At 52.2% G+C, this 72,089-nt stretch overlaps 3 protein-coding genes, 2 long non-coding RNA genes and 1 pseudogene across 6 annotated transcripts in view; 2 read left to right on the forward strand and 4 right to left on the reverse strand.

Annotated features, from left to right (window-relative positions):
• Nucleotides 1-258: 258 nt before the first annotated feature.
• LOC144730783 (TAR DNA-binding protein 43-like) lies at nucleotides 259-11,691 on the forward strand. The gene is given in 7 exon segments (XM_078611530.1): nucleotides 259-650; nucleotides 1,433-1,596; nucleotides 3,407-3,547; nucleotides 5,217-5,270; nucleotides 6,446-6,613; nucleotides 7,808-8,434; nucleotides 8,436-11,691. Coding segments are annotated over 7 exon segments (1,560 nt in total). The 5' UTR covers nucleotides 259-403; the 3' UTR covers nucleotides 8,595-11,691.
• Nucleotides 11,692-14,940: 3,249 nt separating this feature from the next.
• Nucleotides 14,941-29,750, reverse strand: LOC144730611 (peroxisomal targeting signal 1 receptor-like; the record flags this gene model as incomplete). The annotated part of the gene is made up of 8 exons (XM_078611261.1): nucleotides 14,941-18,135; nucleotides 18,983-19,140; nucleotides 20,233-20,395; nucleotides 20,943-21,272; nucleotides 21,541-21,611; nucleotides 25,304-25,441; nucleotides 26,762-26,869; nucleotides 29,571-29,750. Coding segments are annotated over 8 exons (1,347 nt in total), but the record flags the coding sequence as incomplete, so codon positions are not given.
• A 23-nt stretch (nucleotides 29,751-29,773) lies between these two features.
• Nucleotides 29,774-43,456, reverse strand: LOC144730637 (uncharacterized). Its single transcript, XR_013587826.1, has 3 exons — nucleotides 43,346-43,456; nucleotides 42,657-42,732; nucleotides 29,774-29,849 (listed from the first exon to the last, which is right to left on the reverse strand). It is a non-coding gene; the product is annotated as an uncharacterized LOC144730637 (long non-coding RNA).
• Nucleotides 37,431-39,765, reverse strand: LOC144730613 (large ribosomal subunit protein eL24 pseudogene; annotated as a pseudogene). Its single transcript, XR_013587819.1, has one exon. The product of XR_013587819.1 is annotated as a large ribosomal subunit protein eL24 pseudogene (transcript).
• A 40-nt stretch (nucleotides 43,457-43,496) lies between the features above and the next one.
• Nucleotides 43,497-50,939, reverse strand: LOC144730638 (uncharacterized). The gene is made up of 3 exons (XR_013587827.1): nucleotides 50,854-50,939; nucleotides 49,233-49,326; nucleotides 43,497-43,580 (listed from the first exon to the last, which is right to left on the reverse strand). It is a non-coding gene; the product is annotated as an uncharacterized LOC144730638 (long non-coding RNA).
• Nucleotides 50,940-68,167: 17,228 nt separating this feature from the next.
• PDE6D (phosphodiesterase 6D) overlaps nucleotides 68,168-72,089 on the forward strand; it is a 15,893-nt gene continuing 11,971 nt past the window's right edge. The window contains exon 1 of the mRNA XM_078611532.1: nucleotides 68,168-68,432. Within this exon, the coding sequence (XP_078467658.1) occupies nucleotides 68,386-68,432 (47 nt within the window). The 5' untranslated portion in view covers nucleotides 68,168-68,385. The remainder of the gene's footprint in view (nucleotides 68,433-72,089) is intronic.

The following is a 72,089-nucleotide window of genomic DNA, read 5'->3' on the forward strand; positions in this document are numbered from 1 at the left end:
CAAAACCAAACGGTGAATAATAAGCCGCGCCCATTTCTTACCCCCCTAACTGCTTTACGAATTCTAAACACGCCGCAAGCCCCTCCTTCACCCACCCCCCCCGAAGCCAATCCGCTCTACGAAATCTAAACACTCCGCAAGCCCCTCCTCCATTCATCCCCCCCGAAGCCAAATCCGCTTTACGAAATCTAAATACTTCGCAAGCCCCTCCCCCACACCCCAAGCCAATCCGCTCTACGAAATCCAACAGCGCTCGGGTTCCGTCCACCATTTTGTCTTCTGCTCAGGAACAAATCCCCACGCGGGCCGCTCCTCCTCCTCGTCGCCGCGCTCCTCACCATCACCACCACCACCACCGTGTCGAGCGACCACCTCAAACATCGTCAACTTCGAGCAGAGCATCATGGCCGAGTACGTGCGCGTGGCGGACGACGAGAACGAGGAGCCCATGGAGATCCCGTCGGAGGAGGACGGCACGGTGCTGCTGTCGTCCCTCACGGCGCAGTTTCCCGGCGCCTGCGGCCTCAAATACCGCAACCCCGACACGCGCAGCCTGCGCGGGGTGCGCCTTCTCGAGGGGGTCCTGCACCCCCCCGAGGAGACCTGGGGCAGCCACATGTACATCGTGAGCTACCCGAAGGGTACGGGCGGTGAGTGAAATGGGAGGAGGAGAAAGGCGTGGTGGTGGTGGTTAGGCCTGCAGCCTCGGCCTTGTTGAATACGATTTGGGTTTTTTGGTGACGATGTTGCTGCGTTGGGCAGTGGGGGTCATACGGGGAGGGGGAAAAAGCAGCAAAGATTACAACTCTGAACGTATTCCGTGTCGATAACGCTGGCCTTGGAAAGTATACGGTGTGCGACGTTTCCGGCCATGGGGCTTTAACAGGGCACATGGAGAGGCCTCGGAGTGCACAGACCAAAGGCTGCCCATGTGGCATTCCCCGAAACGTCGTTACTTGCTTTTGAGTTTTAAATGTCGAATGCGAGTCTTTTTTTTTATGGGGGTTAGTGTTTCGGGGGTTTTCATAAGGAGTATAGAGGGAGTGTTAAGCTGTATAGGGGGTGCATGGGTAGTATGTTCGGTGTAGTGGGGTATTCATTGTTGGAGTAGGGATATTGAGATAAGGGTGAAGATTTGTGAGTAGTGATAGAGTTATGTGTGAAGTTCAGCTCTGATCCATACATGGAAGTGACTTTGCTTTCAGCATTAGCATTAGTCCTTCAACATCGGCATTGCGCCCATTAAGGTTGTTGGTGACGACGATGCTGACCTTTCCATCCTTATGCCTCCAACCCCCCAACATTTTCTCCCCCCGCCCCCACCCCCCTCTTGTGTGCCCCCCTATACACATCCCCCCCTCGTGTGTCCCCCTATCCACATACCCCACCCTCTTGCGTGCCCCCCTATCCACATCCCCCCGCCAACTCACAGACAACAAGCGCAAGATGGACGAGGCTGAGATGTCGAACGTGGCGAAGGTGAAGCGCTCGGTGCAGAAGACCTCTGACCTCATCGTGCTGGGGCTGCCCTGGAAGGCGTCGGAGCAAGACATCCGTGACTACTTCAGCACCTTCGGGGAAGTACTCATGGCCCAGGTACCACCCCTCTACCCCGTGCAGTACACTTCTATATATACGGGCAAAAATGTTTTGTCTGATTCTGCCTTGTGATGGGACTTGGTAGGATGAACGATGACGTTTATAAGGGGCACGTGGTGACCAATAAGGTCTGAATTTTTTATAATGAGGTAGGGCACTGATAAGGGGTTGACAGGTATGTATTCACAAGCAACTCCGGAACATATCCATCGTGAATAACGGGGAAATTCTCTATAGGAAAGGTAAGCAAATCACTACAAATAAATAAACTAAAAATACACTTTTATTTTGACCAGATAAAGCCCACTGAGCTATTAGTTATTTTTCAGAAGCGACCTGGCCACACAAATTGTAGCTCAACTAAGTGGCATATGTGGAAGTGTATATCTGCCAAATAATCTCGACGCATGTTGAGTCTAAATGTGGAGGGAAAACCCGGAGGATCCGGAGGGGAAAAAAATCCACAGCTGCCACTGCAGTTCTCACACAGGATTTTCACTTCACAGGTCACTGCTTCGATTCCATCTCCCCCCACGTGGCACTTGAATTGATAGTACAACATTTTTCCCCTGGTATCCGTTACCGATAACTGACTTTTGGAACCGGTGATCGATTCTGAAAGCAGTCACCATTTAACAATGCTGCTACTGCTACCCCACACCAGTACAGTAAAATAGTCCTGGCACGGTGTAATCTACCACTGATCTAGCCATGTGCCTCCGTGGTAGAGAAAGCAACTCTCCTTCCACGCTTTTACCAACACTCACTAATCAGCATAGCGAAGTATGGTCAATTAACCCACACAGGTGTGGATAGACCTTAATCCAACAGTGGATTGAAAAAGAGACGTACCGATGGTAATTATGTACGTACAGTTTGAAAGGTTGTTATAAGAGCTTGGGAAGACAGAATGGAAGGAAAGAAGCAAAAAGAGAATAGTTGTGACCTTGCAAGCGCATGGTGGTTGAACAAAGTATGGGTGAGGCCGTCCTCAACATGGGTGAAGGAATCAATGAGTGGAAGTTCTTATGGAAAGGCTTTTGCATTTGGTGTTGAAAAATCGGACTTATGTACGTTACTTATACAGGATGCTCTCGATTATCCACGGTAATGACGGGGAGAACGGCCGCGGATAATTTAAATTTGTGGATAATCCAAAAATATATCAATTTTCCACGGATTTCTATGCCAAAAACCACTAATAAAGGTATAAAATGTATTCTTTGGAACGAATGCTAACGATCGACCAATCAATGTGCGTGATCAGTGATAACTTTCCTGCTCCCGTAGTTAATCTGCAAATAGGATTAACCGCACGCGGATAATGGAGTCCTGTACTTATATTTAGTGACTTGCTTACCGTTTTCTCTATTTTGCACTCCTCACATTTTGTTTTTGTCATGTTGTAACTCCTGATCCTGTGCCCCGACTGGACATCTGTGATAAAGAGCTTCATAGCTCATCGAATTCCTCCGCCTGCAGTCTAAATGAAGATTGAGATTTTGAAATGTATCCGTCATGTGTTTACAGTAGAGTGGTGATGTTGCTATATGTAATCCCAAATTAGTCTTTTTTAGGTAATTTTTTTTAGCATTGGGATGTTTTTTGTGGTGAATATGAGTTGCGCTGCGTTTTTTTTAGCAACTGAGGAAACCCCGTGCAGAACAGGGGGAGAGAACGTAATAAATTTGCGACGCTCTGATGGTGTCGTTTCACGTGCACGCACACGCCCATTGGTGGTGCGAAAAATCTTCACGCACGCCTTTGGTTTCTTTTGTTTGTGCGTCCATCCCTTTCCTCCGCATAGGTTAAGCGCGACATCAAGACGGGCAACTCGAAGGGCTTCGGCTTCGTGCGCTTCAGGGACTACGAGACCCAGCTCAAGGTGCTGGCCCAGCGGCACATGATTGACGGGCGCTGGTGCGACTGCAAGCTGCCCAACTCAAAGGTCAGTTGCTGCTTTTTATCTCCGCGGTGGTGCCGCGGAGATGTTATCTCCCTCTCCTGGTATGCAGGAGGTTGTGGGTTCTATCCTGACCCTGACTGACCCCTGTATATTTGGCGTTTGCATGTCTCTCCCCATGGTTGTGTGGGTTTTTCTCCGGGTCCTCTGGATTTTCCCTCCACATTTCGAATCAACGTGCGTGTAGATTATTTGGCTGCTATCAATTTCCACATGATAAGCCACTTCATTGAGCTAGCATCTGTGGCCAAGTTGCTTCTGAAAAAGAGCTAATAGCTCGGTGGGCCTTACCTGGTAAAATAAAAATATTAACTTCCGTTGCTCGCGCCCTCCTGACTGTAGGCCCATACACACACGGGTAAAAAAAATCCCGGGAGCTCCAGAGGTCACCACTTAAATTCGATCTCGCAACGTGACTGTTGAAACATTGGTGAATTTTTACGAATCCCCCTCCTCCTGTCTACCCTGTGGTATAAATGGGTACAACGCAGCTGATGGGCAGGTGTTGAGCGGTGGGGAAAATGTGTGGGTACTTCCGCACCTTCCATGATGTCTGGCCAGAATGCTGTCCAGAGGGTGGGCTCCAGGGCTCGCTTGAGTGGAGGCACTCCCACCTGCGGTGGTGCGAGCGAACAATTGCAGGGCTGCACATTAATTTAACTTTTTAATAACGACGTCGGCTGTTAAGACCAGTGCTGTTAGCTGGCAATCCACTGCTGAATGAAAGCTTGCCCCCCCGCCACATCGTGTCGGTCATGGGGATTGTTTACTGTACCTCACCATGCTGGTCGTTGAAGGGGGGGGGGGGGGTGGTTGATTAAGATAGAGGCCCAGAACCGCTTCAACTGTCACTCCCCACCAATGTTTTGACTTGGGCAGGAATCTAACTCTGGTTGTAGAGTTGGTCACAGTGCAGAGCAAGAACCAAAGGGTATTGTTATTATTACTCCAGTAGAAGCTGGGCTAGCGTCCACTCGTGGCATAAGTTAGGCTTGGGACGATGCTTGCCGTAACGTCGAATAAATAAGGGAATTATGACGATGGGCGTTCAGAAATTTTGGTGAAATCTTACGGGCGGTCAAGAAGCACTCGTAAGTCGTTTTTAATTGATCGTGATAACATTGCGAAATTGGTGATTAATTACATCAATATAATCGTTAATAACAACCTGCAGCCAGTATTACGATTCACGGGGGTCAGGCCCCCGTAATGATACGAGACCAAATTTGTGTCGTAAAGAACCCTCTACCACCCGACACAGCCAAACATTAAATTGTCACGTGTTGCCCGAGCGTATAAAGACGGGACAGTTATTGTTTCGGCTCACTTACCTTTTAAGTCGAAGAACAATCTTCGCAAACAAATTTAGCAGTTGGATGGTATCTAAATTGAGCTGAAACGATAATATTTGGTGTGCCACTAAACCCTTTGGCTCTTGTTGGGTGGTGGAGGGTTCTTAACGACACAGATTTGGGTCACATCATTACCCGGCCTAAATTCCAAAAGCCCATTGCGAATCCTTAACGTAAAGACACTAGGGCTCAGGCCACGGACCGCCCGCAGAGGGCGGGCACAGTGATGACTTCATGCCGGCCATGTTGCAGGAGTGATGTCATGCCGGCCATGTCGCACTTGGGGGTTGTCTTCCTGGCAGGTGAATGGCTGGTGCAGTTGGAGTGATGACATAAACCCTAGCAACGGCTCTTACGTGAGTGAGCGGTTCCGGTCTCACTGCAACACCCATTTGTGCATTGGCTTGCGGTCCGTTTTCTCTTCGGACGCATTTTGAGGAACATATTGCAGTCGTCGGCTGCTAGACTTATGGCAAGAACATAAGGCGGTCTTCTGTACTTGGGGGATAGGGGGGGCTGTGGATATAAGCACTCTCCTGTGATAGCCAGACCAAGCTACGCTTAAATCTGAAGTGTGCTTGTTTCAATATCAGAAGTTGGCCATCATCTTCCCCCCCCCCCCAGCAGTGAATTGAGAATGTGTTGCTTATATTAGAACGGTGTCTATATCTCAGTTTCGACTGTACTATGAAATTCCCACGAACGTTTCTTGCTTTATCCACCGTGGTTATGATGGATGGGGGGGTTGGGTTGTTAGGTTGCCATGATGTGGCGGTACTCCGAGATCCACAATGACCTTGTATAACACGCTCGGCAAAATATTGTTACGTCTTGATGAGTATTGATTGTTTAATTTTTCTAAAATATAAAAAAAATGTTGACGTCTATGGAACAAAAAATTGCTATAATGAAAGTTCTGAATAAATAGCTATATGACCTGTTAAATTTATTAGTTTAATGTGTTACGAATTGATTGGAATGGTGGTCATGCCATTACCATCCTCGTAGGTTTTTCAATTAATCTTCATTAGCCAGGATCAATCCACTGCTGGATTCCTGTAAGTAACTTTCTCCTGTGTAACTTATGGTATTTCCCATTTCAAGCATTCGAGTTTGTACAGCTGCATTGATTGTGGAAGGCTTATTTATGGCCAGACCTTTGAACTACATTTTACTGAAAGTCCAACAAAGCACAAAATACGAGCTAGTTTTTCAAAGTTATGGGAGACGGATATCGTGATGGTCATCACATCGTGAAACTTGATATCCTATCGTGGAAAATCATATCGCAGCAACCCTGAGTTTATACAGCACGCATGACGATGCCATACCTGCGTGAACCACCAAGCTCACGTCGGATTGATCCACAGCAGCAGAAGGTTGCGGCAGCAGTCGACATTGGCGGTGGTGGTCGATGATGTTTTACCGTATCGCAGAAAATTATTCTGCGGTGACCCTAGTTGAGTCGTACCCTGACCAGACGATAACTCGTGTGGGTAACACCCCCTCCCTACCCTTGTCTCATGAGCAGCAAGTCGGCGACGCATTCCGTAGCCGTAAGATCTTCGTGGGCCGCTGCACTGAAGACATCACGGCCGACGACCTTCGCCAGTTCTTCAGCCAGTTTGGAGAGGTCACCGACGTCTTCATCCCCAAGCCCTTCCGCGCCTTCGCCTTCGTCACCTTCTCCGATGACCAGGTTCGCTCGCTCGCTCGCCCGTCCACTCGCTCGCCCGTCCACTCGCTCGCCCGTCCACTCGCTCGCCCATCCACTCGCTCGCCCGCTGTCTTGCTTGCTCCCTCGCTCGCTCACCCGTCCACTCGCTCGCCCATCCACTCGCTCACCCGCTGTCTTGCTTGCTCCCTCGCTCGCTCACCCGCTCTGTTGCTTGCGTGCACCAGGGGTGGGGAACTTTATCCAAAACCGGGAGGCAGAATCAGATTTTTCAAACCTTTAGATGAGCAACTGCTCCTCTTAACACACAGCTGGGTCGCTCATGTTACTTGCCAAAAGGCCTTTACAGTGCCAGATGTGACTGACTTTGATACACTGTAAGTCCGTTGCTGTTGCCAGATTGAAATAATAGTATCTGATTCAAAGTCAAATGAACATTGAGGCAGTGCTCATTTCTGTTGAGCCCTGAACCAGTGGTTGAAATACAACCTCTTTAGATGGAGGCGAGTCTATAGCGGAACCACTGTTGACACAAAAGTAATGCCCACTTCATGGACCCCAGAAGGATAATGGGCTAAGTCAACCCCCAGCCAGGATTTGAACTCGCAACCTTCCGATTGCGAGCCGCTCGCTCTACCGCTGAGCCACATTGGCCTGTTTGCGATTTCGTGTGGTTAAAATTTCTCCATTGGAATTAACCTAGCAGTTACCTTTTTCTATCGCAAACCGTGGCTAGGACCCTCCTGAAAAAGTGTGAGACTTTCCTGGCTTAACGAGTGTAAGAATGGCGTTGATTAATATTCTTACGGTGGTGGAGAACTATCGTTTGCGGCCCATTTCGAAGTGGTGGGCCCTGCGCAGCCACGGGCCGCATGACCGCAAGTCCCCCACGTTTTGGCGTACAACCCTCGCCGTTCAACCGTTGCACACCAGGTCCTTGTACAGACAAACCTCAACTACCCTCTCGTCAGCTGTTAATATTCTGCAATCCAGCACGTTGGAGGCAAAGATTTGCGGTCGAAACGTCGTCACCGGGATGAGAACAGCAACTCGCTTGCACCCGAGAAGAACCCTGTTTAATCACGGGAGGCCAGAACTCGGATTAAAGCTCTCGCGAGCACGGCTGTGCCGGTCCAACGCTCTGACTCCATCACCGGCTGGTGAGAATGAAAGACGAGGTTTGCCTGTAATCCGCCCCTCCCTCTCGTTCCCGCCCAGATCGCCCAGGGCCTCTGCGGAGAGGACCTCATCATCAAGGGCACCAGCGTCCACATCTCCAGCGCCGAGCCCAAGTTCGGCTACGCACGCGGCGACAACTTCGGCGGCGGCGGCGGTGGCGTCGGCGGCGGTCGCTACGGCTCGTACGGCGGCGGAGGCGGCGGTTTCGGGGGCCAGGGCGGGTACAACATGGGCGGCGGCGCCGGCGGTTACGGGGGCATGGGGGGCATGGGCGGCGGGGCCGGGGGCGGCTTCGGCGGGGGCGGGGGCGGGATGCCGGGCGCGGGCGCCGGCGGCGGCGCGGGCAACATGAACTTCGGCGCGTTCAACATCAACCCGGCTATGATGGCGGCCGCCCTGCAGAGTAGCTGGAACATGATGGGCATGCTCGCCAACCAGCAGGGCGGGACCAGCGGCGGCGGGGGCGGCGGCGGGGGCGGCGGTGCGGGGGGCGCCCCGGCGCTGACGGGCGGCGCGGCACAGCAGGGCGGCGGCGCGGGGGCGGCGCAGGCTCAGAGCGGCGGCGCCGGCAGTGTGCAGGCCGGGGCCGGTGGGGCGGCCGGGGCGGGGGCTGGCGGGGCCCAGGCGTCGGTTCCCATGGAGCAGGGGAAGGCGTATGGCGGCGGCAGCAGCGGCAGCGGGGGGGGGCGCCGGAAATTCTGGGTACGGTACGGGCGGGCAGAGCGGCTCGTTTGGCTGGGGCTCCGGCGCGGCTGCCACCAACAACACGGGCAACAGTTTCGGCACCAGCTTCTCCAGCATGGACACCAGCAAGTCGAGCTGGTAGTGCTGGGGTTAGTGAGGGTGGGCGGGGGGTGGGTTTGTACGGGGGATTGGGGGGGGTTCTTTTTAGAGAGGTGTCTGTGTGACTAGGTGAGGAGTGAGGGTTTAGTGTTTTTCGTTTTAGGATGGGAGAGAGACGAGAGCTGTGGGGCTGGAGGATGAGCGAGTCTGTTGTTGTGCCCCAACTGAGATAGTTGGAGGCAAGAATTTGGTGTGGTTGATTTTTGGACGAGTTTAAGTTTAGTTTTAATTCCTTGATTTTTCTTTTAGATTTGGATGCTGTTGAAAAATATTACACATGGTAGCGTCTGTAAACTGCAGAAGAAAGTGAAGGTGGGGGTGGGGGAGCTAAAAAGTAACAGAACCTGCCTGGACACGGGATGTAAAACTGGCACCTAGCGCACGCATTCTTAACTCCTCAGCCAAGACGTGTCGTACACTAGACGCAATGCTCTTTCTGTCGTCGTGCTGCTGTCTTGTCGCTACAGAAGCGTTAGTCTGGCCCGTTGCAACGTGTCGCGTCGTCGCTACCGCTCGATAACGTCGCCCCGCGCGTTTTTGTGCGATTCGCATCGCTGCCGTGTACTTGTGACTAAAACCTTCTGAGAGTCTTTCACCAGGAGCCGGGTCCGGTAACCGAGCGAGACGGCCAGGGAGAGCCACGGCAAACGCAAAACCAGAAGCTCGTTAGCCCATGGACCCCCGCGGCATCGCCACCACCAACCACCCAATCGGCCCACCCACTCATTGCCAACAGCAAAATTCAGGGTGATGGCTCACGTGCCAAGTCGCCACCAGCACCACCAGCCACCAGTAGCAGCACCTCCACCAGCACCAGCAAGCGCCACCAGCAAGCACCATCAGCAAGCAGCACCAGCAGCACCAGCAGCAGCACCACCAGAGCGACCGGCCCCAAGGTAACGCTGCGGAGCGTGGTGGTGCCTGGTGTTCACGGCCTGAAGAGGAGGAGTCGTCTGTGTGTGAAGATGGCTGGTGGCTGGCTTGACTGGTGACTGGCTGAGTGGAGGGCTGGCGAGCGAGCACACTGGCTGGGTCTTTGTCTTGGATGATGAGTGACTCCGTTGGAAGCTGGTGGGAGGACACGCGCGTGACTGTTCTTTACGGTTTGACCGTTCGCTTGAACGAGTGGTGGTGGCGGCGGCGGGTGGCGGCTGGCTGATGGTGATTTGGGTGGGTGGTGGCTGGTGATGGTGCGGCGGGCGCCTGGTGGAGTTTGGCCGTTTGAATGAAGATTGCGTGGGACACCCCCCCTCCCGGTGTTTAGAGAAAGTCCTCGAGCGGACTTTGCAAATTGATCGGTTTTCCCCCTTCCGCTCGACAAAGTATCGGCAAAGTAAAAAAAACAGCAACAAAAAAGTCGCTGTGCGATCCAGCCACACAAATTGTTGCACCCCCAAGCGAAGTCGCTTTACTCTTGAAAATACACAAACGCCAATTTACTCGGCTTTCCCAAACCCCCCCCCCAACATTTACTTTTACAAATAGGTGGCTCCACGTTTGCCCCGACCGTATTTTTTCTCTTGAAAACAAAATTGTCGCATTCGGGCCCTACTCCATCGACAAAACAAGTTGTCGATTCCACGCATAGATTTCTCCTTTTTTAAATTAAGTTCTATTTTATCATCAACCCCCCCACCCAACACCACAGTTTAAAACTGAATCGTGAGACTGAACAAAATGAAGTTCACATTTGTGATGCTGGGGTGCGGCTGGCGTTGGCTTCCAGCGGGGGACAGTTGCAAGCGGGCCCTGGTGAATACATGGTTACTTACGTCTGATAGATTTGGTTTGTTTTCTATGAGCTGTAAACGAGCGTTGGGTCACGTGTTATGCTTGTGATGTGCCCTGGAATGTGGCGTGTGGTGATGGCGTGCTGTTGTGAGTGATGTGGTGGTGTTGGCCTGTTGGTGTAGTGTTTGCGTGTGTGGTATTACTAGTGTCCTGTTTGCATGCGTGTGGTCATGTTGACGTGCGTTTGTGAGGTGTTGGGGTGTCTGTGTCTACTTGTGGGTGTCAGTGTGGTGTGTGGGTGTCTGCTTGTGTGGGTGTCTGCTTGTGTGGGTGTCTGCTTGTGTGGGTGTCTGCTTGTGTGGGTGTCTGCTTGTGTGGGTGTCTGCTTGTGTGGGTGTCTGCTTGTGTGGGTGTCTGCTTGTGTGGGTGTCTGCTTGTGTGGGTGTCTGCTTGTGTGGGTGTCTGCTTGTGTGGGTGTCTGCTTGTGTGGGTGTCTGCTTGTGTGGGTGTCTGCTTGTGTGGGTGTCTGCTTGTGTGGGTGTCTGCTTGTGTGGGTGTCTGCTTGTGTGGGTGTCTGCTTGTGTGGGTGTCTGCTTGTGTGGGTGTCTGCTTGTGTGGGTGTCTGCTTGTGTGGGTGTCTGCTTGTGTGGGTGTCTGCTTGTGTGGGTGTCTGCTTGTGTGGGTGTCTGCTTGTGTGGGTGTCTGCTTGTGGTGTGCGGGTGTTGGTGCGTGTGGGTGTCTGCTTGTGGTGTGCGGGTGTCAGTGCGTGTGGTGTGTTTGGTGCTGGCGTGTGATGGTATGCGTGTTCACGTTGGGATGGTGGTGTTGGTGTGTCCCCACTTGTGTGTTGGTATGATGGCGTGCGCATGGTGTGTCCGTGTGTGCTGTCAGCACGTCTGTTGATGTGTTTGTAGCATGCATGTGATGTTAGTGCGTGTGTGTTGTGTGGCGTCTGGTGTTGGTAGTGTGAGTGCGGTGGTGGTCCCCTGTGCGCGGGCAAGCGTGTGCAAGCGTGTGCAAGCGTGTGCAAGCGTGCAAGTCTGCGTGCGAGTCCGAGTGTGCGCGTGCGAGTCTGAGCGTGCGAGACATGAGCGTGCGAGACATGAGCGTGCGAGTCTGTGCTTGTCTGTGCGTGCGAGTCTGAGCGTGTCTGTGCATGCGAGTGTTAACATTCCAGCGGGAGTCCTAGCTGCATCAGTGCGCCGTCAGTGTTGTCGGAACGAGCGCTCGTGGTTGGCAGCGCTTGCTCATGGCCGCACCGCCACACTTCCTGTCCCCTGACTGTCTGTGGCACGAGTTGTCCGTCATCTGCCTCCTTTTTTCAATAAACTCGTTGGTGTTACCGCAAAGGCTGTCTGGTGTCTTGGCATTTAACGTCATTCTGCGATAGTTAAAAATCCAAAGTAAACGAGTGTCTGCTCAAGCAATTTGTGGAATTGTTGAAGTTACCCGTGTGTCAGCTTGAGGAATAGCAAGGTTTAATACGATACGAGGCCGTATTATCCAATAGGCACTGCGTAGGGCCTACGAAAACTTACTTTTTTTGTTTATATGATAGAACAGAACCAAGATATCTTGAATAAATATATAGAAAGGATAGGCACAGTGTATATACAAAGAGGTAGGTGTCTTGTTTGTTTTGTCAAGGTGCGATAAACTCGCATTGTCACGAGATTTGAGAACACTTGTAGAATCGAAAATAAATACCATGTTGAATTGGGATGAATTGAAATCTTTCAACATTTCCATCGACTTTGACAGTGATATTACTGTCATTCACTGTCATCTGATCAGTTTGACGTCAGGAGTAGAATCAATGCTCATTCCATCATACTTAGGTGTCATGATTTCAGACACTGGTTTTCATAACCTCATGCCAAGCGATCAATAATTTCATCACAAATGGTTGAGGAAAGGTAATAATTCCCCTGCATCTGAATGTGATCTGCAAGCAATGGGTCGAATTCCGCCTAGACAAGGCCGCCCAAGAAGTTTCCATTGGAAATTGACTCCTGCAACAATCCTCAAAACATCAACCCAGTATTTACAAGATGTTTATTTTTTTATCAGTTTTGTATAAATTTTGGTGCTCTAGCATCATGGATAATGCTTTGATGTGATCCTTTGTTCATTAGCAGTAATCCTGGTGCTTGCATTCTTCCAATCATCAAAGCCAATTTGCAATTATTTACGGGACTTACTGCTGCGAAATAGTTTTCACAAACGGCAATACTCGACCAGTTGAAGGTGAGTCCATGAGCCATTCTGGACATTCTGCCCATTTCCCAAGTGCCTGCAGAACAATTCCTTGTTTACAGACATTTCCACCAAATTTTATACCTGATAAGGGGCCATCCATTTAGTACTTACGCATGGAGGGGGGAGGTTTAACCAAAATGCGTACGCTTGCATGTGGAGGGTCTACTGACAATGTACGTACGCACAGGAAACGGTGGGGGGGGGGGGTTGAAGTCTCGATAATTTGTCTACATTGGCCTTCAAATGAGCCACAGTTCAGTTTCTTCAGCTGTCAGACAAGTACTACCGGGAGAAGTGGGACTGTGGGAGAGGTGTCACTCGTATGCCACCGTACCCCTGACTGCAGCTATCACGCAGCTCAGCAGTGAGTGACAGTCTGGCGGCCTGCCCCATGGATTACACATCCTTCAATCTGGCCTCACTGCAGACTGCCGCTGGCTCAAGATTTTAGCTGCCGCAGGCCAGTGTCAAACGACACGAGCGCATTCACACGACTGAGTCTTCTGACAGAACAATCAAAAGCTGGACGATGATGATGATGACGTCAACGACGCTGTGGATCTTGAGACGGCGGCCCAGCAGACTGCAGCTCACGCTGCTGCGCTCCAGCCTGACATGGCGCGTGTTGACGAAACTCTACAATACGTCACCTGTTCGACTGGGTTCGGTCGGCGTTTGAACCTAGCGGACACGAGACAAACTTTTAAAAGGTACGCAACTTAATTATTTAATGCAGCCGGCGGTGGACTTCTGTATGTTTGCTGAACACGTTAATAGTATTCATCCTTGATCGTTTCTGCGTGGATTAAATATCGGCCGTTCTATAGGATGCGGGGGTGTCAAGCATAGGTACGCAGGTGCGAGGGGGGGTATAAAGTACGCATGCGTACAGGGAGAGTGGGAGGGGTGAAGTTTTGACAGATTTTTGCGTACCTAAATGGATGGCCCCTAAGGAAAAGTCAGAATCAACATTCTGAGATGGCGTTATATCAACAAAATAGGATCTCACATCTGCAGCGACTTTTGTCCAGTGCAGAATCACTGCCAGGCCTACGCGCAAAGTCTGCATCTGATGTTCACTTTGGAGTTTGTGATTCCACCACATCTGCTTCGAAAGGGGCATTCGCCTGTTCTTCACTTGATCAAACCTTATGTGCGAATGAGATTCTGCTTCAAGAACAACATTTTCACAAGGTTCACTATCATTATCCAACTGTATTAATGGTGATGATTCCAATGGAGCTTTGCACTATCACTTTTTACATCCTTGTTAATGAACTTTTAGAATAGATCTCTTGATCTATGTCAATGCTTCATGCCTTTTTTCTCGTTCTGCATCTTCTCGTGTTCTGATTCAGGCTTTATTTTCTGTCCATCTGACATTAGATGACTGTGAAGGGTGGGATCACCTCAAATTAAAACATACTACATTCTCAAAAATATAGCAAATTTTCAGTGGAGGAAATTACATGAGTAAATTACTTGAAATAAACGCACAAAGCGAGGAGCCAATTACAATCTGCACAGCTAGACCGAACATGAATATAAGAGACTACTAAGAAAGGAAAAATGCAATGATACTAGAATTTAAAATATAAACCTAATGCGCAATTGTTTTCTTGCAATTTAACAAAAAAAAACAAGTAGCCCGAGTCCTTGTCGCTTCTAAGGTAAACTGGGGAAATATGGCAACTTATATGCAGTAATTCTGACAATGTATTCATTCTTTTTGCCACAATTTGTTGGCTGTTCGTTGCAATCTCTTGGCAGTGGTAACAAGTCGTTGCCTCGTAAGTAAGGAATATTACACCTAAAATAAGTCAAATCTTACATTGTTTTGTTCTACGTGACTTTACCGAAAGACCCAAAGAATATTCATCTTTAAGCTTCAACGAAAGTAAAGCAACATGGCGCTCACCACGCGGTCGTCCTGCCAGAACGTTGAATTTGTTATCGATGAAAATGAACGGCATCCTTTAAAAGCTAAGTCATCCGAATTTATATATAATCAGAGTAAACAATTGTTGAAAACATTTTAGCTTATAATATCTTTAGACTTGCCTTGTTTCTTTTTGCAATAATTTCAAATAAAATCTGCGGCACACAGCACGCTGCCATCGAATGAGGGCACCGACTAAATAACGAACGTGTCGGTAACGACGTCTGTCCAGCGGCTGGGCGAAGTAGGCGTGAAACAAGCGAGTGGCGGTAGTGACATGGGGCAGCAGCACCAACTCTAGAGAGTTAGCACTGAAGGCCTATGAAATAGAAGTGCCTAGGGCCTACAAGAACCTTCATCCGACCCTGATAGAATACACTTTTACAAAATAGGACACCCCTTCAGGTGCTCGAGGGTTTATTTTATACGTTATACATTTTCCACTTTAGAATATATTATTGCACACAGTTGATTAAGAGATTATTACAGCAAAATGATACATTTCTCTTGAGGTGTCCTAAGACGATAACAAAGTGCATTTTGGAAGAGCACACCGCACACGATAGGGGTTTGGAAGGTTAACAGCAGCGATAGCGATTACCTGCGGCCTACAATGGCCCCCCCATCCCTCCCACCGGCCGCCCGTGCGGCCCACTATGGCCAATCTTGTTATGACAAAGATGGCTTTGGGCAGGGGTGGCCAAGTTTGTCCTTTGCCGAGGGCCACATAGGACAAGACAGTTGACCTGTGCAGCCGTTAACAAGACTGTTGAGGCAAGCGCTGTTGGCGAGCATCTACAGAGGCCGATACGGGCGCACAAGGGCCAGAACCACATCCGTAACTAGAAGAGGAAGTCGCGGGCAAACTACAGCTCAAGGCGGGGGGGGGGGCGGCCTGGTTTATAAAGTTTTTTTTTACTTGTCTCGTTGGTACGGGGACCGGCATCCCGGTGCGGAGATTTGTCGGTTCCAAAAATGCACGGCCGGTGCTTCATAGCTGCGTGCTCATTTGCAGCGGCATAGGCCCGGACTGTCTCAAAGTCCGGGCCATGCCGTTGCTTCTCCATTGATGAGAAACGGAAGAATTGGTCACGATCACAGAGGCGACAGCGGGACGTTGATCCCCCCCACCCTCCCCACCGCCCTTTTAGCGACACGGCTGCGGTAACCCACTCGACCTTACGCAGGTGCCGGTGGTGCATTGCGGGAGGCCGGCACTACAGGCCACGAAGCGAAGCGCCCGTGCGTTTGCGAGAAGCTGGCAATGCAGATATGCTGGGAGCTGCATGCTGGGAGGTGGCCGTGTTAAGGCAAACGGGGGAGGGAGGTGGGTTTGGCGAGCAGGGAAATCCCGAGATGGGCGACAAGTGCCACCGCACTGGCACCGAATCCCTCGGCGTCTTGGTAAGTGGAAGTGAACGGTGCCCCGCTTGGGACGCTGCGGGCCGCTTGAAGAGCAGCGATGCCACGGTGTAATGCCACAAAAGCTCCACTGCGGGTCGGAGTAACTTTTGAACGCTCGTTTCTCATCAATGAAGCTTCAAGCTACGTCCGAGCCTGGGATCACAGCTCCGGATATTCACCGTCAAAACTCTCCATCGATCAATTTATGGGTGGCCGAATTATCTCGGTCGCGAATGTACCGTGCGTGTGATTACTTTTTATACTATCTATCTTATCCGACATTCTCATTTTTATACTATCTCCAGGCCACCGTTCTCGCTGATTACCCAAAATAATCGAGAGTTGATCGGGGTTCCTGACAAAGAGGAAAGGCCACCTTCCCCCTCCCCTCGTGGTTCAGTTCATGTGAGTTGAAGATGACCCCACGCTCTCTCCATCTAACACCCACAAAGACACAGAAGGCTTCAGTTAACACATTTTACATTTTTTGGGATAAATGGGGCAGATTTGTGTTTATACCCTGTTATATAAATCAGGCTTGGTATATAATGTGGTCAGAGCATTCACACGGTCGTAAGTTACATTTCCTAGCCATGGTTTGCCTTGGCCAATCATCATCATCCCTCCAGGACCAATAAAGAGTGGAGCACTTAGTGGAAAGTCAACATTGGTCAATTGGTCCCCGCTGACTCGGATACGCGTTTTCTCTTTTTCCACTGGACAACTGAGCCGTGCCGAGCCAGCACGGCATGGCTCAGGAGGCGCCAGGTTGGCTTTACCACCGCAGAACTCGAGCCACGCCACTGATGTCGCGGTCGCACGCAGCGAACAGAGTCGGTGCTCACTGGCAATGCGCAACGAAAATGATTAACCCTGACCCCTGCAAGCGGATTCGTGAACCCATTACGGACATTTGTAATTGCTTTCCTTTCAGTGTGGTGGGGTTTCTCCGGAGTCTCCGGTTTTCTCCCACACAAAACTAAAACGTGAGTAAAAAAGGGAATCGGGGGGGCCCAACATCCCAACGGCAGGACCCCCCTGAGAGTCTTGAGACTCAGGAGGCTCTCCTGTGGATGAATGAGTTAAGTTGAAGTTAACATCGGTGGTGATTTTCATCCGTACTAAAACAAACGCCCGTAGGAGCGCGGCTCTGCTGCCAGTATGAGGAGCAGTCATCAGATCAACATATATACGAGACGTGGTGGATGCTTGTATGAGATTCCAAATGCTACTGCTGCCAGTATGTGTGGTTATTCGCACTACCTGCGAATGTCAATAGCTTGGCTCAAGTCTCGACTTGACCATTGCCCGCATGGACATCTTCAAGTCACTTTCGTCTGTGTGAGTGTTTTTGTCATTTAACATCACCGACGCCTGTACAAGCATCCTGTCTGAAGTTGTAACGTCACAGTCCTAATTTCACCGTTGCCTGTATGAGCCTCCTGGCGCCCATCACGAGTGGCGCATGGATGCCTGTATGGGGGCCTGGTCTGAAGTTGTCGCCTCACAGTACTGACGTCACCAACCACCTGCGTATGGGCGCCTCGTCTCAAGCGCTGACCTCGCCGCCGCCTGTACGAGGTCACTGCCCGCACCCGGCTGGCATCACGTCAGTGCTGCTTGAATGTCCATACGAGCGCCTGGTCCCGAGTCTGAAGTTGTAAGTGTCGCGGTCCTGTTGTCACTGCCGTCTGTAGTAGGGCGCGGTCAGCACGTGACCGGCACTGCCATCACGTCAGTGCCGCGTGAATGCCCGTATGACCGTCTCGTCCCAAGTCTGAAGTTGTAAGCGTCACGGTTCTGTTGTCACCGCTGCTTGTAGCAGGCCGCGGCCTAAGGCAGGCCGTCGCCTGTACGTTGGCCGGCGGCGTCGGCGTCGTCAGCGCCGCGTAAACGCCCGTACGAACGCCCGGTCCCAAGTCTGAAGTTGTAAGCGTCGCGGTCCTGTTGTCACCGCCGCCCGTAGCAGGGCCGGCACCGCCGCCGCCGCCGTCAGTGCTGCGTGAACGCCTGTATGAGCGTCTGCACGTCGCGGGCATCCGCCGCGCGGCACAGCTCCACTTCGCCCATGCCGCTGAGCGCCAGGCGCAGCGCCGCCCAGATGTTGTCGGACATCGCGGCCCCCTCGCGCCGTCTCCCGAGGCTCTTGTGCTGCTTGACCAGCGCCTCGAGCAGGTCCGCCACCGCCTCCCTGCACCCGAGGGTCACGACCACAGGCAAAGGCGGGCTGCTATCAACGGAGGACCGCAGAGTTTGGGCAATCATTGGTCAGCGTTGGGTTCTGGCTGCTGCTGCCGCCGCCGTGGCCGCCTTTCGGCTTTGTCTGCGGGTTCATCGGCGAACGTGAGATTCACGTTTACAAGAACGGCGTTGCAATGTGAAACTGTTAAATGCCGTTGTAATATCTCCCCCCCCCTGCGCGTAGCCTTTGCCAGGCCGTCCTTGCGAGCGCTGTTGGCGAGCAGCTATGAAGGCCTGCATGGCACACGAGTGGGTGGTGCGGAGCCTGTAGCGTGATGTTATAAAGGGGCCCTAAATAAATAAAAAACACGTAAATATTAAAAACACATATTTTTTACTTGCACAGTAAAGTAATTGTATATTTTTTCTATTTGCTATACAGCCAGATAATGACAAATCGCTAACCTTAAACACCCAGTCGTTCATAAATGTTGAAGGCGGTATTACTATAGTACTATAGTAATAGAGCACGTGCAGAATCACTGAACCGGAATTGATAGCTTGAAAGCATTGAGCGTGGGGCCCTTCAAAGTGCGAGGCCCATAGCTACATATCCAGCTACTTGTGCTACTCGGACAATCCGGCACTGTCTACGATGGCGTGCGACGGTGCGCTACTCGTTGAAAGTCGTCGCACTCGGGACCCCCCCCCCACCTCCTGGGTCAACTGGGCCTTAAATTAGTACCCGGCGCGCTGTGTACAAGTCAACGGTGAGGGGGGGGGTGGTCTCTATCTTTGCGGTGGGGATGGTTGTGGTGGGTGTGGGGTGGCGGGGCTGGGGGGGTGGGCGGCTTGACCTGTAGGCGCCCATGTTGAGCCAGCTGACGCCCAGGTTGTACCAGGAGCGCACGTATCCGGGCTGCAGCGCCAGTGCGTGGTAGTAAGCCTCCACCGCCTCCTCGCTGCGGCTCCCGTTTGCCAGCGACGCCCCCAGCTTGTTCCACAGCAGGTGATCCTGTGTGGGGTGGCGGGGGGGGGGGAGCCCACACCCTGTGGTAAAGGCGCAGCCCTGCAATTTCCTAATCGTGCCGCTGCTGGCGGAAGTGCCTCTCCACTACAGTCAACCACTCGGGTCGCGTACGCACACACGGCCGTGTGTGTGTGCGTGTGTGTGTGCATGCGTGTGTGCATGCGTGTGTGCGAGCGTGTGTGCGCTTCAGGTCTTCTCGGCCACGGTCATTCCCTCCCTTCTCTACGCTTGCAAACTGTGAACCCCCCAAATGGAACATCTCCGCCGGTTAGAAACATTTAGGCTGGCCTGCCTACGATCCATCCTGGGTTTAACCAGGCTGGATTGTGTGAGAAGCTCACAAATCCTTGAAAGATCTGGACGAAGTCTCATCAGTGAGCAAGTTGGCACAGTAGGGGGCACAGGTGGTGCAACAGCCAGTCATCTCAGTCAGTCGACCCGTGGCACCTGGGTCTGCCCTGTGACCTCCTGCCAGCGGACTTTCGACACTTCACGTGGCCTCAACGTGCACATAGCCTGGCAGAAGCGTCGTGGTGATGTCACCGCTACTTAGTGGCGAATGGCGGTTGTTGGTGTGTGTGCGCGTGTGTGTGTGTGCGCGCGCAGTCAGGTAAAGTGTGAGTTACCCCTACCTCTTTGAGGACATCTCGGCAGCGTGGAAGAGTAGACCAACAGAACCACCACTTAAGAGCTCCATCTAGTAGAGGCCCTTTACGTCGGCAGTGGCATGAGTGAGCACTTGCAGGGCTGCACCTCTGCCTTATAAACTGGAGAAGTGAGGGCAAATGTAACGTCACAGTGACGGGGGGTGGGGGGGGGGGGCGTGCAGGTTTGTGTGGCCGCGCGAGCCAGTCGGCGTGTTCCTTCCCAACGTTCTGCTGGGAGACGGGTGACCGGGATCCTGGCCTTTTGTAAGCGCTAGTCGATTCTGAGAACGGTTCCCGGTTGACCGGTTGTCTTTGACGAACCCGAGTACGCCCGCAAAGAGCGCACGCCACCAGAAGTACCCGCCGGAGTGAGTTCTCACCCCCGCCGTGAGTACGCGGCACCGTGCTGCTGCCGCAGCCGAGTACGCACCTCGGGGCGAGCGTGCACGGCGTGGGTGAAGCACTCGACGGCTCGCTCGTACTCCCCGCTCAGGTTGAAGATGACCCCGAGCGCCGTCTGCAGGTCGGGGTCACGGGGGGCGCGGCCATCGCGGGCGGCGAGCAGGAAGAGCGCCTTCACCTCGCGCAGGAGGCTGCGCGGAGGAAGCGCGCGGCACCGTCACCGTCACTGTCACCAGCGTCGTCATCGTCACCGTCACCAGCGTCGTCACGGGCACCATCAGTATTGTCATCACCACCATCATCAGCGTCATCGGCACCGTCACCAGCGTCGTCAAAGACACCATTATCAGCGTCGTCATCGGAACCATCACCAGAGTCATCGGCACCATCACCGGAAATTATGAGCACCATCATCGGCACTATCAGCATCGCCATCAGTGTCATCATCAGTACCGTCATCATCAGCGTTATCATCAGCATCATCCTCCGTGTCATCAGCATCATCAGTGTCATCGTTGGCACCTTCTTTGTTCGCATTACCAGTGTAATCACCACCGTCACCTCCACCATCATCTACTTAACATCCACACAGAGTGATTATTAATGTAATTGTCGCCGGTAGGCACATCATCAATGTCTCCCACAATACGGGAAAACACCTCCAAAATAACCACCACCAACATCACCAACCCACCCCCCCCCCCCACCCCCAGAGAGAGAGGGAGAGCGAGAACTCACTCTGGCACCGGCTGCGTGGGCTGCGTGGTGGCGGCGGTGGTGGTGGTAGTGGTGGTGCTGGTGGCGACCGCGTCTCCGCCCGGCGCCGGCCTCTCCCCCGCAGCGTCTCCCCCGGCATTGCGCACGGGCGCCGGCGGTGCCAGAGGCGCCGGTGGAGCCAGCGGTGCCGGCGGTGCCGCTGGCGGTGCCGCCGGCGTGGTACCGTAGAGCGGGTGAGCGAGCAGCCAGGCGCGCAGGCTCTCGCACGCCTGCGGCTGGCACGACTCGTTGGTGAGGCTCACGGCCAGCGCCAGCAGGGCCGTCAGGTTGTTGGGCTGCAGCTCCAGGCACCTGGAGGAGCAGAGCGGGAGGAGGAGGTGGAGACGTGAAGGTTGCAGGTTGCAGGTTACGCCCTTTCGCCAAAGTTGCAGCAACATAAGTTTTAGTTTTTTCCCACCCCCTCCGAAAATGTCATTGCAGAAATAAAGTTTTTCTTTTTATAAATGAGGAAAATATTACGTTGATATCGTCATTTATAACAACCGATGGAAATGAATGGCGTGACCCCAACCGAGTATCTCTGACCCATCAGAGTATCCGTGACCCCAGGGTAACCGACCTTTGCAGGGCCGTGATGGCGGCTGGGTCCTGCTCGTTCTCCGCGAGTGTCGTTCCCAGGTACTGCCACGCCTGACGCACGCACACAAAGACAAAGATCCCACCCGCTGTGGAGCCTCAACAGGCCGCTGAGGCAAGTGCTGTGAGCGAGCATCTAATGAAAGCCGGCACTGCACACGAGGGTGGGTGGCCAGCACCATGACCCCGCCACTTTTGTCTCCCGAGTGGTGATGTTTACACACTGCACCAGGTACTCATTTGAGGCTGAGTCGACCCAGGGGAGGCCCAGGTCCAGTTTAGATAATTGTCACCAGTGTTAAAATTGAACGTGGGATGCGGGGTTCGTAGCACAGCGCGCTAACCGCTACACTACCGCTCCCCACAAGTTGACACGCACACTGACACACAGACCACACAACAACAACAACCGCCATTCACCACTAAGTGGCGGTGACTTCACCACGACGCTTGTGCCAGGCCATGTGCACCTTGAGGCCACGTGAAGTGTCGAACGCCCGCTGGCAGGAGGTCACGGGGCAGACCCAGGTGCCACGGGTAGACTGACTGAGATGACCGAGATGACTGGCTGATGCACCACCTGTGCCGCCTATTGTGCCAACTTGTTGTGCTTTAGCCACCCGACGCTCCGCTCGTTTTTGCGAGCGTCGCTCCTCCACCCTCCGTTGATGTTGGAGGGCGACTGCCTCCAACTGCCCAGTAGCGTCCTTCACGAGCCTCCTCCACAGAGGCCGATCTTGACACCGCTGGTGCCAGTCATCGGCAAGTCCACTCAGCTCCACGTCCTCCTGTACCACATCACTCCATCTCTTCTCTAACCCGTACCGCGCCCGTTTAGCCCCCTCTATCCGGCCGAACAAAAACTGTTTAGGCATGCGGTTGCTGGGCATGCGGGCTACATGACCCAGCCAACACAGCCTCGCCTGCCGGAGGCGCTCACCGATGGGACTTTGTCCAGATCTTTCAAGAATTTGTGAACTCCTCACACGATCCAGCCTGGTTAAACCTAGGATGGATCGTAGGCAGGCCAGCCTAAATGTTTCTAACTGGTGAAGATGTTCCATTTGGGGGGTCCACGTTTCGCAAGCGTAGAGAAGGGAGGGATTGACTGTGGCTGAGAAGACCTGAAACTCCGTGCGGAGCGACAGACCAGGCAGCTTCCACACAGTATTATGCAACCGATGAAAATATGCCGCTCAACTGATTCGGAGTGAGATCTCTGCTGTCAAACCGGGGCCGGTGATGAGCACACTGCTCAGGTATGGGAAACTCTCCACTCTCTCCACAACTGCCCCATCACCAATTGGGAGTTGTGGGGGTGGAGTGTCCTATGGTGCAAAATACCCAGCCCGGTGCTTAATTTTGGTGGGGCTGATGGTAAGGCCCCACCTCTTAGTGATAAGCTCCAGATTCAGCAGCAGCGCCTCCAACTCCTCCTCTGAGTGAGCAGCAATTACCAGATCATCGGCATACATAACATGGTTGACCAATAGGGAGTCATCCCTTGACCGCACCCGGGCATCAATCAACCTCCCATTGTATCTGTACCAGATGAAAATTCCTCCGGTACAGCCATCGAAGGCTTCACGAACTACGTTGTTGAATTAGAGGACATCCCTGTCACACTCCAAGGTGAACAGGGAATGGCTCTGACTCCCGGCCACGTAGTTTAACCCAGGCCCGCTAACCATCATGAAGGTCCTGAATGATCATAAGCAGAGGGTCAGGGACTCCGAAAGCACGAAGAACAACCCAGAGCCCAGGCCTACTGATGGTATCATAGGCCCTGACCAGGTCAATAAAGCAGAGATGTAGGTCTTGTTGGAATTCCCTACACCTCTGCTGTAGCAGACAGACAGAAAATATGGAATCTATGCCGGACCGCCCTTTCCTGAAACCGCATTGGGGCTCCGCAAGCCTCTCCTCAGCATGCCTGGCAAGACGATGTTGAATAATCCTTGCCAGGACCTTTCCAGGCGCACTGAGGAGTAAGATGTCCCTGTGGTTGTTACAGTCTGTGCGGTCCTCCTTACAATCCTGCGGAACCCATCCAGTGGTCCAGACTGTTGTTATAATGTCATGTAGGGCAGTCTGCACAAACGCTACCCTCCCTCAGCATTTCGCTTGGGAGATCATTTCTGCCCGGTGCCTTTCCTGGTCTCAGACTCTGGATCGCCTTCAGTACTTCCTCAACAGATGGCACCTCAGCTAGCCACTTACAGGGGGTGACTTCTTCCAATATTTAAGGCACCGCAGCCTCAGCAGGGTCATCCCCACTTTGTCCCACGATTTTTTCCCGGCTGAGGGATTTCCTCTCCCCAAGGACCTCATGGAAATGCTCAGCAAATCTGTAAACCAGTTCCTGGGGGTCAGAGATTTGATCATCGTTCTTTCCCCTAATTATGGTAATAGGTGTGGTACTTTTTTGATGGAGTTAAAGAGTGATTTGTGATCACGGGCCATTGAGGCAGACTCCATCTGCTCAGCAACCTGCGACCACCACCCATCCTTGCAGCGTCTCACGGCTCTCCGAATCTTCGAGGGTAGGCTGCGGTAAGCCTCCTCATTCACTGACATGGGATGCTGTAGACAATGAGAGTGGTCCTGCCGCTTTTTCTCAGCCAGCCTGAACACCTCCTCTGTCAGCTAGGGTCTCTGGTGAGGTCTGGACCGTGCACCCAAAGCAGCTATTGCAGCTACATGAGCCACAGTCCTAAACCTCGCCCATTTCCCCTCGACATCAGGAGGAGTGGGGGATGATGCCAACCCCAGCCGCAAGCGGTGATAAATTTCTCGCTTACAACTTTCATCAGCTAGCTGAGACCAGGCCACTATGGGTTTAAATGGAGTCCTGGGTGTACACCCATCACTGGAGTGGAAGAATGGCAACCGTATCTTACAGATGACAAGTCGATGGTCAGTGGGCAGATCAGCTCCACTGTAGGTCCTTGTGTCAAGGACATGGGCCCGCATCCGCTGTTCCGTCATTATGTAGTCCAGCACATTTTCTTGCTTGGACCCGGCATGCATCCATGATGTTGTGTGGATGCGCCGATGCCGGAACAGCATGTTGGTAATTACAAGCCCATGGGCTGCACAACAATCCAGCAGCCTCCCACCGTTGTTATTGAGCTGATCTGGCCCATGCCTTCCAATCACTCTAGACCAGGTGCCAGCATCATGACCAACTCGGGCATTGAAGTCGCAGAACAAGATGACTCTATCCCGAAGGGCCATTTTAGCTAGCACCTGTAAAAGCATCTGACTCATCGGTCTTGCCTGCATCCCTCCACGGATGTTCGACTTCGGTGGGGGCATAAGTAACCGGCGAGCCCAGACCACACACCCACACTGACACACAGATCACACACACTGACACACAGACCACACACACAAAGACAGACAGACCAAACAACCGAGTTATATGCGGTACATAATCTTTTGAATTTGACAAAAACTTGGACTGTGTCACCGGCACACAAGGGCATCTTTGTTTTTTTTTGCCGTCTGCCGCAAGTGAAGCCGACGGCGGCTGCTCATCATTCCGCGGCATTAATACAGAACCCCCGCCGCAGCATTAACCAGGGCGGCCAGGCGGGCTGCCCGAGCCCGAACCGCGACACCTCCAGCAACGGCGGCGGCACGTGGCGCCGCGTCGCCAGGACCCTGCTGATGGTGACGACGACAACGATGATGATGATTATTAGGGAGGGTGAGGAGGAGAAGGGGGGTTCATGTCGGTGAACCTCTGCGTTGGCCGGGTCCTGAGTGGCAGCCGCCTCGAAGAGGAGCACGGCGGTTGAGAGGTCTCCCTCCCGCAGGGAGCGCAGCCCCTCCTCCATCGCCCGCGCCTCCTCCGCAAACGGATTCCCTCGCCCGGGCACCTGCGGGGGGGGGGGGGGGGGGGCGGGGGGGGGGCAACGCAACGACGAAGGCAAAGGTCCCCCGTGTAGCCTCAACAGATCGTTGGGGCAAGTGCTGTTAGCGAGTAGCACCTGTGAAGGCCGCCACACGCAGGGGGGGAGGTGGCCAGCACCACGCCCGGCCATGTTCACGCACCACACCAGGTGCTCATTTGAGGCCGAGTCGACCTGGGGGAGGTCCAGGACCGGTTCAGATAATCGTCACTGGCGTCGGCCGTGAGCGGGAATCATAGCGCAGCGTAGCGCTAACCGCTACACCACCACTCCCTCCACCTCCCCCCCCACAACCCGCTTCACCCCCTGACCCCTGACCACCACCGCGTCGCCTCTCGCAGTTCCGTTGCGGGCCAGTGCTGCTCGCGAGCGCCTTTGAAGGCTGTGCACGGCGCACGAGGGGTGGGTCGGTGGCCGCAGCGGCCCGATTATAACGAATCGACCACAGTAGGCACTGCACCTAGCGCCTATGGGAAACTAATAGGGCCTACGAAAGAAAAAAAATGTGACCACGTTATTTTTCTGTTTTTTAGATATCTTCTCGAATAAATATATGTACACAGCAAGGATAGGCCACAGTGTTTCAAATTAAATCTGCTTATCTGCGGCACACAGCGCGCTCCCATCGAATGAGGGCACGGACTACACCAGTGGTGATTCTTCTTAACCTGGGGTGCTCCACGCACTCCCTGGGGGTGCGTGATGCTTTTTCTAGGGGGTGCGAGACATGGCCAGATTGTTTTTTAGAAGGTAAGTCATCAAAAACACAAATTAAGCACCGGCACGTAAGCACAACAACTCCTGAAGGTGAAGCACCACTGGGCCACAGAATGAAGGCATCGGCAGTGACGATGTCTGTCCAGCGGCTTGACGAAGCACCGCGGAGTGACAGTGGCGGTTGTGGCAAGGCGCAGCACCGCCAACTCTCTAGAGAGTCATCACTGAAGGCCGACGAGACAGGGTCCCTCAAAAACCTTCATCCAGCTCTGAGTGGCGGCGTCGCCGCGCCCGGCCGCCTTTGTCTTCCCTGCTGTTTATACACGCCAGGGACTCGTTTGAGACTGCGTGCACCTACGGGAGCTGCCCCCCGCCCTCCCCCCACCACCGCCACCGTCGTCGCGAGCGGGGAACTCGCGTCGCACGGCTGCGCTAATTGGAGAGCGCCAACCGCTGCTGCTGCGCTACCGCTCAGCAGCAGCAGCAGCCACAACACGGAGGGTCTCCACCACCAGTCTCGTCAGGCTAACGAGGTGACCCCAACCTGCCCCCACCTCCCCAACCACCCACCTTGCCGGCCCCCCCAGGATCCTGGACCCAGGGGTAGGAGGTGTCCGTCTCCCGCATGGCCATCTCCTCCCACTCGGCCTGGAGCTTGTCCCAGAACGCCACGTCCGCCTACACAAAGACAAAGATCACCACCACCGCCACCCCCACCGCCACCACCACCACCGCCGCCCCCACCGCCACCACCACCGCCGCCTCCACCGCCACCACCACCGCCACCACCACTGCCGTGTAGCCATCAACAGACTGTCGGGGCAAGTGCTGTTAGTGAGCAGCACCTATGAAAGCAAGTACGACACACGACGGGGTGGGTGGCCGGCACACCACGCCCGGCCGCCTTTGTCTCCCCCAGTGGGGATGCTTATTTTTACTACACACCGCATCAGGTACTCATTTGAGGCTGAGTCGACCTAGGGGAGGCCCAGGACCAGTTCAGATAATAATTGTCAACTCGTGTTAACCCGTGAGCGGGAATCGAACTCGGGTCGCCGGGTTCGTAGCACCGCGCGCTAACAGCAACTACACCACCGCTCTCCACACAATTGACAATCGTCATCAGTCGTCCATGGTCGATCCACTGCTGGATGAGAGCCTCCCCGAGCCGCCGCCACCTCTCGCGGTCTCGTCCAGCCAGCAGCACGCGGGCAGATTGTACGTCACACGTGGGTCTACACGCTAATCACGTGTACGTCACACGTGGGTCTACACGCTAATCACGTGTACGTCACACGTGGGTCTACACGCTAATCACGTGTACGTCACACGTGGGTCTACACGCTAATCACGTGTACGTCACACGTGGGTCTACACGCTAATCACGTGTACGTCACACGTGGGTGTACACGGTAATCACGTGTACGTCACACGTGGGTGTACACGGTAATCACGTGTACGTCACACGTGGGTGTACACGGTAATCACGTGTACGTCACACGTGGGTGTACACAGTAATCACGTGTACGTCACACGTGGGTGTACACGGTAATCACGTGTACGTCACACGTGGGTGTACACGGTAATCACGTGTACGTCACACGTGGGTGTACACGGTAATCACGTGCACACACACACAGGGTTACATACACCCGCAGAGGGGCTACAGCAGAAACCCTCTTAACGACCGCCCCTGTTCACGACTAATCGCTTCACGACGGGCCTCCCCAGAGCCCAATGTGTACTGTATAGTGTAGGGTATAGTAGTGTATAGTGTAGTGTATAGTATTGTCGTGTATAGTAGTGTAGTGTATATTAGTGTAGTGTATAGTGTAGTGCATAGTAGTGTAGTGTATATTAGTGTAGTGTATAGTGTAGTGTATAGTAGTGTAGTGTATAGTGTAGTGTATAGTTGTGTGGTGTATGGTGTAGTGTATAGTATTGTCGTGTATAGTAATGTGTAGTGTATCGTAGAGTAGAACCCCTGTTAATGACCACCTCTGTTAACGACTAATCGATTAACGACGGGCCTTCCCAATAATTAGTGTATAGCAGTGTATAGTAGTGTATAGGGTCGTGTATAGTGTAGTGTATAGTATAGTGTATAGTAGTGGAAAGTGTAGTGTATAGTAGTGTAGTGTATAGTAGTGTATCGTAGTGTCGTGAAGAGTATCGTATAGTAGTGTATAGTAGTGTAGTGTATAGAAGTGTAGTGTATAGTAGTGTATAGTAGTGTATAGTGTAGTGTATAGTGTAGTGTATAGTGCAGTGTATAGTAGTGTAGTGTATAGTGTAGTATATAATAGTGTAGTGTATAGTAGTGTATAGTAGTGTAGTGTATAGAAGTGTAGTGTATAATAGTGTATAGAAGTGTAGTGTATAGTGTAGTGTATAGTAGTGTAGTGCAGTGTATAGTAGTGTTGTCCCTCCATTGGGTCCAATATTTTTGCTTACTGACCATTCCCCTGTTAACGACGGGCTGTTGCAAGTACAGTAAATATGAATTAATGCATTTATCAACCGTATTTATTTTAATATTACGTGTTTATCATGTTGTTAGTATCTTTATGCATTGATTACATCGTTTAAATATTATAAAGTACGTTTTTGGGGTGAAAATGGATTACTTTCGATGCTATTAAACCTTTAACGTGCATTTCCTACACTCGCTTAACAACCAAATTACTTGACGACCGGTTTCGTGGAACCAATTACCGTCGTTAAGAGAGAGGAGGAGGGCTTCTGTTTAACACGCAATAGGAGAGATCGCGTCAATTACAAGGGGTTCTACCTGTACACACCCATAGGGGTGTGCCCGTACATGTGGGTGTGCCTGTACATGTTGGCGTGCCTGTACATATGGGTGTGCCTGTACCTATACTCTCATATCGATGTGCCTGTACATGTGGGTGTACCTGTACACCCATGTGCCCGTGCCTGTACATGTGGGTGTCCCTGTACATGTACACCCATGTGGGTTTGCCTCTACATGTGGGTGTGCCTGTACATGTGGGTGTGGCTGGGTGAGCGGTGCTAGTCGCCAAGTGGGCGTGGCTACGTAAAACTGGGCAGGGTTTGGCGGCATTGTCTGTAGGCTCAATGTGCCCCCCGCCCCCCCAGAGTCTCTCACAGACATTTGCTCAGGGAATGGAACCAACGGGACTCTGGAAGACGGGAGACGGACAAATACAAACGAGACCGGATGAACGCAACGGAGAGTTTTGAAACTAAGTTTCTACTCCCCCCCACCCAGCCCCTTCCCCTTCGTAGCCTCGCACCTGGGCAACCGTCTGCGTGACTCAATAGCTACGCCGCTCACTCTGCATCATCACACCCCCCCCCCCCCGTCGCCACCGCGGCCGCCCGCCCCTATCCTCACCTCGATGGCCGCCTTTGTCTTCTCAAACTCGTCCTGGGCCCAGGTGGGGTGGCCATCGTCCTCCTCCTCCTCCTCGTTCCACTGCGGCGCTTTCTTCCTCCTCACGGACCCCGTGGTCCCACCGGGGCCCCCCGTGACCCCCCCGGGGCCCCCCGCGACCCCCCCGGGGCCCCCCGCGACCCCCCCGGCGCTCCCCGTGCCCCCTCCGGCGCTCCCCGTGCCCCCCACGCTCCGCTCGCCGGGCACGGCGTCGTCCCACGTCTCCGAGCCGGAACTGACCTGCACGGGGCGAGTTGGGGCAGGCGAGTGTGTGTGGGCACAGGTGTGTGGACAGGTGATTGGACACAGGTGAGTTTGTGGGCAGGTGTGTGGGCACAAATGTGTGGGCACAGGTGAGTAGGCACAGGTGAGTTTGTGGGCAGGTGTGTGGGCACAAATGTGTGGGCACAGGTGAGTGGACAGGTGAGAGGACAGGTGAGTAGGCACAGGTGAGTGTGTGGGCACAGGTGAGTGTGTGGGCACAAGTGTGTGGACAGGTGATAGGGCACAGGGGAGTTTGTGGGTAGCTGACTGGGCACAGGTGGATGTGGACACAGGTGAGTGTACAGGTTAAAACGACAACAGCGATGCTGCACTGGCAGTGGGGTCTACCACCTTTGCCACAGGCCCAGCCCGCACTTCTCCACGTGTTTACAAGTTACATCCATGTGGGAGGTGCAAATGACGACGCGGAGGCAGGTCTGCAGTTAAGGGCTTGCGCCAGATATTTATTAAGGGTTTCAGATAACTTCCCCAGGGGTAGGGGTCCTACACCGGATCCTTCACCCGGACCTTCACTCTGTCTGTTACTATCTCGGCTAGCTCCAGGGCCTCTCTCCCTCGAGTCAGATCGGGGGTTCAGCCAACACCCGCCGACCGGGGAGAGCAGCACCTTCCACAACTCCAGCCGGCTTCTCTCCAGACTCCCTGAACTCTACCCCTGGCTGTCTCTTCCACTGCTCTCTATCCCGGGCTCCCACAACGACCCCGCTTTCGTCCCAGAGTCCCCCTTAAGTACCCTGATGAGACATGACGTCATCGCCCCGCCCAGCGTACATGACGTCACGTGACATGACGTCATCGCACTTGAAGTCACGCCTCCACATTACTCCTCTACACATGCTTCGAAAAACAGAACAGGAAAACAACTCCACACACACACAAAGACAAACATTCCCCATATAGCCTTAACAGACTGTTGGGGAAAGTGCTTTTAGCGAGCAGCTCCTATGAAGCCGAGCACGGCACACGAGGGGGTGGGTGGTTAGCACCACCTCCGGCCGCCTTTGTCTCTATTAGTGACGTTTACACATCGCACCAGTTACTATTTTTAAGGCTGAGTCGACCTAGGGGAGGCCCAGAACCGCTTTAGATAATCGTCACTGATGTAGGCCATAAGCGGAAAATTAAACCCGAGTCGCCAGGTACATAGCGCAAGAGCGCTAACTGCTACACTACCGCTCCCCAAACACGCACACACACTCTCACGCACGCTCACACACTCGCATTCACACTCTCACGCGACCATTAAACACCTTGTCTGTTAGTCGTGCAATATTCCTCGAGGACCTTGCTGTGAGTGGGCGCAGGTGAGTGTGTGGGTAGGTGTGTGGACGAGTGAGTGTGTGGGTAGGTGTGTGGACGAGTGAGTGTGTGGGCAGGTGTGTGGACGGGTGAGTGTGTGAGTAGCTGAGTGTGTGGGCAGGTGAGTGTGTGAGTAGCTGAGTGTGTGGGCAGGTGAGTGTGTGGGTAGCTGAGTGTGTGGGTAGGTGAGTGTGTGGGTAGGTGAGTGTGTTGGTAGGTGAGTGTGTGGACTGGTGCTTGGGCGGTCTCATTCTTCGTGTTGCTGTTGTTGCTGCTATGCTCACGCACCACGGGATCTCCCGTGTAAAATAACCGGCCAATTTGCTTAACGGGAACCATCCGTGTAATGCAGGCTTATCCATAAAGTCCCTGTCGATATTATTGGACTAATGTTCTAAATATTTACATATTAGACTCGATTATCCCACATATCTCTCTGCCAAATACCACTACATTTGTCTGTAAATTACGTGTAAGTTAAGAAAATTTCGTTCGTTAATGAACAAAGCAAAACATTGTAGTCAAGAACATATTGATGTTGTTTTATTAAAAAAGTCAATTTAGATTTAGAACAAATACTAACGATCGACTGATCGATGCGCATGCTCAGTGATGACACTTTCCTGCTCCTGCATAGAAGACTCGGCCCACTAAGTGGATGACAGCAGCAGAACCACGCCAATCAACATCAATCAAACTGTTGTAAAGAAATGGCAACTACTGTACTGTAGAGGTGATCATGTGGATTTCGGATTAACCGGGGTAACATATTTGTTCGGTTTAAGCACGTGACTTGCAGTAAACATTTCCAAGAATAACAATGTTGTATAACTGTTTTTAGATGATTAATTTGGGCTTCGGGTGAAAATCCACGAGTTTATTAATTTTTACGTCAAAATGTCAGTGTGCGCAGTTCACCCTCAAAACGGATAAACCGCGTGCGGATAATCAAGAGTCTAATAAAACGGGGGGGGGGGGGGGGTGGTGGGGGCACTCATCGTTATTGCACAAACATCGTGCCGGGAGTGCCTTCAATGAAAGTTTTCCAAATCGCTGGAGAGGACATGGCAGCAAACTAAGCCCTGGAGATCCATGAGAGGTTTTTTTCGTGGGTTAGTTTGCGTGAATATAATGTGTCGTTAAACCCGCCACGGCCAATCAGTCAGGTTTGTCACGTGAACAGAACGTGGCAATTCGTCACTAGTACAGCACACCGGTTGCGTGTTAGAGAGCCAAGCCACAACATTTACTATCCGAGTACGACGTTTCTCCAGTAATTACAACTAGCTTCATCAGGCGACAGCCAGATTTGTGGAGAAGTCCTCCTGCTTCCATCTCGGGATTTTAACGCCTTGGGATTTTTTTTGCACGGGGGTGGGGAGGGGGCCTGTGCATCGACCAAGAGTTTTATAGATCTGCAAGATTTTACGACATTGTGTTTGTTGCTAGCAAAAAAAAATACTTCGCAAGATGCAAAATGTGTGTCCGATATGCAGTTTACAGGATTTGAGCTGTGCAGAGATTGCGACGTTGCTCGTCTAGAATCCAAAACGCCTCCATGTCAATGATGAATATACCTCCGATCATATCGTCGCATAACTTACCATAGATTGCTTCGATTTCAATAAAATTATATCGGGACTTCATGGACAACCCTGTATCTCAAATGAAGTCGACACTAATAACACACCGACACATCCACCGTTGTCACGCGCACACCAGCGGGAGCATTGTACAAAGAGCACACAGACTCCACACAGAGAGGCGCCTGGGTCAGGATTCAAACCCAGGGACCCATTTCCTGCCACAAGTGTGAACCACAGCGCCCCGCCACCATCACTAAATCAAACTATTTTTGTTTATTTTACCAGGTAGCTCTTTTTTAGAAGCGACGTGGCCACAAATGACAGCCCAAAAAAGTGGCTTATCGTCGTGTAGACATTTATTGCGACCAAATACTCTAAACGTGTGACGTTGGATTATAAATGTGGTGGAAAAAACCGGAAAGACTCGAAGAAAAATCCACGCAACCACGAACAGAGAGAGAGACACGCAAACTCCAAATATACAGCAGGCATCGTCAGAGTCGGGATCGAACCCACGACTTCCTGCATCCCAGGCGAGGTAGTCAACATCTCCTAGCCACCGTGATGATGAGAGAGAGAGACACGCAAACTCCAAATATACAGCAGCAGGCGTCAGGGTCAGGATCGAACCCACGGCCTCCTGCGTACCAGGCGAGGGAGTTCACATCTCCTAGCCACCGTGATGATGATGATGATGAGAGAGCGACACGCAAACTCCAAATATACAGCAGGCATCGTCAGGGTCGGGATAGAACCCACGGCCTCCTGCGTACCAGGCGAGGGAGTTCACATCTCCTAGCCACCGTGATGATGATGAGAGAGAGAGACACGCAAACTCCAAATATACAGCAGGCATTGTCAGGGTCGGGATCGAACCCACGGCCTCCTGCGTACCAGGCGAGGGAGTTCACATCTCCTAGCCACCGTGATGATGATGAGAGAGAGAGACACGCAAACTCCAAATATACAGCAGGCATCGTCAGGGTCGGGATCGAACCCACGGCCTCCTGCGCACCAGGCGAGGGAGTTCACATCTCCTAGCTACCGTGATGATGATGAGAGACACGCAAACTCCAAATATACAGCAGCAGGCGTCAGGGTCGGGATCGAACCCCCGGCCTCCTGCGTACCAGGCGAGGGAGTTCACATCTCCTCGCCACCGTGGTGGTGGGGGCCACGAGGGCCGTGCCACTTGCGTGTCTCACAGAGGACTTTGGCGACGACCTCCTCCCGGCTGAGTGCGAGCGCGGGCACGGAATCACCTTCTCGCCGGCACGGAGGCAAACGCCGCGGCCCACTCGGACACCCTGTGCCGGATCTGGCGAGCGGCAACACGGATACCCTTCGTCGTCACCTTCCGCAATGGCGATGTGGTGGTGGGGGAGGGGTGGTCACTCGATATTGGTAGCAGCTTAGAGGTCCTCGCCGATAAACCTGTGGCAGGTTTCACCAGCGTTGGCTCTAGCGAGCCGCGGCTCTGCTGATGAGACGCCGACTGTCGAAACCGGTCCCAGTGCACTACCAGAAGGCGGCGTGGCTGATGGGATGTGTAAACATATGTGTCATAGATTCTTTATTTATTCATAGGGAGGGTGATTGGAAGCAAGCAAATTATATGCTCATTTATTTTGTAAAACGACATTCTTCACAGCGACAGGCGAGGATCGTTTTGCGAATCCTCGCCTCGTGCTCGTGATACAACGTTGCCCTGCGATCCGGTCTCAAACTACGGTGGCCAGGATTTTTCGTTGCACTGCCACCGTTCAGTTCTCGGCTGCCGCGTGCGCTCTGCATCGACGTGAAAGCGGCCGCCAGCGCCACCACCAGCGCCACCGCCACCGCCGCCACTGCTACCACCATCACCACTGCTACCACCATCACCACCACCAGCGCCACCGCCGCCACTGCTACCACCATCACCACCGCTACCACCATCACCACCGCTACCACCATCACCACCACCAGCGCAACCGCCGCCACTGCTACCACCACCGCTACCACCACCACTACTGCCACCGCCAGAGCCACCACTGCCACCATCACCACCGCCACCACCATCACCACCCCTACCACCATCGCCAACACCACCGCCACTAGTACAGCACTAACCGGTTGTGTGTTGGAGAGTGAATCCACGACAACATTTACAAATCGAGTACTGTGACGTTTTGCCAGTAATTACAACAACAGCAAGCCTCATCATCAACAACAACCAGCCTCATCAACAACCAGCCTCATCAACAACAACAACCAGCCTCATCATCAACAACAACCAGCCTCATCAACAACATCAACAACAACAACAACAACAACCAGCCTCATCAACAAGAACAACAACCAGCCTCATCAACAACAACAACCAGCCTCATCATCATCAACAACAACAACAACCATCTTCATCAACAACAACAACCATCCTCAACAACAACTACAACAACCAGCCTCATCAACAACAACAACCAGCCTCATCATCATCAACAACAACAACAACCAGCCTCATCATCATCATCATCAACAACAACAACAACCAGCCTCATCAACAACAACAACCAGCCTCATCAACAACAACCAGCCTCATCATCAACAACAACAACAACCAGCCTCATCATCAACAACAACCAGCCTCATCATCATCAACAACAACAACAACCAGCCTCATCATCATCAACAACAACAACAACAACAACAACCAGCCTCATCAACAACAACAACCAGCCTCATCATCATCATCAACAACAACAACAACCAGCCTCATCATCAACAACAACCAGCCTCATCATCATCATCATCAACAACAACAACCAGCCTCATCATCAACAACAACAACCAGCCTCATCATCATCAACAACAACAACAACCAGCCTCATCATCATCAACAACAACAACAACAACCAGCCTCATCATCATCAACAACAACAACAACCAGCCTCATCATCATCAACAACAACAACAACCAGCCTCATCATCATCAACAACAACAACAACCAGCCTCATCATCAACAACAACAACAACCAGCCTCATCATCATCAACAACAACCAGCCTCATCATCATCAACAACAACAACAACCAGCCTCATCATCAACAACAACAACCAGCCTCATCATCAACAACAACAACAACAACCAGCCTCATCAACAACAACAACCAGCCTCATCATCATCATCAACAACAACAACAACCAGCCTCATCATCATCAACAACAACAACCAGCCTCATCATCATCAACAACAACAACCAGCCTCATCATCAACAACAACAACCAGCCTCATCATCAACAACAACAACAACCAGCCTCATCATCAACAACAACAACAACCAGCCTCATCATCATCAACAACAACCAGCCTCATCATCATCAACAACAACAACAACCAGCCTCATCATCAACAACAACAACCAGCCTCATCATCAACAACAACAACAACAACCAGCCTCATCAACAACAACAACCAGCCTCATCAACAACAACCAGCCTCATCAACAACCAGCCTCATCAACAACAACAACCAGCCTCATCAACAACCAGCCTGATCAACAACAACAACCAGCCTCATCATCATCAACAACAACCAGCCTCATCATCAACAACAACCAGCCTCATCAACAACAACAACCATCCTCATCAACAACAACAACCAGCCTCCTCACCAACAACAAATAACCTCATGAACAACATCAACCAGCCTCAACAACAACAATAACCAGCCTCATAAAACAACAACAACAACCAGCATTATCAGGCGATAGCCAGAATTGTCAAAAGACATAAAAAAAACAAATCTGTATGATGGATAACATTGATCGCGAAAACCTAATTCGCCATAAACTTGAGGTTGCTTACTTTAACAGACGCGCGCACACCTCAAAGGCCAGAAAGCATGAAAGAGGGCAATAAAAGGTCATAAAAACTCCCCTAATTTCACACAAGAGGAACAAGGGAGGGGGGAATTGCAAGCGGGGGTTAGGATGACATCCATTCTTTAAAAAGCCCTTTGACAAATACAAAACCAGGCCACGAATATATATAATTATATTCTTAACAAAGAAATTACATTAATAACAAGAAGTCAAATAATAAGCACGAAAATTAAGGTGAATCTCCTAGGAGAATTAAGGGCGGAGAAGTCTCACATAATTAACCAAACGCAACACCCCATGAGAAGCGAGCAACTCACGGTCGTCTTTGTCTTCCCGAGAGGATCTCCACACCCACACACCAAAAGCCAGGAAATGACCCCCCCATAAAGGCCCGAACAATGGCTCAGAAAGGAAATTAACACATGCCTCCGAAGATAAATAAATAAACACACGCTCAGGGCGCTCCCACCACAGAACACAACCGTCTTTGTCTCCAGGCAACACGGACAGCAGGATTTGCACACGCGAGCAAATAACATTTCCATGGGAGATCGGGTCACGATGAAATACCGTGAACACGGTTACGGCATAACTTGGGTCGCTTGAAATCAAATCACAATGGAACTAAGCAGCAAATGGGTCGCATTTCAACTTCCAAACCAAGAACAACTTGAGCTGTGTGAGACAGAAGATATAACGCCCAGAGCGAGGGAGGGGATCATTAAGCTCGCTTAACGCGTAGGTTTTCGCGACAAATATTATTCAGAAACAAAAACATGGATTAGGATTTTTATAACTCGATGCGAACGCGAATCGTCGGTCTGGTTAATGGATAACTTAGGTGGCGCCGTCGCGAGGCCCCCACCCCTCCTTCCAAAATAATTACACAGCTGTGTCTTCAAAGCTAATAAACACACGGACGGACACGCACACGACACACACGGACGCAGATGTGTTCACCCCCACAGAAATGTTTTATGACACAGCCTTTGAACAACTCGGAAAAAAACTGAGTGGATTTTCCCGATATAAGCAGAGGCAAAATCCATTCAAGGTATCTTGTCTCCGGGCCACGGCCCCCACCAGAGATGGCTACAGCCCATCTCATCTCAACGCCGACAACGAAGAAGCTCTTCCGTCATCCAGAATGACGAGGTTCGCGGGGTAGCGACGTGCAGCAACAAGCCGAGGTCTGCACCACCTGAGAAGAATCGCTACCCTGAGTCGCCGAGCTGCGAGTGAAGCTGACGGAGACTCCAGCTATCACTCCCGAGCCAACAAAGACCCAACGTCCACCCTGCAACGAACGAAGCATCGTTCATCGTCAGAGTGACGACCAGCGAACAACCCGCAGAAAGGGCGGAAATCGCCAAGCGCCGACCAAGCGAGCAAAACAGAGAGCGTGAAGCAGTGGAGAAAGCCTGATCGAACGGCTGTGAGGAGGAGGACAGCGCCATCGCATGCGCCGCGTGTTTAATACGCACACCCAGATCAACCAGCATCAACCAAAACCGACTCGTCATCCCGCAGTGGAGAAAGAGAGTCAAGGTCTTCCGAACGAGCGCTGCCGTCAGAGCTGCAGAGAGCGCGCCACCGCGCCGTCAGCTACCGAGGACCGCCAAGCGCCGCCGCTCAACTCCCTGCGGAGAAAGTCGCGTCTGCAATCCGCACGGGCTGTGAGGAAATCTCCGAACAGGGTCGTATCACCTCCTCCCCTCACAGACTCAAGGAAGCACATAGTGAATATCTTGTCAAACCGGTTTCTTTGTCATAGAGTCTCGCCGAAGAATTAATTAAAACAGAGCCAGATTCGCTCTCCCACCAACACACACGCCCTCACCCACCATTGTCTCAAACATTCCGTTAACAGATATAATCTTGCCGACGAATCGATTGAAGTATGCTTCGCTTTCGGGGTACAATAAGTGCTTTTATTACCGCCATATGAAGTGTGTCATGCTTGTTTTCAAACTCGGCCAGTCACCGATTGTGATCGATACATGGGGGAACTAATGAGATGCCTGGTGGAAAGGTAGAGGTTACGATGGTTAGAAGTGTTTAAGTCATTCATATTAGTTAAATGCATAATCTCGCAAATGAATAAGTGTTTTTAGTCATTCATATTAGTTAATTGCATAATCTTGCTCATGAATTATTGACGCATGTTTGACCTGCATGCTAGAATGTCACATGTTTGTTTAGAATAAAATTGTTATCACAGAAGCATATCGAGTGTTCCTTCCAAGTCCATGCAAAACTGTCTTATTCATAAAAACTGTATCCTGTGATGAGATATGAAACTGGAGACCTAAAAATAACATAACACACACTAGGATAATCGGTAAATGTTTAATCAATGATAATCGTGTTATCCTGATTGATACAACTCTGAATAAACGAAACTAAGCCTAATTATCATAACTGTAAACATTAACATAATCGCAAGCATCCGCTTAAATTACTACGATTATTTCCGTGATTATCATAATTTATGCATATAATCACATACACTATCATAATTTATGCATATAATTACACACATTAACATAATTAATGCGATTTGCGCATTTTTCGGAAAATTATTAATTTTTATTATTTTTATCAAAATTTCATAATACAACATATACAACAGGCAGCCTTAACAGCAGCCTTGGCAGGAGCTGTGGCCGACTTCTTGGTTCCAGCCGTCACCTTCTTAGCCTCCTTCGCAGCACGGATGTTTTGCTCGCGCTGACCCTTGCGGCTCTCGATCTTCTGGTCGCGCTTGGCGAGGATGTCGGGGGGCGTGGCGTCTGTGATGGCGCGCTGAGTCTTCACGGCACGGCGAGACCTCTTCCTAGACACCTCCTCCTCCTGCTGATGGCCCTTCTTGTGCCTGCGTCTGCTGAGGACCGTCCAGTTGCTTTGCCGCGGATTGCGCTCGGAGAGGAACGCCGACTCGCACTCGGCATTGAGGAACTGTGAAACCTTGCCGTCCACGCGGGCGAATCTGACCCCTTGACCTGGGCAGATCTTGTGTGCACTGAAACTGCACAGTTCGAGCTCATTGGCGGCGGCGAGACGAGATGGCCGCGTCGAGCTCTCTGCCTCTCTCCCGCGGTCTCTCTCTGCTCGGGAGCCCCGGAGTCAAACCCAGGGAGGGGGCAGAAGTCTCCCGGCCCAGCCGCTGAGGAGGAAGGCGACGCCGCTCCGCTGCCCGACGAGGTCCCCGCTTCCTGCCCCGGCTATGGCCCAGAAGGCCCTGCTGCCCGTCCAGACGTCTTGTGACGCCCCCGCCCCCTCCCCCTCCCCGCCCCCCCCCCCAATGAATTAACCTTGAACAGTCCCCCCCCTCCCCCCCTTGTGTTTGAAATAAACATTCATTAAATATATATGTATAATAATATAAAGTTTCAGATCTTTAAATGGGGGAGGGGCTCAAATGACACGTGGAGCCACCCTGCACAGGGCCCGGGTGGTGGCAGGTGGGACGCGACACCTAGGCAGCGACAAATGGGCAGCGACACCTGGGCAGCTGCGCCAAACTCTCTCCCTCGATCGGCAACTACCCCCCCCCCCCTTTCAGTAACTAACTTTCAACAACCGCCCCCCCCCCAATTCAGCACCCCACCTACCATTCATAAATTGCCCTCCCATTCAACAACCGTGAACCAGACTACAACTGCCCCCCCCACCGCACCCAGTCAACACCCCCCCCACTCCAAACCTCACCCCGCCCCCCCTCCCCCCACGCTCGCCCCACACCAACCCCCAGCCCACAGAAACTCCCCCAATCCATATCCACCCCCCCGTGCAATACCTGACCTCACCAACTCTAACACGCTCACTCACTCACCCACTCACTCACTCACTCACCCACGCTCACTCACTCACCCACACTCACTCACCCACACTCACCAACACTCACCCACACACTCTCACTCACCCACACACACACACCCACACACTCTCACTCACCCTCACTCACTCACCCTCACTCACTCACCCTCGCTCACTCACCCACTCACCCACACTCACCCACTCACACACACACTCACACTCACCCACACACACACACCCACACACTCTCACTCACCCTCACTCACTCACCCTCACTCCCTCACCCTCACTCACCCACGCTCACTCACCCACTCACCCACACTCACCCACACTCACTCACCCACTCACCCACATTCACCCACACTCACTCACCCACACACACTCACCCACACTCACTCACTCACTCACCCACACTCACTCACCCCTCAATCAACATCTACCTGACACCAAACCAAACAAACGAGCCCCCCACAACCCCCCCTCCACGCGTGCATGTGTGGCAGGAGAAACCCGATCCCACGATGTGACCCCGCGTCTCACACGCACTGACAAGGCTCCCGCATTAATAATTTGTGCGGAACAAGAGAGAGAGGGTGGGGGTGGGTAAGTGGGTGGGGGGAGAGAAGCGGGGTGGGGGTAAGAAGGGAGGGGTCCGTGTGGGAGGGCATCGTGGGGGAGCGGAAAATGAAAATTCATAAAAAATGCATTTGTGCCTCTCTGTCAGCTCTCTAAAGGGACAGCGCACAGACTCGGATACCAGCTGGGGCGAGCGGTAGCGTGGGTGGAGTGAGTGAGCGAGTGCGTGGTGGAGTGGTGGCATGGGTGTGTGGTGTCATGTTGGAGTGGATGTGAGCGAGTGGTGGTGGAGTGGGGAGTTGTGGAGTGGGTGAGTAGTGGAGTGAGTCGGTGGGTGATTGTCTGGACGAGTGGTGTCATGTTGGAGTGGATGTGAGTGAGTGGTGGTGAGTGGTGGAGTGGTGAGTGGTGGAGTGGTGAGTTGTGGAGTGGACGAGTGGTGGTGTCGATGAGTGAGTAGCGTGGAGTGGGTGAGTGGTGGTGAATGGTGGGGTTGGTAGCGTGATAGCGTGTTGAAGTTGGTGAGTAGTGGAGACGGTGAGTAGGTGAGTGGTTGAGTGGTGGATAATTCTGCGGGTTTGTTTACCATAAATAAAGGGTGCACAGAAAAAGATGCTTGGAGTCTTCTTAATAGTGGACCCTGAAGATGCCGTGATGCCATTCACAAGAGTGGGACATTGCATGCCGGAGCGACCGTCCAAATGTGGCAAATTTGAAAGATGACACCGCAACATCACTCCATTGATGTTAACTCCCTCGCCTGGTATACAGGAGGTCGTGGGTTCGACCCCGACCCTGACGCCTGCTGCTGTATATTTGGAGTTTGCGGTGTTTCTCTCCCCGCGGCCGCAGAGATTTTTCTCCGGGTCCTCCGGTTTTTCATTCCACATTTAAAATCAATATCACGCGTTTAGAGTAGTTGGCTGCAATAAATACACAGCTCAGTGGGGCCTTACCTGGTAAAATTAAAATAAATAAAAATAATAAAAATTAAGTTTTTAGCTTAAATCATCGCCACCAATTGTGAAAATCCTACAGCAGGATCCTCCTCCTGCAATCCGACTTTTGAGACTCGGGGAGGCCCCTTTCCTGGGCAGATGAGCAGAATACCTGGGAACCAATTCTAGGACTTGGCAAGACCTCGGCTGTGATTCATTTCCACGACTGTCGCACCAACTTCCCCCGATCAACGCGGTTGGCTACGTACGGTGCGGAAGATATTCAACGTACGTACACACAGATCAAATGGACACCAATTGAGCGGTCCACAGGACAGAGATGGTGTTTAGATCTGTGCGTGGGGAGCGGTGGCTCAGCGGTTAGCGTGCTACAATGCGATATGGACCCAGCGGACCCGAGTTCGATGCCCGTTCACGGCCATCAACACCGGTGACGATTATATGAGCTGGTCCGGGGCCTCCCCTTGGTCGACTCAGCCTAAAATGAGTACCTGGTGCAGTGGCTAAACATCGCCACGAGAGAGACAAAGGCGGCCGGGCGTGGTGCTGGCCACTCAACCCTTCGTGTGGCGTGCCGGCCTTCATAGGTGCTACACGCGAACAGCACTTGCCCCAACAGTCTATTACAGGCTATACGGGGTGTCTTTGTCTTTGTGTGCTCACCTTGACAAAGCAGGGCTGTTCGGATGGCAGAAGCCCATCAGTTTCAGAGTCACCCAGGAGATCACACTCACCGACCCTGCGCACACACACACAGGTACGCAGCTTCATACAACATGCACGCAGGTATATACAAAGATCTCCCGTATAACCTTGACAGACTGTTAGAGCAGGTGCTGTTCGTGATGAGCACCTATAAAGGCCGGCACGGCACAGGAGGGGTGGTTGGCCAGCACCACGCCCGGCCGCCTTTGTCTCCCTCGTGGCGATGTTTTACACATCGTACCAGGTACTCATTTGAGGCTGAGTAGACCTAGGGGAGGCCCAGAACCAGTTTAGATAATCGCCGCAGGTATTGGCCGTGAGCGGGAATCGAACTTGGGTCGCCGGGTTCATAGCGCAGTGCGCTAACCGCTACACACACGTACGTACGCACACACATGCATGCACACATGCACACGCACGCACACACGCTCATGCACACACACGCACATACGCACACGCACGTGCACGCACACACGCTCATGCACACACACGCGCACACACGCAAACACACGCACACACGCACACACACAAACACGCACACACGCAAACACACGCACACACACGCACACACACGCACACACGCACGCACGCACACACACACGTGCACGCACGCACACACACAAACACGCACGCGCACACACACGCACCAGCTCTGCTCGTTGGGGGTTCGATCCCGGGCCCAGCTCTGTGCCCAGTCCGAGCATCCGGCCGGCTCGGGGGCGAAGGGGCTCAGCGCGTCGTGGGCCCCCCGCGGGGACGCCCCCTCCCCGCCGGGCCCCCCCACGGGGACCCCCGCCACCGGTCCAGAGTCCCCCCAGGTGCCCCCTACGGCCGTAGTTGACCCCCAGGCTGGGACTGAGCCCATTGTGGGGCCTCCACCACCTGGGCACACAGGTGGGGGCGGTGAGGCAGCGTGGCAACCGACTGAACTCGAACGCCCCTCCACATCTGCGTTGTGTGTTTAGTGCAGAGTTGTCGTTCCCCCGCACCCATAGACTTGTATAGAGACCCATAGACTCACAGAGACCCATAGACTCACACAGAGACCCATAGACTCACACAGAGACCCGTAGATTCACACTGATACCCGTAGACTCACACAGAGACCCATAGACTCACAAAGAGACCCATAGACTCACACAGAGACCCATAGACTCACACAGAGACCCACAGACTTATACAGAGACCCATATACTCACAGAGACCCGTAGACTTGTATAGAGACCCATAGACTCACACCGAGACCCATAGACTCACACAAAGACCCATAGACTAACACAAAGACCCATAGACTCACACAAAGACCCATAGACTCACACAACGACCCATAGACTCACACCGAGACCCATAGACTCACACAAAGACCCATAGACTCACACAAAGACCCATAGACTCACAGAGAGACCCACAGACTCACACAAAGACCCATAGACTTATACAGAGACCTGTAGACTCACACAGAGACCCATAGACTGACACAGAGACCTGTAGACTCACAGAGACCCATAGACTCACACCGAGACCCATAGACTCACACAAAGACCCATAGACTCACAGAGACCCATATATTCACAGAGATCCATAGATTCACACTGAGACCTGTAGACTCACACAGAGACACATAGACTCACACAGAGACACATAGACTCACACAGAGACACATAGACTCACACAGAGACACATAGACTCACACAGAGACCCATAGACTCGCACAAAAACCCATAGACTCACAGAGACCCATATACTCACAGAGATCCAGACTCACACTGAGACCTGTAGACTCACACAGAGACACATATACTCACACAGAGACACATAGACTCACACAGAGACACATAGACTCACACAGAGACCCATAGACTCACACAAAGACCCATAGACTCACAGAGACCCATATACTCACAGAGATCCATAGACTCACACAGAGACCCGTAGACTCACACAGAGACACGTAGACTCACACAGAGACACATAGACTCACACAGAGACACATAGACTCACACAGAGACCCATAGACTCACACAGTGACCCATAGACTCACGCAGAGACCCACAGACTCATACAGAGACCCACAGACTCACACTGAGACCCGTAGACTCACACAGAGACCCATAGACTCACAGAGAGACCCACATACTCACACAGAGACCTGTAGACTCACACAGAGACCCATAGACTGACACAGAGACCTGTAGACTCACAGAGACCCATAGACTCACACCGAGACCCATAGACTCACACAAAGACCCATAGACTCACACAAATACCCATAGACTCACACAAAGACCCATAGACTCACACAAAGACCCATAGACTCACACCGAGACCCATAGACTCACACAAAGACCCATAGACTCACACAAAGACCCATAGACTCACAGAGAGACCCACAGACTCACACAGAGACCCATAGACTTATACAGAGACCCATAGACTCACACAGAGACCCATAGACTCACACATAGACCCACAGACGCACACAGAGACCTGTATACTCACACAGAGACCCATAGACTGACACAGAGACCTGTAGACTCACAGAGACCCATAGACTCACACCGAGACCCATAGACTTACACAAAGACCCATAGACTCACAGAGACCCATATATTCACAGAGATCCATAGATTCACACTGAGACCTGTAGACTCACACAGAGACACATAGACTCACACAGAGACACATAGACTCACACAGAGACACATATACTCACACAGAGACCCATATACTCACACAAAGACCCATAGACTCACAGAGACCCATATACTCACAGAGATCCATAGACTCACACTGAGACCCGTAGACTCACACAGAGACACATAGACTCACAGAGACCCATATATTCACAGAGATCCATAGATTCACACTGAGACCTGTAGACTCACACAGAGACACATAGACTCACACAGAGACCCATAGACTCACACAAAGACCCATAGACTCACAGAGACCCATATACTCACAGAGATCCATAGACTCACACAGAGACACGTAGACTCACACAGAGACACATAGACTCACACAGAGACCCATAGACTCACACAGAGACCCATATACTCACACAGAGACCCACAGACTCATACAGAGACCCACAGACTCACACTGAGACCCGTAGACTCACACAGAGACCCATAGACTCACAGAGAGACCCACAGACTCACACAAAGACCCATAGACTTATACAGAGACCCATAGACTCAGACAGAGACCCATAAACTCACACAGAGACCCACAGACTCACACCGAGACCTGTAGACTCACACAGAGACCCATAGACTCACACAGAGACCCGTAGACTCACAGAGACCCATAGACTCACACCGAGACCCATAGACTCACACAAAGACCCATAGACTCACAGAGACCCATATACTCACAGAGATCCATAGACTCACACTGAGACCCGTAGACTCACACAGAGACCCATAGACTCACACAGAGACCCACAGACTCACACAGAGACCCACAGACTCACACAGAGACCCACAGACTCACACTGAGACCCGTAGACTCACACAGAGACCCATAGACTCACACAGAGACCCATATACTCACACTGAGACCCATAGACTCACACAGAAACCCATAGACTCACACAGAGACCCATAGACTCACACAGAGACACAGACTCACACAGAGACCCATGGACTCACATAGAGACCCATGGACTCACACAGAGACACATAGACTCAACACAGAGACCCATAGACTCACATAGAGACACAGACTCACACAGAGACCCATAGTTTTTTGTCCTTCTCCCGCACCTCCGATTAGCACGGTTGGCTACGTACGGTGTGAAAGAAGTTCAACGTACATACACGAACATACCAAATAGTGGCTCAAGAGGGAGTGGCTCCACCCCTTTCCGAGACATCTGGACATCAGGGAAGAGTAGGCCAAATACCCTCCTATGGTGGCTCTATGCAGCTCCCCCGTAGCGGAAAGCCCCTTTCCGCCAGCAGTGGCGTGAGCAAAGCAATTGCAGGGCTGCGCCTGCGCCTGTTCTGAAACGTAACGATGCAGGGCGATCCAGCCATAGATACCCCATTGATTAAGAAGCCCCCCCACCCTTCCTTCTGAGCAGCTGATTCGAGGCTTGTGAATTGTAATATAAGTTGGTTTAACACGCGGCAGCATGAGGGGGGGGGGGGGCTTTCGCGACCAATATCCATCCATGCTACAGGGTGTTTTGTTGTTGTTTGTTGGGGTTAGGTCGCGACAAATTGTGCGAGTGAATAATTGTGCGCGCTTTCTTGACGTGACACAAACATCACTGCCTGGGCTGCCTCGGCTGGTGGTGGTGGTGGCGGCGGGTTTGACGACGACAAATCGATATTTACGCACTCTAACCCCCCCCCCACCACGATAATTATGGGTGAATCGAATTTATACTTTTATAGGACGCCTTGCAAACGGTGACACAGAACGGGGTGATCGGTAGTTGCCTGTGGGGGGTTAGGCGGGGGCCGTCCATAAATGACGTCACGCGATTTTGGACGATTTTTTACCCCCCCCCCCCCTTCGTCACACGGCGTCACAAAAAGTCAGAACCCCCTCAAATATGACGTCACAAAGCTCTGCCCCCCCCCCCACAAAAAACTATTGTCATTGTAGTGCGTATTTAATCTGGCACTGCACTCTGATGTTGTAGGAGAAAACATTTATTCAAAGTCTATTTAATAAAGTAGAACGTGTTGTCTATATCTATTTAAAGTTGCGCATTTTGATGTGACGTCACATTTCTCAAACCCCCGCCCCCTCGTCACACATCGTCACAAATGTCTGACCTCCCCCCCCCCCCTAGGTGCGTGACGTCATTTATGGACGGTTCCCAAGATACAATGCGTGGAGGAATGAGATAGAGTGGCTACTCGGGGGGGGGGCGGGTCACGGGAAGGGGGCTACAGGGGAGGGACGGGGAGGGGTGGAGGGGCGAGATCACGAAGCGGCGCTGCTCTGAAAGTTCAAATGGCAGCGCCACTTGGTGGCGCTGCCATTTGTGGCCACGTGGCTTCTGAAAAGTAAGTTGATGCCGCAATGGCCTTTGTCTGATCTTAAAGGTGCATTGAAAATGTTGATACTCCGACTGATGCTCCTGCTGTTGTGGAGTGACTCATGCAGCCAGCTATGGCTGCAGGGTTTGGTGGTACATGTTGTTTACGTCGTTTATTGTGAAAATTCCGTCACAGTTACTATGATCACTGTTTCATTGCTTTTATGGATTTATTTTGGTGATTTCGAAAACTTTTTGGTTTGGCCATGTTTGTTTATTGTAGTACGGAGTTAGACTGATGGCCTTAATCTAAGTTGTCTTGTGGTTGTTGTTGTTTGACTTGCATCCCACTGGGATTTTTGCACACAGCGTTGGTGTACGGTGCTTTTTCTGCAATATTTTGCTGTCTTTTCTTGGATTTTCTGTTGCACTTAGTCACATAGTCACTTTAAGATGTTTTCTTTTTCATGTTTGTTGCGGTTGCACCCGATTCAAGAGCCGAATGGCTCACAGGGCTATACCTAATAAATGAAACTGAAACTGTCTGGTATGATGGGGATGGTGTAGTTGTAATGTGTATGTGCGTTTGGGTGATTTGTTTACCTTTCTTGGACTTTGCACTCCTCTGGTAGTTTTTTGTTTTGTATTGTTTGTTGCTGCAACTTTCTTACCTCCTGCCCCTACTAAACATCTGTATAGCTCATCGGATTCCTCCGGTATGAATACATATTCTGATTCTGTATCTGGCAGAGGGAGGAGGAGAGGTGCTCACACGTGCAACGAGTCTGCTGAGGCTGGCGGGAGGTAACGTGTCGTGGATTTGGATTTAAAACAAATACCCACCACCACCACCACCGCAACCCCATCATATCCCTGTTATGTCAGCGGGATATCTATAAATGGATCTCACCCTCGATTACATTTTCTTATTCACCATTGGATAAATGAAAAGGACGACGCTGATGATGACGATGCTGCTGATTATGATGCTGCTGATGATGACGACAATGACGACGACAATGACGACGATGGTGATGGTACTGTTGTGCACGTGCGGGCCGGACTTTGGTGCATCAATAGCGAGAGATGGCGACGACTTGGGGAGGCCTTCATCCAGCAGTGGATTGATAATGGCTGCTGCTGGTGGTGGTAATGTTGGTGGTGGTGTGTGATGATGATGATGATGACGGTGGTGGTGGTGATGATGATGACCGTGGTGGTGGTGGTGATGATGATGATGACGGTGGTGGTGGTGGTGATGATGATGATGACGGTGGTGGTGGTGATGATGATGACGGTGGTGGTGGTGATGATGATGACCGTGGTGGTGATGATGATGACGGTGGTGGTGGTGATGATCAGGACGGTGGTGATGATGAGGACGGTGGTGGTGGTGATGATGATGACGGTGGTGGTGGTGATGATGATGACGGTGGTGGTGGTGGTGATGATAACGGTGGTGGCGGTGATGATGATGGTGATGACGGTGGTGATGATGACGACGACGGTGGTGGTGATTGTTGCTCCGAGTGAGTCACCTTGCCCACTGGGCTTGATGTCATGTGACTTGAAGCTGCCCCTCTCTGCCACCCTCATCGGCTGCGCCCGAGGTTCGAAGGTCGCGGGGAGCTTCTGTGCGGTGGGAATCGGTCCGAGGGGGGGGGGGGCAGGGTAACAGGGAAGAAAAACCAGAAACACGCACGGATCACACAAACTCCCTTTGCCAGAAACGCGTTTGGTTTTGAATGAATGAGCGGTTCATCGAGGCACTGGTGGGCGGACGTGCGGATTGGCGTGTCAGCGCGAAATGCGTTGGCATAGCTTTTCCAGACCGTGTCCCCCTTTAAGCTCCAGTTGTTCCGTCTCCCACTTGGCTGGGCATTAACCTGCCGACCAAAATAGGGGACCGGGTTTTCTCACTCTGGTGAGTTCCCACGAGCAAGACAATGGTTGCCCCCGAGTTAGCAAATATTTATCGCACTCTACATGTACAAACAAAGACAAAGATCTCCTCCCCCCGTATAGCCTAGTCACAGGTGAGCTTGTGGGTAGGTGAGTGGGCACAGGTGAGTTTGTGGGTAGGTGAGTGTGTGGGTAGTTGAGTGTGTGGATAGGTGAGTGGGCACAAGGTGAGTGTGTGGGTAGGTGAGTGGGTATAGGTGAGTTTGTGGGTAGGCGAGTGTGTGGGTAGTTGAGTGTGTGGATAGGTGAGTGGGCACAAGGTGAGTGTGTGGGTAGGTGAGTGGGTATAGGTGAGTGTGTGGGTAGGTGAGTGGGCACAGGTGAGTGTGTGGGTAGGTGAGTGGGCACAAGGTGAGTGTGTGGGTAGGTGAGTGGGCACAGGTGAGTGTGTGGGTAGGTGAGTGGGTACAGGTGAGTGTGTGGGTAGGTGAGTGGGTGCAGGTGAGAGTGTGGGTAGGTGAGTGGGTACAGATGAGTGTGTGGGTAGGTGAGTGGGTGCAGGTGAGAGTGTGGGCAGGTGAGTGGGCACAGGTGAGTCTGTGGGTAGGTGAGCCAATGAGTAAGGTTTGTCACGTAAACAGAACATGCCAAGTCGTTACTCGTGCAGCACACCGATGTCTTTCGAGGACTAATCGCCATCTGTTCCATCTGTATGCGGCGGGATCGAGCGTTGCCCCCTCGCACGAGGCGTGGAGTCGTCTCCGGGTGCTCCGCTTTCCTCCCCCCCCCCCCCACGTGGATAATAAACACGACGACTCAACATCGTTAATCTATTTTATTTTACGAGGTAAGGCCCGCTGAGCTGTGTAGCTTTTTTTCAGAAGCAACCTGGCCACAAATGATAGCTCAACAAACTGCCTCATCATCACGTGGAAATCTATAGCAGCCAAATACTCTAAACGCATGTAATTGTCAATTTTAAACGTGGAGAGAAAACCCGGAGGTCCCGAAGAAACATCCACGCGACCAGGAGGAAAGAGACACCACAAACTCTAAAATTTACAGGGTTGGGATCGAACCCACAACCTCCTCCATACCAGGCGAGGGAATTAACATTTCATTACAGGACCCTCCTGAACAAGAGTCCTCCGACTCAGCATGGCTCTCTTGGATAAATATTACTGATGGGACTCTGACCTATCCTCACCAAACCTTTGCCCTCACCACCACTACCACCACGTGCCCCCCGCGTCTCACCATGGTGAGGGGTCTCTGTGGCTGACACGTCGCCATGGACGCCGAGGAGTCCACGGCGGTGGTAGAACCCGAGAGGCTCTGGTGAGAACCTCCTCCTACACCTCCTCCTCCACCTCCTCCTCCTCCTCCACCTCCACTCAGCACGATCATCTCCCCGACGTCGCTCACCGACATGGCTGCAGCCTTTCTCTCCCCCTCTCTCTCTCCGTCTGACCTGGGGCTGGGGGTCACGAACCACGTGGGAGGGGGAGGGGGGTCATCGGTCACACTCAGGGAAGGGCAAAGATCACACTGCCCCCTCAGCTGCAGAGGGGGTCGCGGTTCGAATCTGACAGAACCGCCCTGGTTATCACGGTGGATCACGCCATCATCATCATCACCGCCGGCGACCTTGTTGGAATATCTTGCTACATTACTTTATTAGTAGCAGTTATTATTATTACAAACCACAGGCTCTTGTCCCACCGCGTCATCACGCAGCATCATCCCACACAGCCCTGGTTCAACACCGCAGGCCATGGGGCATGCCGGCAGGGCAGAGTCGGTGGGTTCTCGTAGAACTCTCGCGTTGAACACTCCCTCCGCCCTCCTCCTGTAGCCGGACGGAGAGAGAATGCGAATGGCGTCTTGTTGTGCGGCACCGCCGTCGACTGGAAACTCCCACGTTGAGATGGGGGGTGGGTGGGTGGGTGAGTGCTCCGCAAGCCTCACGGCACTGCGGTGGCAAAATAATCCTCGCTAGGATTATTGCCTCACCGGTGAATGAGAACTCAGAAAACGCTCACACAGAGACAAAGAGCCTTCGAACGGACTGCTGGGACAAGTGCTGCCAGCGCTTATCGAGTGCCGGCACTCACGGCACACGATTGGGTTGGGCGGTGAAGCACCACGCCGGGATTCCGGTCTCCTTTGCTTATTCATCACACTTAAGGTTGAGTCGACCTAGGGGAGGCCCAGGACCGGTTCGGATAATTCTCACTGCTGTTGGCCCTGAGCGGGAATCAAACCGGGGTTGATAGCGCAGCATGCCAACCGCTGGACCACCGCTTCCCCACAAAATAATAGATCTATGAAACAAAGACTGTAGGGGCGAGTGCTGTTAGTGAGCGCCTATGAAGGCCGGCACGGCACACGAGGGGGTGGGTGGCCAGCACCACGCCCGATCGCATTTGTCTGCCCAGTGGCGATACACACCGTACCAGGTACTCATTTGAGGCTGAGTGGATCTAGGGGAGGCCTCGGACCGGTTCAGATAATTGTCACCGGTGGTGGCCATGAGCTGGAAGCGAATTCACACACATTCACAAACTCACACACACACAGCACTCACTCACACACTCAGCACCCACACACCACACACACACTCAGCACACACACACTCAGCACACACACACACAGCACCCACACACACACTCAGCACACACACACCACACACACACTCAGCACACACACACTCAGCACACACACACCACACACACACACAGCACTCACACACACACTCAGCACACACACACTCAGCACACACACACTCAGCACACACACACTCAGCACTCACACACACACTCAGCACACACACACAGCACTCACACTCAGCACACACACAGCACACGCACTCAGCACACACACACAGCACACACTCTCAGCACACACACTCAGCACACACACACCACACACACACTCAGCACACACAAACTCAGCACCCACACACACAGCACTCACACACACACACTCAGCACACACACACAGCACTCACACTCAGCACACACACAGCACACGCACTCAGCACACACACACCCAGCACACACACACACAGCACACACAGCACACCCAGCACACACACACACAGCACACACACAGAACACACACTCAGCACACACACACACAATACACACACACAGCACACACACACACACTCAACACACACACAGCACACACACACACACTCAACACACACACACTCAACACACACACACAGCATACACTCAGCACACACACACAGCACACACACATAGCACTCACACAGCACTCACACACACTCAGCACTCAGCACACTCAATCCTCACACACACACACAGCACACATACACACACAGCACACAAACACAGCACACACACACAGCACACACACAGCACACACACAGCACACACACACTCAGCACACACACACACTCAGCACACACACACACTCAGCACACTCAGTCCTCACACACACACGCACACTCTTGGGGGATCTCTGCCTTTGAGGTCGCCTTGCTCCAGTTTGGAGGTGAAGACTGCCTTCCGTGTGTAAGCGTGCGTGAGCGTGTCTGTGAGTGTATGTGTGTGTGTGCTGAGTGTGTGTGTGCTGAGTGTGTGTGTGCTGAGTGTGTGTGTGCTGAGTGTGTGTGTGCTGAGTGTGTGTGTGCTGAGTGTGTATGTATGTATGTATAGTGGGGAGCGGTAGTGTCGCGGTTAGCGCTCTGCACTACGAACCTGGCGACCCGGGTTCGATTCCCGCTCACGGCCAACACCAGTGACGATTATCTGAACCTGTCCTGGGCCTCCCGTAGGTCAACTCTGTCTCAAATGAGTATCTGGTGTGATATGTAAACATCGCCACGAGGGAGACAAAGATGGACGGGCGTGGTGCTGGCCACCCACCCCCTCGTGTGCCGTGGCGGCCTTCATAGGTGCTCGCTAACGGCACTTGCCCCTACAGTCTGTGAAGGCTACACGGGGGATCTTTGTCCCCTACGCCCCGCCGCCTTTGTCTCCCCAGTGGTGATGTTCTCACACACCGCACCAGGTACTCATTTCAGGTTGAGCCGACCTAGAGGAGACCCAGGACCGGTACAGATATTCGTCACCGGTGTTGTGCGTTAGTGGGAATTGAACTCGCGCTAACTGCCGCTCCACACACGTGCACACACACGCGCGTGCACGCACACGTGCACGCACACGTGCACACACGCACACGCACTGCCCTTGCTTATATAATGGAGTGGGAGAACTGACTCTCCCTCCCCTCTCACTCTCTCGCCTTTGTCTCTTCCCCATCGCTCCCTCTCCACTCCGCTCTCCTATCCATCACTCTCTCTCCTGCTATTTGGTAAACATTAGGGGGTAGGAGGAAGAGAGGCGGTTGGCAGAAGACGGAGAGCTCTGCATGCTGATGAGAGCTGCCGTCGGAGGCCATAGGACTGCGAGGAGTGCTGAGTGGACATGCAGCACTTGTCGTAGTTTAAATATTTTTTACATAGAAGAGAGGGGGGTAGAGAGAGGGGGTAGAGAGCGAGGGGGTAGAGAGCGAGGGGGTAGAGAGCGAGGGGGTAGAGAGCGAGGGGGTAGAGAGAGAGGGGGTAGAGAGAGAGGGGGTAGAGAGAGAGGGGGTAGAGAGAGAGGGGGGTAGAGAGCGAGGGGGTAGAGAGAGAGGGGGTAGAGAGAGAGGGGGTAGAGAGAGAGGGGGTAGAGAAAGAGGGGGGTAGAGAGAGAGAGGGTAGAGAGCGAGGGGGTAGAGAGCGAGGGGGTAGAGAGAGAGGGGGGTAGAGAGAGAGGGGGGTAGAGAGAGGGGGTAGAGAGAGAGGGAATAGAGAGAGAGGGGGTAGAGAGAGAGGGGGTAGAGAGAGAGGGGGTAGAGCGAGAGGGGGTAGAGAGCGAGGGGGTAGAGAGCGAGGGGGTAGAGAGAGAGGGGGGTAGAGCGAGAGGGGGTAGAGAGCGAGGGGGTAGAGAGAGAGGGGGTAGAGAGAGAGGGGGTAGAGAGAGAGGGGGTAGAGAGCGAGGGGGTAGAGAGCGAGGGGGTAGAGAGCGAGGGGGTAGAGAGCGAGGGGGTAGAGTGATAGGGAAGGGGTAAGGAGGAGGAGCAGAGCGTGCTTGTTCGTGTTGGTGTTTGTGTCTACGAAGAAAGTAGCACAAATTTATTTAGTTGCACTATTTGTAAAACACGTAAAATATTTCATTTCAAAAGAGGGGGGGGGGGGTGCACATAAAGCAAAGCATTGAAAAAAAAAACGAAATGATGAACGAAGCAAAGTATCGACTAAACCGAGCATCTTCTTGTTTCCTCTGATCGTAAAAAAGGAGAGAGAGGAGTGAAGGAGGAGAGAGAGAGGGGAGTGAAGGAGGGAGAGAGATCATGGAACCAAGCGTCAAGTTGGTCCTGACAGCATACGCCGACGACGTCCTCCTCATCTGCGCTCCCTGGATGATGTCGCCCTGCTGCACGAGTGCCAGGAGGTCTTTTCGAAGGCCTCCTCATCAAAAATGAACTGGCAAAAGTGCAGCGACCTGCTGGTTGGAGCGTGGGACATGACCGAGTGTCCCGATAAGGCAAAAGCCATCAATTGGAGCACAACATCGCTGCACCACCTGGGGGTGTTCCTGGGACCAGAGGAGGAACCACCGCAGAGGAACTGGGTCGAGCTGGAGAAGGTGAAGGAGCGGCTGGCCAGCTGGAACCGCCTGTGCAAGTTCCTCACCTTCAGGACAAAGACGTTGGTGGTGAACCAGCTGGAGACGTCCATGCTGTGGCACCGACTCTTCTCCCTGAACCCCCCCATGAGCCTCATCAACGCGCTTCGGAAGCGAGTCCTCGACTTCTTCTGGTCGGGCGAAGGACACCGGGTCCCGGCTGGGGTCCTGGCCCTGCCACTGGACAAGGGCGGTCACGTGCTGGAGTGCGTGCGGAGTCGGCTGGCCACCTTCCGACTGCAGGCTTCGCAAAAGTTCCTGCACGCCGCCCCTGCACCGGCCTAGAGCGTCACGGCCTCCTTCCTCCTGAAACAGCTGGGGGCTCTGCAGTGCTCCAAACAACTATTCTACTTGGACCTGCAGGGCCTCCCACTGGGACAGCTGCTGCCACCTTTCTACAGAAGCATCCTGCAGACATGGAGCTCCCTCGCCGTCAGCAGGCTGAACCAGCCGCGATCGGCCGAGGATCTGGTCTTCGAACTGATCCTCAGGAACCCACAGACAGAGCTGCCATCCACCACCGCCACCCCCGGCATGGAGAGGCGCCTCACCAACGCGTGGCTCACCAGGATGGGAGATCTGGTGGAGCCTGGAACACGGGGCCAGTGGCTCAGACCAGCAGACATGGCTGCAAAGACAGGGCTGTAGTCGCTCCGGGTGGCTGTCCGGATCCTTGCCGAAGCCAAGGGGGCCTTCTCAGCGGCAGCGGGGAGAACTCCCGCCATCGGCGTTGGGATGACGAGGCCCCTATCGGTCCCCCTCCACCGGAGCTCTCCATCATGCCACTGCATCGCCAATGCCGACAAACGAAGGCAGATCACAACCTGTGCCGGCTGGAAGACCTACCGGAGGTGGCCTTCGCAAATGTAAAGAGGAAGGTGCTCTATTCCTACATGGTCCGGTGTCACCAACAGGACACCCTGAGGAGCCACAAGGGCCATGCCTGGAGGAGAGCCCTGCTGCCCTGCATCTCTCCGGAGAGGCCTCGCTGGAGGCAACTCTACTCCAGCCCGACGTACAACCGCATCGGCGACCTCAGCTGGAGCATCGCCCACGGCACATTCACTACCATCGCCTCCCTGGCGCGCTTCACTGACACGTCCCCGGAGTGCCGGTTCTGGAGACGGTGGCGCACCAATACGTGGAGTGCAAGAGCCTGGACTCGCTGTTCAAGGTCCTGAGAAACATCCTCCTAAGGTTCAGCCTCCACTTCTCCCCGATGGTCCTCATCTTTGAATACCCGAAGGGTGACGGACCCCAACATCTTCAGGGGCTGGTCAACATACTCGTCGGCTACGCCAAGCTCGCCATATACAGGACGAGGAAGGTGGCCGTGGAGGGGAACGTCCGGCCAGCAGCCTGGGCATCTTCCGCGCTCTGGTTGGAGCCAGGATGTGGCTGGATTTCCGCCATGCGCGGCTGACCCACGCCGTGCCGGCCTTCAAGGAGCAGTGGGCGCTGGAGGAGGCCGTGTGCTCGGTGGCAGAAGATGGAGAGCTCTGCATGGAGATATGAGCTACCCATCAGAGGCCGTAGGACTGCGAGAAGGGCTGGGTGCAGATGCAGCACTTGTCGTAGTAAAACATTTTTTTACATAGAAAACAGGGGGAACATAGAGAGTAGGGAGGGGGTAGAGAGAGAGGGTAGAGAGAGAGTGGATAGAGAGAGGGGGTAGAGAGGGGGGGGGTAGAGAGAGGGGGTAGAGAGATAGGGAAGGGGTAAGGAGGAGGAGCAGAGCGTGCTTCTTCATGTTGGTGTTTTGTCTATGAAGAAAGTAGCACAGATTGATGGAAAAACACGGAAAATCTTGCTTTGCACATGTAGTGACATTGAATAAGTCACTGTAGCGCGTGCCGCTGGGAGATTGGTAAACAATGGAATTTGGGGGTAGCAGCCCGTTCTACCAATTGGACCCGTGGGCAAGGCACGGCGCCTTCTGGGGGATCCAGAGGGGTGTGGGGCCGAGGGCGGAGCCTGGCCACGCTGGGCAAGATAAAAGGCGAGCTCCGACTCGGAATGGAACTCGTCGTGCTGTCATCATCGTGATCTTCAGCCTCTTCAAGCTGTGGGTCTGGCAGCATGGTGGCTGTCCCCGACCTGGTATGTGGTTATCCCCGAAGGCTGTGAAGGCCGGAATAAAAGAGAGTGAGTACCTCCTACTAATGTATGTGAATTAGTACACTACACACATGAAGCAAAGCAAGGAAAAAACCAACATGATGAATAAAGCAAAGTGCCGACTAAACCGAGCATCTTCTTGATTCCTTTGATCATAAAAAAGAGAGGCAGAGAGAGGAGTGAAGGAGGGAGAGAGGCAGAGAGAGAGAGAGGACAGTCCCCGTGATGGACGCGGCCTCCCCAGATCCTAACGATGCCGAGAGAAATTGGAGCGTCGCCCGGCCACCCACCCCCTCCCACCTCCTCCTCTCCCCGCCCCCTCTTCCTCCACCTGCTCCGGTTCCACATCCTCCTTTTCTAGTTCTTGCTCCACCTCCTCATTACCATTCTTCCTCCACCTCCTCATGTTCCACCCCTCCTCATTTTATTGTTCCTCCTCCACCACCTCCTCCTCTTCGTCAACCTCCTCCTGTTCCATCTCCTCCACCACCTCCTCTTCGTCAACCTCCTCCTGTTCCATCTCCTCCACCACCTCCTCTTCGTCAACCTCCTCCTGTTCCATCTCCTCCACCACCTCCTCTTCGTCAACCTCCTCCTGTTCCATCTTCTCCACCACCTCCTCTTCGTCAACCTCCTCCTGTTCCATCTTCTCCACCACCTCCTCTTCGTCAACCTCCTCCTGTTCCATCTTCTCCACCACCTCCTGTTCCCTTCCTTCTTTTCCTCCTCCTCCTCCACCTCCTCTTGTTCACCCTCTTCATCCACATTCCTCTCCTTCTCCCTCACCTCCTCGTGCTGCAGCCCTTCGGCTGATCAATGTAAATATTCGTGTCGCGTGTTGTGCGCTCCGATCGCCCCAGGTCGCCCTCGCCAAGAGAGGCGATAGACGCTGCTGCTGCTGCTTAGTGCGTCTCGGTAGGTGCATGTCACCTCCTGGTTAAATACGGTCTATAAACCAACACCGCCAGCAGCATCATCATCACAAGCATCATCACCGACATCATCCTCATCACCCACACTTGCAGGAGCGCCATCGCACGCATGTACATCATCATCACCATACTAGCAACAGAAGCATCGCAATCATATCTAGCATCAGCAACTGCATCATCATCGCTCGCAGCAGCACTAGCAACAGCAGCATGATTATTATCATCATCATCACTAGCATCATCATCATCACGCGCAGCATTACGAGGAACAGCAAGGATAGCATCGTCATTAGCATCTGCACCCACATTCAGTTCAGTTCATTTATTAGGTATAGCCCTGTGAGCCATGCGGCTCTTGAATCGGGTGCAACCGCAACAAACAAAAACATGAACAAGAAACATCTTAAAGTGATGCAGCTAATTCGGCTGTGACGGTCCCACCTGATGACGGAAACTTGTGTTGCCTCCGAAACGTCGTGATTTTTGTTTTTATTTTATTTTATTTTAATTAATTTTGATGTTTTACCTACGTGACTTTACCGAAAAAACATAAGAATATAATCTTAAAGTGACTACGCGCAACAGAAAAATCCAGGAAAAAACAGCAAAGTCTTCCAGAAAAAGCACCGTATATCAACATCACCGCCATCACTTGCAGCAACAGCAGCAGTAAGAACATCACGACCAGCAACAGCACATCATGACCCACAGTAGCATCATCGCTTGCAGCAACATCAGCACCATCATATCGCTGTCAACCCGTACGGTTTACCCCGTATTCTTGTACAGGGAAATTGAGTTTTCAGGTCCATACGTCGTACAGCCGTTTCAATACGGGCAAAAATAATCAAATGTGTCTATTTGTTTGTGTTTCTCTTCTTGTGATGGGACTCTGTAGGATGAACGTTGAGATTTATAATGGGCACGCGGTGACCAGCAAGGTCTGAATTGGTCTGTGATAAGGTGGGGCACTGATGAGGGGCTGAGAGGTTTGCCATCGTCACGAGCAGCAGCAGCAGGATCGTCATTGTTACTCGCGTCAGTATCAACATCATCACGATGTTGAACTTCTTTCGCACCGTGCGTAGCCAACCGTGTTAATCGGAGGTGCTCGCATCATCATCAGCAGCAGCATCCCCATCCTCATAATCGGTGGCTGTATCGTGCCCATCAGGAGCTGACGTTGTCACATCACCACCATCACCACCACGGAGGGTGCCGCGTGCTCGCTGGCCGTGACCCTGCCTCCTTAACCATCGAGATTGATGGTGATGATGGGAGTGATGATGATGGTGATGATGGGAGTGATGGTCGTGATGATGATGTCGTTGGTGACTGTGGTGGTGGTGGTGGCGATTATGTGAATGAAACAGGATGTTTCTGCGCTATCAAAGACTATCCTCACCATCATCATCGCCACCACCATAATCATCATTAACCCAATCATTGTCACCACCACCATCACCACTAAATGGTCATTGATATCACCTGCAACGGCATCTTTGCTGGTTCTAGAAACATTCTAACGTTAACCACATACACGTGTCCACAATGCAGGAAATACCTCCATCATCATCACCACCATCATATTCATCACCACCTCTCCCGTGTCTCTCTTGTCTCTCTCAGTATCTCTCTTCTCGTGTCTCTCTCTCCCAGTATCTCTCTCCCCGTGTCTCTCTCTCCCAGTGTCTCTCTCCCAGTGTCTATCTCCACCTGTATCTCTCTCCCCGTGTGTCTATATCCTCGTGTATCTCTCCCCTTGTCTCTCTATCCCCGTGTCTCTCTCTCCCCCCGTGTCCCTCTCCCCCCGTGTCCCTCTCCCCCCGTGTCCCTCTCCCCCCGTGTCCCTCTCCCAGTGTGTCTCTCTCCCAGTGTCTCTCTCCACCCGTGTGTCTCTCCCCCCGTGTATCTATATCCCCGTGTCCCTCTCTCTCCCCGTGTCCCTCTCTCCCCGTGTCCCTCTCTCTCCCCGTGTCCCTCTCTCTCCCCGTGTCCCTCTCTCTCCCCGTGTCCCTCTCTCTCCCCGTGTCCCTCTCCCAGTGTCTCTCTCTCCCAGTGTGTCTCTCTCCCCGTGTCTCTCTCCACCCGTGTCTCTCTCCCCCCGTGTCTCTATATCCCCGTGTCTCTCTCTCCCCCCGTGTCCCTCTCTCCCCGTGTCCCTCTCTCCGTGTCTCTCTCCCCCGTGTCTCTCTCACCTGTAGCCAAGGTGATTCTCTCCGCTGCGTGGTCACATCGCGATCTCCGGCGCCTCCAGCCGCTCTCCCTTCACTCTCCTTATCTCTCCCTTCACTCTCCTTATCTCTCCCTTCGCTCTACCCCCACCCCTCTCCCGCCCCACCCCTCCCCTGCGCTCTCCCTCTATTCGCTATTCTTTGCTCTCCCGTACCGCGCTCTCTCTTCCCTCTCTCTGTTTTTTAAGATCAGAGGAAACAAGAAGATGCTCAGTGGAGTCGACACTTTGCTTCGTTCATCATTTCGTTTTTTAGTTTTTTTCAATGCTTTGCGTTATGTCCCCCCCCCCTTTTTTAATGAAATATTTAACAAAATATTTCACACTCTGCTCTCTACCCCCTCTCTACCCCCCCCCCTCTCTACTCCCTCTCTTTACTCCCTCTCTCTACCCCCCCCCCCTCTCTCTCTACCCCCTCTCTCTACCCCCTATCTCTACCCCCTCTCTCTACCCCCTATCTCTACCCTCTCTCTCTCTCTACCCCCCTCTACCCCCCCCCCCCTCTCTCTCTACCCCCTCTCTCCCTACTTCATGTCTATGTTCCCCCTATGTTTTCTATGTAATATTTGTAATATTATTAATATAAAAAATGTTTACGACAAAGTGCAGATGCAGCACTTGTCTCTTCCCTCTCACGTCACGTCTGGCTGTCTTCTATCTGTCTCGTTCCCCCCTCTCGTATCTCTCTCCCGTCTCTCTTTTTGCTGAATTCTCCCCACATATTCTCACTTTCCTCTCCTTTAAATCTCCTTTTCTCCCCCCTCCTGCCTCTCCCTCTCCTTCCTCTCCCCTCCTATCTCTCGTCTCTTTCTCTCTCCTTTATTTTAATTTTTTACGATCAGAGGAAACAAGAAGATGCTCGGTGTAGTCGGCACTTTGCGTCGTTCATCATTTCGTTATTTTTTTCTCCCTCCCCCCTTCCCACGCTCCCTCCCCCCTTCCCACGCTCCCTCCTCTCCCTCCTCTCCCTGTCCTTGCTCCCTCTCCCTTTCCTTCCTCCTCGCTCTCTCCATCTCTCTTCACTCTCCCTTTTATCTCCCTTGGCCGTCCTTCACTCTCCCCCTCTCTCCCCCCTCTCCGTTATCTCTCCCCCCAGCCCACGCCCTGAGGAGTCGGCGCGCGCCATGACGTCACACACGAACGTGCCGACGTCACGCTGCCGCGCTCTTGCGTAATGACGCGATGTCGGCGGTTCGCCCAGTGATTCGTGACGTCGTCGCCGGCGTGTGCGCGAGATAAACGACGCCTATGACGTGACGCTTTTCCGAATTCAATCGTGACTTGCGTTATGACCTCACAGCAAGATAATATGTGATTTAATGTGATGTAATTTTTCTCTCCGCCTGATGACGACCCCTTGTGTTGCGATCGAAAAGTCGTCGTTTTTTTGTTTATTTTATTAATTTGAACCTATCTACGTGACTTTGCCGATAGACCCAAACAATATGAATTCCTGCGGTTACGAAAGCTTTAAGTCAAGAATGATGTTGGGATTACGTTACGTGATTAACAAAATTGAGTTAGGGCATTGGAGCAGCCTTTTACTCCGTGAAACAATGATTGTGTTATTATTTTCGTTGTGGAGAATATACGGTAGAACTAAATTCTCAACTCAAACTGTTTGTTTATTTTACCAGGCAAGGTGCCGCTGTGTAGCTTTTTTCTCAGAAGAGACCTGGCCATCACAAATGACCTGGCCATCACAAATGACCTGGTCATCACAAATGACAGCCCCAACGAAGTGGGCTTCATATTATTTGGTTCTTTCGGCAAAGTCACGGAGATAGAATAAAAAAAGTGAATAAAAATTTAATGAAAATAATAAAAAAACAAAACCACTAAAGTAGACTGTAGCCTGGTTCTAAATCGGAGTGAGTGTACTGGCAGTCTATAATGTAGACTGTAACCTAGTTATTAAGTTTGGTGAGTGTACTGGCAGTCTAATGTAGACCGTAGCAATGGTTATTAAGCTGGATGAGTGTACTGGCAGTCTATAATGTAGACTGTAGCCTGGCTTTTAAGCTTATCATGTGGACATTTATAGGTGCCAAACACTCTAAACGCGTGTTGTTGTTGATTACTAAATGTGGAGGGAAAACCCGGAGTGCCCAGAGAAAATAAAGTCCACGCGACCATGGCGAGAGAGACACCGCAAACTCCAAATATACAGCAGGCGTCATGGTCGGGATCGTACCAACGACCTCATGTGTAACAGGCGAGGTAGTTAACATCAAGCCACCACGGCGCGCTTAAAATTATATAACCCCTTCCCATATCGCTCTGCCTCTCTCTCTATAAAAAAAAACAAAAGCGTGTTTTTTACACTTACCATCAGACACACAGCCTTCTGGGAGTGTTTAATTTCAGCAGCATTGATTCAGTCTCATAGCTGTCAACCCCTTATCAGTGCCCCACCTCATTACAGACCAATTCAGACTTCATTGGTCACCTCGTGCCCTTATAAATCTAAACGTTCATCCTACAAAGTCCAATCACAAGGGAGAAACACAAACAAATAGACAGATTTTTGCCCATATTGAAACGGTTGTATGCCGTATGGACCTGAAAACTCAATTTCCCTGTATAAGAATACGGGGTAAACCGTATGGGTTGACCGCTATGCAGTCCAAGCAAAGCTCAACACCACGTCTCGACATTGAGGGTCTCATCAGCAGAGTCAACAGGCTCGCTGGAAACCAATCCTTGGGGACCTGCCCCATTGATTTATAGGCAAGGATACACAACTCTGTTTCAGATATAGGGCTGTGGTGCCATGGCCATGGAGCGACTCCGCAAGCGTCGTGACTCCCCCCTGGCCCCACCCTGAGCACACACACACACGCAGTGCACACACGCAGTGTCCCAGCGGGGGATTGCCTGGCGCAATGGGTTTTAGTCCAAAGGGTCCTTAGAGGGAAAGTCCCACGGTTTCCCGGTGTCAGGAGATTGGCTGACCCTCACAGGACAAGTCACATTGCGGTGCCCCTACATTGGCTTAAAATAGTATGGGCACACAAAGGTTCACCGGGCCAGCTGCAATAAGTCATGCATGACACCGGGGAGGGGGCTGGGGTGAAATATTAAGTGAGCAGAACAGAGAATGAGGTCAGGGGATACAAGCGGCGCCACAGACCGAGTGCACACTGGCAGGGTGCGTATTCGCCAGCCGGGCGCCCTTCCAGATTAAACAAGTTGAGTCAGAAATTAATGAGTCCAGGTGCGTAGATAATAGGTCGAGTAACTGGCACAACGCTCCATGTAAGGCAAGAAAAACTAACGGAAAAGCACAGGTAGGCGCACGATTGTAATTGGCCGGGCGGGATAACGTAATCCTAGATTTTGTTTGAAGTCAAGGGGCATAAAAAGGGGAGCCAAAAAACGTCCAGGAGATCTCATCTTCAACAACTTGGTTGCCAAGACCCCCCCCCCCTGCCACCCTGCCTCCTCGAGCCGCTCGCAGCATCCGTGTGATGCCAGCGAGTCCTGCTACGAGGCAGTGATGGGCAAGGTTTTTTCGCCATCCTCCCTCCGACTATCACAGCGTCCGTGCGACGCCATGAGTACAGCTGCGAGGTACGTGATAGGGCGTGTGAGTGTTTGGCGACTTGGATAGCAGTAGGCTCGGCTTTGCTCGCCCAATATTCCCTCCGGGCAGTGCATGGTTTGCGCCGTGAATAAACGTTAACACAGAGCATCAGTGCAGTGTCTGCTGCGATCTGTGTGTGGAGCGGCTGCGTGGGCGGACGCGCAGTGAGAGTGAGGGCAGAGCCGCAGCACGAGGGCGCCTTGATATAATCGCCTGCAGGGCCACGCTAGCGTTAGCTGTGGTGTGCGCGTGTTAGGATATAATCGCCTGCAGGGCCACGCTAGCGTTAGCTGTGGTGTGCGCGTGTTAGGATATAATCGCCTGCAGGGGCGCGCGCGTTTGCACTGCCGCATTAGCATTCGTGGAGGTGTACGCGGGCATCGTGCGGCGGTGAGCCAGCAATGTAGCTATGTCCCCAGAGAGGGCGCTAGCGCAGGAGGGCCGATCACCCGGTCGGCGAGGAACCGGCGGCAGCCGACCAACACGGTGGAGGAGGAGGGAGTGGAGAGAGTGGACGGGGCGGACGTCACGCCCCACCTGCCTGGCGAGGGTGGGGGGTGGACGCCGGCCTTCACAGGGCCGATAGTTTGAAAAACGAATTGCAACAGCATTGCTTCAAGCGAGCCTGACTGCTGATGAGACACTGCATGTCGAAACTTGTGTTGAACTAATGCCGCTGGCGTTGTGCACTCGCAGAGGGCCGTTTGGCTGATGGGATGTGTAAACTATGTCCTTCCAGTCTATACGTGTTACGTGGAGAGACGTAGAGTATGGAGCCATCCATTGAGTACGTAAGCAAAGATCTGTCAAAACTTGACCCCTCCCCCCCTCCTTGTACGCACGATGACTTTTTACCCCCCCCCCCCCACCTGCGTACGTACGCTTGAACCACCCCCCCCCCCCCGAATCCTATAGAACGGCCGATATTTAATCCACACAGAAACGATGAAGGATGAATAATATTAACGTGTTTAATCAAACAGATAATCCACCGCCGGCTGCATTATAGAAATTAAGTTGCGTACCTGTGACGGTCCCACCTGATGACGGAGACTTGTGTTGCCTCCGAAACGTCGTGATTTTTGTTTTATTTTATTTTCATTAATTTTGATGTTTTACCTACGTGACTTTACCGAAAAAACCTAAGAATATGATTCCTTGCAGTCACGAAAGCTTCAAATCTAGAATTACCTTTTAAAGGTTTGTCTCGTGTCCGCTAGGTTCAAACGCCGACCAAACCCAGTCGAACAGGTGACGTATTGTAGGAGTTTCGTCAACACGCGCCATGTCAGGCTGGAGCGCAGCAGCGTGAGCTGCAGTCTGCTGGGCCGCCGTCTCAAGATCCACAGCGTCGTTGACGTCATCATCATCGTCCAGCTTTTGATTGTTCTGTCAGAAGACTCAGTCGTGTGAATGCGCTCGTGTCGTTTGACACTGGCCTGCGGCAGCTAAAATCTTGAGCCAGCGGCAGTCTGCAGTGAGGCCAGATTGAAGGATGTGTTATCCATGGGGCAGGCCGCCAGACTGTCAGACTCACTGCTGAGCTGCGTGATAGCTGCAGTCAGGGGTACGGTGGCATACGAGTGACACCTCTCCCACAGTCCCACATCTCCCGGTAGTTTTTGTCTGATAGCGGAAGAAACTGAACTGTGGCTCATTTGAAGGCCAATGTGGACATATTATTATCGAGGCTTAACCCCCCCGCTTCCCGTTTCCTATGTGTACGTACATTGTCAGTAGACCCCCCCCCCCCCCCCATATGCAAGTGTACGCATTTTAGGTAACCCCCCTCCTACCTCCATGCGTACGTACTAAATGGATGGACCCTATATGGGAAGGCAGCAGGCTGTTGGGAGTGTTCCTAAACGTAGATGCCATGGCATCACGTGCCATCTGCTTCTCACGTTTAAGGCCTTGAATGGTCTGGCTCTAAATATCTGTGATAAAAGAGCTTTTTAGCTTATCAGATTCTTCCAGTATCTATAGAGATTCTGATCTCGCCGATATTGCTCAATCTTGACTTAAAGCTTTAGAGACTGCAGGAATTAATATTCTTTGGGTCTTTCGGTAAATCCACGTAGAAAGAAAAATAATAAAATAAAATAACAATATCACGATGTTTCGATCGCAATACAAGAAATCGTCATCAGGTGAAAGAAATAGCGGGAGAGCTGCTGAGGCAGGAAAAAATATATGGTGGAAGCGCTGCTAAGGCAGGGAGTTATAAAGGTTTGAGATGGGTGTAGCCCAAGGGTCAGTGGGCGGGGCTAGAGATAAAATTTGAATGTAAATGTAAGATCAGATAAATCTTGACAAACGAAGCTGTGGGGTGGCCATTGTATTGTGCATGTCAATGTAAGAAATTTGCTTGTAAATGTAAGCTCGGAGAGAGCTCAGAAAAAGCCATCGTCATTTCCAACAGCCTAAAATTGTTTCTAGCTAAAGGGTTGAATTTCGCAGTCACCCCTAAACACATCCCAGTTGATGACATCATTGCCCAGGTCGACGTAGTCCTTAAGGGTTTGGGACACATTCCTGCAGACGTGGCAAGATTAGAAATTGCTGCAATCCTCAAAAATGCAAAGACACCTATTAGCCACATCAGCAAGGATGAGCGTCTTGAGCTTTCTCAACTAAAAAAGAGAGATGACATAGTCATCCTCTCAGCCGACAAGGGCGATGCCACTGTCATCGTGGACAAACCACATACAATAACAAAATTCAGTACCTACTTAATGGCAGCTATACCAAAATCAATAGAGATCCTACCAACCGCCTGGTTACGAAAACCAACATCATCACTGATCCGACATCTTTAATCGAACCAACCAAACGGCTTTCCTTAAAACCCTCTGCTGCTAAACCACCCAGATTTTATGGCTTACCAAAAATCCACAAAGAAGGTACACCACTCTATCCTATCATCTCCATCATTATCTCACCCACCTACAAACTGGCCCGATTTATGTCTGAGACCTTGCAACCATTCACTGGTAAGACCACCTCAGCTGTACTCAACTCAGCTCACTTGACATCTTCAATTAAGGACATCTCACTATCTCCAGGTGATTTGCTTGTCAGTTTTGATGTGGTATCTTTGTTTACCAACGTTACTGTGCCTGACACCATTGCAATAATTGAAGATTTGGTCCTACAAGGACTGAATGCTGATGTACCGGCCCTGGTGAGACACTGCCTCACCAACACTTACTTCACTTGGAATGGAACATTCTACAAACAAATTGAAGGTATCCCAATGGGTTCTCCCTTATCTCCAGTTGTAGCCAATGTTTTCATGGAGAAATTTGACAGATTCTATCCAGGCATCCACCCTTCGTCCTTCCTTGTGGGAGAGATACGTAGATGACACGTTCGTCATCTGGCCACATGGCCTACCAGCTCTGGGCCATTTCTTCAACCACATCCACTCCATACACCCAGCCATCACATTCACCATGGAGGTGGAAAAGGATGGCAAGTTACCATTCTTGGATGTTTTAATCGAAAATAGACCAGATGGCTCAATGGGACACTTTCTACAGGAAAGCCACCCATACGGATGCCTACCTAAAACCTGACTCCCACCACCATCCATCCCAAAAGAATTCCCTTATCTAAACTCTATACACCTAAAGTCACGTAGAAAGAAAGAACCAAAGAGTAATTCCTGCACTCACGAAAGCTTCAAATCAAGATCGAAGTTATTGTTACTACCAGCCTACATGGCGTCATCACAACCTGTCGGCACACCGCGACATGACGTCATTTAATAAGCGGGAGCCACATCGATGCATGACGTAATCATACACGGATTGGCGCTTGCCGTTGCACCATGACGTCACCCGATACAAGTTTCCTCTCGCGCGTCACAACGGCTTCGCGGCGTCATCAAAGACACAGCACACATGACGTCACCGCGGCAGAAGGCGACTTCCGGTGACGTCATCGCCGCGGTTGCTAAGGGGCGTCACTAATCGCCGCGTGACGTCACGACGCCGCTCTATTGCCTCGGGACGCGGCTGGGGTTTTGTCAACCTGGGAGCAGCGGCGATTATCACCGTCGATTGTTGTTATTATAATTAATCGACGTCGTGTGTCAATAACCGCGTTGTAAACCGGTAGGGAGGTGCGTGTTGGTGTTGTTGTGGAGAGGAAGAAAGCCCCCAGCCAGCCCCCAGGAGGAAGAGAGAGAGCAGCGAACATCTCGCCGGCGGCTTCATGGAGAAGTGCGACAAAGCCGAGTCCATCCTCAAAGGCTTCACCCTGTATCCTCCTCGTCAGCAGCGTCATCCTCCTCATCGCTCCCACAAGGCGATCTCTTTCACGATGCAGAGGGTTGGTGTTTTGGTGGGGGGGGGTGAGATGGCCTAAATATAAATTGTGTGTCGTTGAATTCGCCACCACCCGTCCAGGCCAAATCAGTAGGGGGGTGAGAGAGGGGGGGGCATTGTTTGTCGCGTAAACAACGTGGCGATTGTGTGACTGGTACGGCGCGCACAGCGGTTCTGTGCTGGAGAGTTAAACACAACAACAACATTTACCATCCGAGTACGGCGACGTTTCGCTAGTGATAGACCGTGTCAACCCACACGTGTCAACCCACACGTATCTAACCACGTGTCAACCTACACGTGTCAACCCACACGTGTCAACCTTCACGTGTCAACCTTCACGTGTCAACCCACACGTGTCTAACCACGTGTCAACCCACACGTGTCAACTCACGTGTCAACCCGCACGTGTCACCCACACGTGTCAACCTACACGTGTCTAACCACGTGTCAACCTACACGTGTCAACCCACACGTGTCAACCTACACGTGTCTAACCACGTGTCAACCCGCACGTGTCAACCCACACGTGTCAACTCACACGTGTCAACCTACACGTGTCAACCCACACGTGTCAACCCACACGTGTCAACCTACACGTATCTAACCACGTGTCAACCTACACGTGTCAACCTACACGTGTCAACCCACACGTGTCAACCTACACGTGTCAACCTACACGTGTCAACCTTCACGTGTCAACCCACACGTGTCTAACCACGTGTCAACCCACACGTGTCAACTCACGTGTCAACCCGCACGTGTCACCCACACGTGTCAACCTACACGTGTCAACCTACACGTGTCTAACCACGTGTCAACCTACACGTGTCAACCTACACGTGTCAACCTACACGTGTCAACCCACACGTGTCAACCTACACGTGTCTAACCACGTGTCAACCCACACGTGTCAACTCACACGTGTCAACCCACACGTGTCAACTCACACGTGTCAACTCACACGTGTCAACCTACACGTGTCAACCCACACGTGTCAACCCACACGTGTCTAACCACGTGTCAACCTACACGTGTCAACCTACACGTATCAACCTACACGTGTCAACCTACACGTGTCAACCCACACGTGTCAACCCACACGTGTCAACCTACACGTGTCTAACCACACGTGTCAACCCACACGTGTCAACCTACACGTGTCAACCTACACGTGTCAACCCACACGTGTCAACCTACACGTGTCAACCTTTACGTGTCAACCTACACGTGTCAACCTTTACGTGTCAACCTACACGTGTCAAACCACACGTGTCAACCCACACGTGTCTAACCACGTGTCAACCCGCACGTGTCAACCCACACGTGTCAACCCGCACGTGTCAACCCACACGTGTCAACCCACACGTGTCAACCCTCAACGTGTCAACCCACACGTGTCAACTCACACGTGTCAACCCACACGTGTCAACCCACACGTGTCAACCCACACGTGTCTAACCACACGTGTCTAACCACGTGTCAACTCACACGTGTCAACCTACACGTGTCAACCCACACGTGTCAACCCACACGTGTCAACCCACACGTATCTAACCACGTGTCAACCTACACGTGTCAACCTACACGTGTCAACCCACACGTGTCAACCTACACGTGTCAACCTACACGTGTCAACCTTCACGTGTCAACCCACACGTGTCTAACCACGTGTCAACCCACACGTGTCAACTCACGTGTCAACCCGCACGTGTCACCCACACGTGTCAACCTACACGTGTCTAACCACGTGTCAACCTACACGTGTCAACCTACACGTGTCAACCTACACGTGTCAACCTACACGTGTCAACCCACACGTGTCAACCTACACGTGTCAACCTACACGTGTCAACCCACACGTGTCAACCCACACGTGTCAACCTACACGTGTCAACCTACACGTGTCAACCTACACGTGTCAACCCACACGTGTCAACTCACACGTGTCAACCTACACGTGTCAACCTACACGTGTCTAACCACGTGTCAACCTACACGTGTCAACCTACACGTATCAACCTACACGTGTCAACCTACACGTGTCAACCCACACGTGTCAACCCACACGTGTCAACCTACACGTGTCTAACCACACGTGTCAACCCACACGTGTCAACCTACACGTGTCAACCTACACGTGTCAACCTACACGTGTCAACCTTTACGTGTCAACCTACACGTGTCAACCTTTACGTGTCAACCTACACGTGTCAAATCACACGTGTCAACCCACACGTGTCTAACCACGTGTCAACCCGCACGTGTCAACCCACACGTGTCAACCCACACGTGTCAACCCTCAACGTGTCAACCCACACGTGTCAACTCACACGTGTCAACCCACACGTGTCAACCCACACGTGTCAACCCACACGTGTCAACCCACACGTGTCTAACCACACGTGTCTAACCACACGTGTCTAACCACGTGTCAACCCGCACGTGTCAACCCACACGTGTCAACCCTCAACGTGTCAACCCACACGTGTCAACCCACACGTGTCAACCCACACGTGTCTAACCACACGTGTCTAACCACACGTGTCAACCCACACGTGTCAACCCACACGTGTCAACCCACACGTGTCAACCCACACATGTCTAATCCACACATGTCTAACCACGTGTCAACCCACACGGTCGAACCCCGTATTCTTGTACGGAGGTACAGCCGTTTCAATACGGGCAGCAAACATTATTTTGTCTATTTGTTTGTGTTTCTCCCTTGTGATGGGATTTTGTAGGATGAACACTGAGATGTATAAGCGGCACGCGGTGACCAATAAGGTCTGAATTGGTCTGTAATCAGATAGGGCACTGATAAGGGGCTGACAGCTCTGCGATTACATCAATCAGCAGCAGCGGGAGATTTTACCAGAACGTGACGAATCTCCCTGGACTGTGCTGGGTGGTGGGCGAGTTGACCATCCTTTTATACTTGCGTGTCGAATTATACAACAACGTGCGGTGGTAATAACGGCAGCTGTTATCGCTGCAGAATACGCTGCGTTATGTTTTGCACTGTGTGCGAGGTGGCGCGTGGCATTGTAACACATTGCACGCCTTGGCCTTGCGAATACATTGCGAGTGTATATCACACGTTACATTGTCATAGCACATCGCGTTTTATGCTTTGCAGTGTGGTGATAGCGACTCTTGAAGTTTGCTTGTGCATGACAGTGCTGTACGTGGCATTGTAATGCATTATATATAACGTAACGTTGTATCACTTATACATTATAGCGGTGATAACAACTTATCGTTAAATGTATAACACGTTGCCTTATATATTGCATTGTGTATGAGACTTTACATGATAACACGTGGCATTGTAATACATTATAGTGTGACACTTCATATTGTAACATTGCATTTCTGTATGGCATACTGTTGTAACTGAATATGTGGCATTAGATTATAACCGAGTACACATTTTAACGGTTACACTTTCTAACACTAATTGTAACACAAAATTGTGATATCCACAGAATATAGTACCGTGCTGGGTGGCCAGAACACAGGGTTATTAAATAGATTTTAACACTGGCGTTAAGACATTTTAACTATATTATTTAAGTTCATATTTTA

This window comes from Lampetra planeri, chromosome 36, assembly GCF_965212315.1.
Source record: "Lampetra planeri chromosome 36, kcLamPlan1.2.h2, whole genome shotgun sequence".
NCBI lineage: Eukaryota > Metazoa > Chordata > Hyperoartia > Petromyzontiformes > Petromyzontidae > Lampetra > Lampetra planeri.